General features: G+C 41.5%; 5 protein-coding genes and 1 long non-coding RNA gene across 10 annotated transcripts; 1 reads left to right on the forward strand and 5 right to left on the reverse strand.

Annotated features, from left to right (window-relative positions):
- Nucleotides 1-1,037: 1,037 nt before the first annotated feature.
- On the reverse strand, nt 1,038-7,621 carry sap30l (sap30-like). The gene is made up of 4 exons (XM_029699538.1): nt 6,873-7,621; nt 4,103-4,225; nt 3,711-3,809; nt 1,038-1,537 (listed from the first exon to the last, which is right to left on the reverse strand). The coding sequence occupies exons 1-4, from the start codon at nt 7,056-7,058 to the stop codon at nt 1,409-1,411; spliced, it is 537 nt and encodes a 178-aa protein (XP_029555398.1). The 5' UTR covers nt 7,059-7,621; the 3' UTR covers nt 1,038-1,408.
- Nucleotides 7,622-8,674: 1,053 nt separating this feature from the next.
- On the reverse strand, nt 8,675-25,022 carry ggnbp2 (gametogenetin binding protein 2). 2 transcript variants are annotated; one of them, XM_029699539.1, is made up of 14 exons: nt 24,901-25,022; nt 24,044-24,172; nt 23,322-23,402; nt 22,870-23,123; nt 22,367-22,465; nt 21,530-21,643; nt 21,196-21,405; nt 16,387-16,561; nt 15,961-16,149; nt 15,127-15,349; nt 11,577-11,702; nt 10,579-10,730; nt 10,133-10,345; nt 8,675-9,804 (listed from the first exon to the last, which is right to left on the reverse strand). In XM_029699539.1, exons 2-14 carry the CDS (start codon nt 24,134-24,136, stop codon nt 9,616-9,618), a joined length of 2,118 nt encoding a protein of 705 aa, XP_029555399.1. In that variant the 5' UTR covers nt 24,137-24,172; nt 24,901-25,022; the 3' UTR covers nt 8,675-9,615. The 2 variants fall into 2 exon arrangements, with proteins under 2 accessions (XP_029555399.1, XP_029555400.1); XM_029699540.1 differs by having other exon boundaries at nt 15,181-15,349; nt 24,901-25,020.
- A 1,098-nt stretch (nt 25,023-26,120) lies between these two features.
- On the reverse strand, nt 26,121-33,525 carry pigw (phosphatidylinositol glycan anchor biosynthesis, class W). 3 transcript variants are annotated; one of them, XM_029699541.1, is made up of 2 exons: nt 33,360-33,525; nt 26,121-29,550 (listed from the first exon to the last, which is right to left on the reverse strand). In XM_029699541.1, the coding sequence occupies exon 2, from the start codon at nt 29,545-29,547 to the stop codon at nt 28,051-28,053; it is 1,497 nt and encodes a 498-aa protein (XP_029555401.1). In that variant the 5' UTR covers nt 29,548-29,550; nt 33,360-33,525; the 3' UTR covers nt 26,121-28,050. The 3 variants fall into 3 exon arrangements, with proteins under 3 accessions (XP_029555401.1, XP_029555402.1, XP_029555403.1); XM_029699542.1 differs by having other exon boundaries at nt 33,340-33,525; XM_029699543.1 differs by having other exon boundaries at nt 33,497-33,519.
- Nucleotides 33,526-33,704: 179 nt separating this feature from the next.
- myo19 (myosin XIX) lies at nt 33,705-49,805 on the forward strand. The gene is made up of 24 exons (XM_029699544.1): nt 33,705-34,036; nt 36,397-36,550; nt 36,891-37,039; nt 37,312-37,425; nt 37,570-37,702; nt 37,923-37,992; nt 38,245-38,347; nt 38,517-38,613; nt 38,770-38,846; nt 38,959-39,049; nt 39,246-39,414; nt 39,899-39,972; nt 40,166-40,287; nt 40,983-41,096; nt 41,424-41,600; nt 42,172-42,312; nt 42,445-42,552; nt 42,797-42,867; nt 43,206-43,285; nt 45,311-45,471; nt 46,740-46,869; nt 47,581-47,666; nt 48,064-48,393; nt 48,611-49,805. Exons 1-24 carry the CDS (start codon nt 33,989-33,991, stop codon nt 48,722-48,724), a joined length of 2,913 nt encoding a protein of 970 aa, XP_029555404.1. The 5' UTR covers nt 33,705-33,988; the 3' UTR covers nt 48,725-49,805.
- Nucleotides 49,800-51,607, reverse strand: znhit3 (zinc finger, HIT-type containing 3). Of its 2 annotated transcripts, none has more exons than XM_029699547.1 (5): nt 51,429-51,607; nt 50,800-50,837; nt 50,566-50,631; nt 50,260-50,337; nt 49,800-50,089 (listed from the first exon to the last, which is right to left on the reverse strand). In XM_029699547.1, the coding sequence occupies exons 1-5, from the start codon at nt 51,494-51,496 to the stop codon at nt 49,920-49,922; spliced, it is 420 nt and encodes a 139-aa protein (XP_029555407.1). In that variant the 5' UTR covers nt 51,497-51,607; the 3' UTR covers nt 49,800-49,919. The 2 variants fall into 2 exon arrangements, with proteins under 2 accessions (XP_029555407.1, XP_029555406.1); XM_029699546.1 differs by having other exon boundaries at nt 50,260-50,340; nt 51,429-51,606.
- Nucleotides 51,608-53,276: 1,669 nt separating this feature from the next.
- LOC115153889 (uncharacterized) lies at nt 53,277-54,252 on the reverse strand. The gene is made up of 2 exons (XR_003867786.1): nt 53,900-54,252; nt 53,277-53,602 (listed from the first exon to the last, which is right to left on the reverse strand). It is a non-coding gene; the product is annotated as an uncharacterized LOC115153889 (long non-coding RNA).
- Between the last annotated feature and the right edge of the window lie 16,404 nt (nt 54,253-70,656).

A 70,656-nucleotide genomic window follows, 5' to 3' on the forward strand; every position in this document is an offset into this window, starting at 1 on the left:
AAAATGGCATACCATCATCTGTGGAGAGACCACTGACTCAAACAAACCAGCAGAACATACAGAGGTGTTGAAGTGAAGAAACTTATAATTAGTGACACAGAGGAAGCAAAAAAAAAAAAAAAAAAACCTCCCATCTTCCTCTAGTGACTATAATTGGTACTGTGATCCACTAGACAGTCACATAATTCCAACACTGTGCCAGGAAAGGAAATGGACTTGACAGTCCGAGGTGACATGATTCCTCAGAATTACATTCCAATAGAATAGAACTAACATATTGTAAACACTAAAGCAAAAAGTACAGCCAGTGCTCATTGTGCACTGTGAAAGCAAATTTAGGTGGTTCAAATACAGTTCTCTGCTCTCAAGTTGAGGACTTTCTATATTGTGCCTGTGTTAGTAGAACAACTACATTTGGAAATAACATATTGTGGTAATAAGGCATTTTCCAAGCTAATGAACACAGCTTCAATTAATTGCTTAAAATTAGTCTCAAATGCTGAAAGCATATTAATGACAAGATACTAAACAACTGTTGAAATAGTTAGTCCCTCCAGAAACACAACTTTACATAGAAATATTACAATCAAGGATGAACTAAAGTACTGTTATATTTATCACTAAAAGGTAGTGGGTAAAGAAAACAGACATAAAATAAAAAATAAAAAAATCAAACACCAATATTTGAAAATAACTTGTTTTTAACTGAAACACCACTTCAGTCTGTGTGTGTTTCAGTGTAGAGGAGAGAGGAGAGAGGAGAGAGGAGAGAGGAGAGAGGAGAGAGGAGAGAGGAGAGAGGAGAGAGGGGGAGAGAGGAGAGAGGGGGAGAGAGGAGAGAGGGGGAGAGAGGAGAGAGGGGGAGAGAGGAGAGAGGGAAAAGTCACGGTGAGAGAAAATATAATATGAACGAGTCTGCCAAACTGCTACATCATTCAACTTCCTCAGTCTTCACATGCATGTCACACCACTGGATAACAGAATGAGCACTAAGCTGGACAACAGGACAACGCTTCCTAAAACCCTTTTAAATTATCTTTTCATTCACAAAATGCACCCTGTCCAGTTTATTGATATCTTAAGTTTGTACACTCTGGTTTGGCACAAACCATTTTCCCCCCCTCTTCTTCAAAGTTGTTAACAGTCGACGCAAAAAAACAAAACAAAAAAAAACAAAACAAACATCTTTTAAGGCAGTTATCATACATTGCATTCTACCTTTTGCTGATTTCTTCATAATCTGTGCATTTTGTACATATCAGCATATTCACATTACAGCATTACATTACCCTGCGGAGTCTCAACAACTGTCATAAGATCAGTTTTGGCTGCCTGTCGGAAAACACCTTGTTATCAAACACACGTGTCCATGTCCAAGTCTTGGTATGGGAAGTTAAATCGGTGGCCTTTACTCCAGCTGTTTGCTACCGTCCGACTTCTGGTCCAGTCGGCTTTTGGTGCTCTTCACCATATAAATAAAATAGGTCAGAGTCTCCTTCTCGTTCACCGGGATATTCCGGAAGTGACGACTGACAGTCTGAAAACAAATAACATTGAGGCCAAAATCATTTAGCTATCACAGAGGAGAACAACGTTCTAGATTTAAATCATTAAGTTCTCAGAGGAGAACAACATTCTAGATTTAAATCATTTAGTTATCACAGAGGAGAACAACGTTCTAGATTTAAATCATTAAGTTCTCAGAGGAGAACAACGTTCTAGATTTAAATCATTTAGTTATCACAGAGGAGAACAACGTTCTAGATTTAAGAGAGTACATCAGAGAGAAAGAGGTCAGTGTAATCATTCTATTGATGGGACATCCAGTTGTTTTCTACCCACTTTAATAAAAAAACCATTCTGGTAAAGATGAGTGGTATTGAATATAGAATGTTATATGTAAAAGCAGGAGGCAAGACCAAGTGGGATCACCAGTCTGGTTAACCACAAAGTGACAAACCATTGAGTCCTCATACTGTCGAGGATTAGAACTCCACATATAAATAGACAAGATGTGTTTCTAGGAGACATTCAATCCCCTTCTAAACCCAAACACAGAGATCATTTGAATTTAAAATAACAAGCGTGAGGGGAAATAAACATCCTCTGTGTAGTTTAACCCAGCTCCATTTAGGCTTACAGTTCCACTCAATGTGGGCGGCACATGGAGAGCTGTAATTGGTCGGACCTGTTGGCGTGTGCTTTATTAACGATGTGACAGGCTCATTAATGGAGGTCTGGGCCTCTACACAGCCTGGGGAAACATTCAACTTACAGGGCAGTTTCATTTACCAGCTCCCGCAACGGCCCTCCCCTCCCCCCCCAATCACCGGGCCGGGCTGGAAACACCATAGAGGAGTATTTGTAAGGACAGGAATCGAGCCAGCTGCAAGATTACATGTCGATTTCACAAATTCTCCTAACAATCCGTCTATGTCCAATTACAGTGTAATTGGTCTCCCACACCACATACATCATGGTAAATAATAAACAATAATTCTAATGATAATATGGGCCACGGTTCCATTGGATGGACTGGGCACACCTACTGAGGGTGAGGGTAACCCTTTACAGAAAAATCACTGAGAATAATTATCCTAATGAAACCCCAAGACAGAAGTTAAAGCTAACAGAGTTAAGTCCTTCCGAGACAGCTTGCCGAGTTCTTTGGATGGGACACTGGAGATATATATATACATTTCTATATCTAGCTACATATGCAGCTATCTATATATATAAGAGCTGCATATGTATCTGCATATGTAGATATAGATCTATAGTACTATAGATCTATATCTACATATGCAGCTCATATCTATATCTACATATGCAGCTCATATCTATATATATATATATATATATATATATATATATATATATATATATATATATATATATATATATATATATATATATATATATATATATATATATATATATATATATATATATATATATATATATATATATATATATATATATATATATATATATATGAGCTGCATTGTTGTACAAAAAAAATGTATGCAAATGTTGAAATCTGTGACGTAACATTTTTAAAGTCCATCTACTGTCATTGTGGCAATAAACATTGCACTGTTTGTCCAATGGATATATTAACACTAAGCAGTCCAAGACAAAATTAGGTTGGAATCAGCTTATTAGGACATGGAATGAGACCGACACGAGTAGTTTCACCACCCTTGGGTTTAACTGGTGCTTATCCAATTAGGTGTTCCATTCTACCAGCCAGCAAGTCTTTGGCCAGCACAGAGCAGCTGTTATAAGCCAAACTGAATTGGCAAGTTGCAGTTTGTTTTAGCCGCTGGGACACTTGGTAGGTAGTAGTCCAGTATTACGAAGTACATCTAGATTTCAAAATATCAATACACCATATAGGACAATACATGAATACATTCGTCAAAGTAAAAATATAAATATAAATAAAAAAGTGCCTGATGCTTGTCTTTAGCTTGTTGTTAGATGCCCCACTGGTGTGTACACTGTTACCTGTCTATGACACCTTACTGCTGTAGGCTTACTGGTCTTCCTTGATGTAACACTGGCACTTGTATTTCTTACTAGCACTTAAGTTTACCTTGACTTGACTGTGATACGTGGTTGTCTTAGCTACCTTACTTGAATGCACTGACTAAGTCTCTCTGGATCAGACAGGAAGCTTAACGACGACAGTGTAAATGTAGGCCTACCTCAGCCAGTTGGGCCTTGTTCAAGCCAGGTCTGGTCTGCAGCTTGTAGTGTCTCTTGTAACGTCTCAGCGTGTTCACCTGAAGCTGGAACAGGTCCACCTAACATCACAGAAACAGACCGTGAGGAAAGACTGCTGTGTTACCCATAAAGGATTTCATATCTTTAAGCACATTTTACTGTTCTCTATCAAATTACATTTCACTAATAAAATGCTTAGAGATTTCACACTGTTAGGAATTTCCATCAATAGCCATCTTATGTTGTCTTTCATATCTATTTCAACTTGCTGGTATTTTCTTCAACAAGAATGTTTCCTATTGAGAAGCAATGTCGTGTTTTAGAGTCAGATGATGTAAAGTGAAGACAATGGGTTTGTTTTTCCGGCTGTTACCTCTGGAACTTCTACGTCATGGTCCGGAGACTCCCCTCCGTCGTCACTCGTCTTCCTCTTCCTCTTGTTACGGACACTCTGGATGAAGTTTTTATGGAAGTCGCATATGTAGAGATGTCGAACCTAAAATAAGACAAGATAAACAGTACCAGTCAAAAGTTTGGACACATATTCCAGGGTTTTTATTTATTTATTTTTTACTATTTTCCACATTGTAGAATAATAGTGAAAACATCAAAACTATGAAATAACACATATGGTATCATGTAGTAACCAAAACAGTGTTAAACAAATCAAAATATATTTCATATTTGAGATTCTTCAAAGTAGCTACCCTTTGCCTTCATGAGATCTTTGCACACTCTTGGCATTCTATCAACCAGCTTCAATTAACAGGTGTGCCTTGTAAAAAGTTAATTTGTGGAATTTCTTTCCTTCTTAATGTGTTTGAGCAAATCACTTGTGTTGTCACAAGGTAGGGGTGGTATACAGAAGATAGCCCTATTTGGTAAAAGAACAAGTCCATATTATGGCAAGAACAGCTCAAATAATCAAAGAGAAACGACAGTCCATTACTTTAATTTCAAGAACCTCAAAAATCAGCAATTAGCTGCACCTCACAGAGTTCAAGTAACAGACACATCTCAACATCAACTGTTCAGATGAGTCTGCGTGAATCAGGTCTTCATGGTCAAATTGCTGCAAAGAACCCACTACTAAATGACACCAATCACTTGCTTGGGCCAAGAAACATGAGCAATGGACATTAGACCGGTGGAAATCTGTCCTTTGGTCTGATAAGTCCAAATTTGAGAATTTTGGTTCCAACCACCGTGTCTTTGTGAGATGCAGAATAGGTGAATGGATGATCTCTGCACGTGTGGTTATCACTGTCTGTGATTCATTTAGAATTCAAGGCACACTTAACCAGCATGGCTACCACAGCATTCTGCAGCGATACACCATCCCATCTGGTTTGTGCTTAGTGGGACTAGCATTTGTTTTTCAACATGACAATAACCCAAAACACACCTCCAGGCTGTGTAAGGGCTATTTGACCAAGAAGGAGAGTGATGGAGTGCTGCATCAGATGACCTGGCCTCCACAATCACCCGACCTCAACCCAATTGAGATGGTTTGGGATGAGTCGGACAGCAGAGTGAAGGAAAAGCAGCCAACAAGTGCTCAGCATATGTGGGAACTCCTTTAAGACTGTAGGAAAAGCATTCCAGGTGACTACCTCATGAAGCTGGTTGAGAGAATGCAAAGCTGTCATCAAGACAACACTTTTTTGGTTACTCCATGTGTTATTTCACAGTTTTGATGTAGAAAATGTAGAAAATAGTAAAAAGAAAGAAAAACATTTGAATGAGTACATGTATGTGCCCAAACTTTGACTGTATAATTATGATGATGCACAAGTGGAAAAACAATTGAAATTTCACAAGATAATTCTCCTTTTGGGTGTGACAGATGTGACACTACTGAATTTATTTATTTAACCTTTATTTAAAAAGTAGGCTGTTGTAGGCAGTTAAGAACACATTCTTATTTACAGTGACGGCCTACCGGGGTACAGTGGGTTAACTGCCTTGTTCAGGTGCTGAACGACAGATTTTTACATTGTCAGCTTCAGGGATTTGATCTAGCCCAAAGCTCTAACCACTAGGCTACCTGCAGCCTCAATGTGCTATCCCACCAAAACTAGGCCAGTTTAACTCCTCATAACGTACGTTTCTACATCATTTTGTTTTTAGCTCGTGTTCTTGACAAAGATAATTTGGGAAAGCAAAAGGGAATAATTATTTATATTTGAGTTAGCCTAACCAAGTAGCCTAGTGGTTAGAGTGTTGGGCCAGTAACAGAAAGGTTGCTGGATCGAATCCCCAAGCTGACAAGGTAAAAATCTATTGTTCTACCCCTGAACAAGGCAGTCATTGTAAATAACAAATTGTTCTTATTAACTAACTTAGACCTAGTTAAAAAAAAAAGTTTTTAAAAAATGAGCAGGTTTTCCTGTGCATAAAACCATCCAATAGAAATGGCCATGGATCACCACTTGGGGACCTTTCATCTTCTATTAGTAGTTCGGGAGCACGAAGCCACACCCACGACACGTGGATTCATCACGTGTATTGCTGGAACAGAGCAACGTGTAGGTTACCAGATAGCAAAGCCCCAATTTTACATTTCAACTTCAATTTGGGGGAGTTGCGAAACACCTTATAGAGTTGAGTGCTGAAAGACAAGATCTGTCTGTGGCGGATACATTGTATACATTTCGCAGCTGGATTTTTACAGACAACTAACTATACACTAGGGAGTTTTTTTTTCTTCGTCTTCATCACACTTGCTTGTAGCCAAATATAACTGCCTGTAACTTTTGTGTTTCCCCCCCACCCAGGACAACCTATAGCTTCCTTAGTAACAGCCATTTTAGGGAGTGGAGGCGTGGAAAAGGCTGGCTACGCAGGGTGAAACTGGCAGCCAGGGCTCGGATTGGAGGTGGGGGAACAACCCTTCTTGTTTGCTGTCCCACTGGCTGCTACTCCAAAATGAAACCATAAGCAGTCAGAGAGTAGTCCACCATTTTCCGTCATACATAATTATGGCGCAGAACAAACCTATAATAAAAAAGTGTGAGGTTGAATTTGACAAAGCTTGGTCGATTAGCGAGTGCTTGGCTTGCTTAGCCAGTTGGTAGAGGGGATAACTACATAGTCTCAAATGGTTGAGACAACTGAACGTTAGTTAGCAATAAAACACTTACGCTTTTGTCGATGTCCAGCTTTAGTTTTTTCTGCGATATGCTTTTTTGGATCCGCTTGCTGAAGGAGGCGTTTCCAGCTGATCGTCCGCAGCGCTCACCGTCCTCAATCAAACAACAAGTCTGACCGTAAAACGGCGGCGCTGGGGGGCCGTCGTGGCTGTCTTCTTCAGTGCTGAACCCGTTCATGATTGTTGGGTTTTTTTGGGGGATGTTTTTATTAAAAATAAAAACCACTGAGAACGTTATTTTCTCCTCCCTAAAAAATGTCCCCTTTACAGACAAACGTGAACTAGAACGCTGTTTTTTTTTCTCCCCTCAAAATTAAAAACAAATGCGGAAAAACTAGCAACAATTTTAAAACAATTACACGTTAACGAGATTCCTGATCAAACTAGAAACTCTCTATGGCTAAAAAAAAATAAAAATAATAAATCCATAACACAATACAGGCTAGAATGCCAAGACAGGACCACAAGGTGGCTAGCTATCAAAGCTAGCTATGCTAACGAACAAATTCCTCAACCGACAAAACGGTGATGTCGATTTTTTTGTTTGTTACAACCGTTACTTTTCGATCATTCGTAGAATACGGCTCCAACCGGTTAACACATATCAAACTAAATCGCCACACACACAAAAAAAGTCGTCTTTCACTGATTAAACAACTTTGAAGTAAATCACGTATTTCAGACTTCACCTTTAATAGCCGCGGCGGTATTCTTTCAGAAACAGCCTGTACAATGAACATGCCCTGTTCCTGCAGCGGAAGTTCTTCCTGGATCACTATTGGTCATTTTCTACTAGAGGCGGGATTAAACGTGTTTATATTGCTCTTCGGTTGGTCAAAACAAAATGTCAATCATTCAGTTGTCGCTTCCTGGATCAGGACGCGTATTTGTTTTGTATGAACAGACGAGTCTGACATCTCAACTGTGTACATGTGTAATCTTCATATTGGAAAAAAATATATACATATGGGGATTTTAGTGTGCACATATTGATAATCATCATGTAGTCTGCTAGTCTGATAACACGGTTGATGTAGTCTCCTTTCGAATAGGATTTCATAACGCATTCGCTTGGACACTTCCAATGCAGAAGTCATTTTTTACATCTGATGACTGGAAAAAAAAAAAACTTGCTCAGTCAGTCCTGGACCCGGTTTCCCAAAATAATCTTACGGCATTAGAATCACTGGTTCCTATGATTCTTCGGGATCCTTTTGGGAAGCGGGCCCTGGATAGTTTATTCTTTAGAAGCTAGTATAATTATGTATAAAAGTAGACTCATAAGACAAAATGGGTAAAAGAAAGTGACGAACAAACTCAAAATCCAATACTGCTGCAAATAAAATGGTGGTTCGAGATCACAAATATGGCTGGAACAAGGCGAAAGATTCACAACGTTTAAGCATTGAATGCATCTTTAAGGAGACAAAACGTAATCCTCACTATTTAACTAGTGAGAGGAGTACTTAGCTACAGTATAGCAAAATAGTAAACCCTGTCATCATGTAACTTTCACATTCACATGCGTGTTGCATTCTTTCGCCACCAAGAGCAGCCAGTTTGAACTTAAGTTCTTGCAAAACTGTGTGAAAATGTAATGCAGACTATAAAAAAAAAATTAACTATAGGTATTAAATTATTAGTCCGATTACGGTAAAGTATAGTAGTGTTCTGACATTACAGCTCCCAATCTGTGAGGGTAACCTCGTCACATCACGCCATCTCCTGGTTCTTTATGAACATAGCACGACCTGGTTGCCATGTCAGAAGGGGGCAAAAAAAGTTACAGCACAATTTTGTAATGCATATTAATAAATATTCTTTATTTTGTCAATTTTACACATTGCACCCTTCTTAACATCACATCCAACCCCTGTTATAAATGGATGTTTTACTGTAAAATCTATTCAGATTATATAATTTCTGTACACATTTATTGGTACAACTTTTCCCACTAAAATGAAGCGTCACAGAGGAAGACACAAGAGAAAAAAAAAACGGAAAATGCAAAAAAACACAAAAAAAAAAACACAAGACTAACATCTAAACCCTAATGTCACAGCTTGCAAGCTTAATTAACAGACCCACTGTGCTCTAAACCAACAGCCCTACAAAATGAGACCAGAAGAAACCGGGTTTGGTCAGGGTGGGACGGACGACAACAACAAGGACGGTGTGATAAGGTGAACAGGACCAGAAAAGAAACCGGGTTTGGTCAGGGTGGGACGGACGACAACAACAAGGACGGTGTGATAAGGTGAACAGGACCAGAAAAGAAACCGGGTTTGGTCAGGGTGGGACGGACGACAACAACAAGGACGGTGTGATAAGGTGAACAGGACCAGAAAAGAAACCGGGTTTGGTCAGGGTGGGACGGACGACAACAACAAGGACGGTGTGATAAGGTGAACAGGACCAGAAAAGAAACCGGGTTTGGTCAGGGTGGGACGGACGACAACAACAAGGACGGTGTGATAAGGTGACAGAAGATGAACAGAGGTGGGAAAATAAGAACCACATGTACTTCAACCAAAGAGGGTGTGTGTGTGGGGGGGGGGGGGGTCATTGAACAAAGAGGGGGTGTGTGGGGGGGGGTCATTGAACAAGACTAAAATGTACTACTGAATTCTTTCTCCTTTAAAAGGCGGTGTGAGCAGAGGGGTGGTAATCACCATGTGTGTTGTCCCAGTAACAAGATATCATGACAGTACAGTAGTGCAACGGCAGCTAATTCATTAATTGACGCTGGTGGTGGCGGCAGCAAACCAATCTGCACCTCCGTGGCAGTACTTGGTGAATTTATCTTTCAGGTGCTGTCGGTACTGGTCACGGTTGTTGTAGAAGGACTTGTTGTTGTCCACAAACGACTGGATCTCATCCTGCGTGAGGCAGTTCTCTTCATCTGAAGTCACTTCAGAGTCATCCTGTTTTTAGTACAACAAAAAAAAGCACTGATTACATTTACATTTTAGTCATTTAGCAGACGCTCTTATCCAGAGCGACTTACAGTAGTGAATGCATACATTTTTTTCTTTTTTTCTCTCCATACTGGTCCCCCGTGGGAATCGAACCCACAACCCTGGCGTTGCAAACACCAAGCTCTACCAGCTGAGCCACACGGGACTTTCAAAACACACACGTTGAATAAATGTTTTACGTCCTACCACTCATATGGAACTCAAAACTAGTACAAATAATGACGTCAACACTGAAGTGACCCTCCCAACTTTTTGAAAAAAAAATGTCACTGACCAGTAGTTCAATGAGACTCTTGGCACTGGTATCCTCCAGATAATGGCTGAGGTTCTTTCGATGTTCTGCACACGGTAACTGCAGTGCGATACTAGAAAAGGTGTCGAGGCACAACTGGGCACACGTCTCTTTGGTTCTGCACACGGGTGACGTCGCAGCAGTGTTTTGCCCTTTCCTGTTCTCTTCCACAACACAAACCTCTGCATTTGGACCCTGTTGAGAAAGAAAAAGTTTATTTTTTAATAGTTTTGCCTGAGAAGCAATGAATGACATGACCAGATCACATCTCTGACTAGGCTAACATACCCATCAAAAAAATCTGGCTAAGGGGAAAGGTCAATTTCAATTATAGGCTATATGAATGGGAAAATACTATATACATTTTTTTATTTTTTTTTAAAGCAGGAATTCCTGCTAAATCCCATCCTAGGACATTCTCATCTCACCTGATAGTAAGATAACAAGCCATTGTTCTTTCTTCTCTTATTCTTCTTCTTGCCCTTGGTGTTCTCTTCAGAGCTGGCCCAGCACTCCACACAGCTGTCCATACCATCCTCTTCCTTGTCTTCAGCACATTGATGACCACACAAGTAGTCTCCTTCAGATGACAAGACGACAAGGAGATGACAAGCATTCTATGCACGTATGCCACATTCTGAGCCTTCAACAGAATGACAAACAGCAACACTACTAGGGATGGAACAAAATAAGGTTTACAGGATTTTTTTTGGGGGGGTGGGGGGGGGGGTGGTGTCCATTAAAACCATAAGACAAATTCATTAAATTCCATGTGAATAGCGAGGGAAAGCAGTATCTCGCAATGTTTTGGCATGCAATATCTGATAACTTCAGTTAAGCAAAGGCTATCATCAATGAATAGGCTAGGATATTCTACAGGCAACAGACCGAAGACTGAACACACACACACGCATCATTATCAGAGAGAAAGAGCAGGTGAGCCATTTTTACATTTTAGTCATTTAGCAGACACTCTTATCCAGAGCGACTTACAGTAGTGAATGCATACATTTCATACATTTTTTTCTCCGTACTGGTCCCCTGTGGGAATCGAACCCACAACCCTGGCGTTGCAAACACCAATGTCTACCAACTGAGCCACAGGGGACTGAGCCAGCACATACGACTTCGTAATCTGTATCTCGTAATGTCTTGTCTTACAGGCCTCGCAAATTCACCTCCTACTCTGGTTTTATTTAAAATGACAGGCTGTAAAGGCCTGGGGAAAGTTATCTTCTAGTTAGGCCTTAACACAGAAAATAATATGTTTTGTAATAACTGTAGTGTGATTAAAATTTGTGGGGGGGAAGAAAAAAAAAGTTTTTCGGGATAGGTTTTTTTTCTTAACGTTACAAATCCCAATTTTGTTTTAGCTTTGACACAACTAGCCAGTACTATTTGGACCATTAACTGAAGATGGACCAACCTGCTTCGTGGTGGTTGCAGATACCCTCAGTGCAGGCGACATCACATCCTTCCTGTGAGCCAGGCTCGCTGCCTTCCATGCTAGACGAGTAACCACAGTCACTCCCATTACTGTGAGGCGACAGACCTAAAGAAATGACCAAACAATTAAATAAATATAAACTCAATGAGGCTGGTCTAGCTGGTACATATACGGGTGTGGCCGAAATGGCTGAATCCACTGAAGGGGTTTCTGCGTACTTGTGTGTGTATGTATATATGTATATATATATATATATATATATATATATATATATATATATATATACACACACACAAAAGTACGCAGAAACCCCTTCAGTGGATTCAGCCATTTCGGCCACACCCGTTGCTGACTGGTGTATAAAAATTGAGCACACAGCCATGCAATCTCCATAGACAAACTTCGTCAGTAGAAAGACCCGTACTGAAGAGCTCAGTGACTTTCAAAATGGCACCGTCATAGGATGCCACCTTCCCGACATGTCAGTCCGTCAAATTTCTACCCGGTTAGAGCTGCCACGGTCAACTGTAATTGCTAGGGGCAACAACGGCTCAGCCGCAAAGTGGTACGCCACACAATCTCACAGAATGGGACCGCCTAGCGCTGAAGCACCTAAAAGTGTCTGTTCTTGGTTGCAACACTCACTACCGAGTTACAAACTGCCTCTGGAAGCAACAGAGTGATAAATCACGCTTCACCATCTGGCAGTCCATCTGACGAATCTGGGTTTGGCGGATGCCAGTAGAACATTACCTGTCCGAATGCATAGTGCCAACTGTAAAGTTTGGTGGAGGAGGAACAATGGTCTGGGGCAGTTTTTCATGTTTCGGGCTAGGGCCCTTAGATCCAGTGAAGGGAAATCTTAACGCCCCAGCATACAATGTAATTCTAAACAATTATGTGCTTCCAACTTTGCAATGTTCCAACATCTAGTGGAAAGCCTTCCCAGAAGAGTGGAGGCTGTTATAGCAGCAATGTTCCAACATCTAGTGGAAAGCCTTCCCAGAAGAGAGGAGGCTGTTCTAGCAGCAATGTTCCAACATCTAGTGGAAAGCCTTCCCAGAAGAGTGGAGGCTGTTATAGCGGCAATGTTCCAACATCTAGTGGAAAGCCTTCCCAGAAGAGAGGAGGCTGTTCTAGCAGCAATGTTCCAACATCTAGTGGAAAGCCTTCCCAGAAGAGTGGAGTCTGTTCTAGCAGCAATGTTCCAACATCTAGTGGAAAGCCTTCCCAGAAGAGAGGAGGCTGTTCTAGCAGCAAAGGGGGACGGACGGACGACAACTCCATATTAATGCCAAAGATTTTGGAATGAGATGTTCAACCAACAGGTGTCCACATACTTTTGTTCATGGTGTGCGCGCACACACACACTAGGGTTGGGCAATGTATGGACTGACAAATCATCCTGTCCAGATATAGTTGCACACGTAGGTGTCAAAATGGCAGGAAAAATACAATAGAAACTACACATTGGTTATAACAGAACTGTGATTTGGTGCATAATGTCATTCTAATAAAGATGCAGGAACAGCAGCAAAGACCTGACCGAAATCACTTGCAGAATATGCAAAAAGATTCAGGGAAAAGGATGGACAGACTACAAAAACTGTTAACATTTACAAGTCCATCATCCTGCTGAATTCACTACTCTGGGGCAGAAAAGGTAAACATTGTGGCGTTCCCTGCCAGACATGGTAAATCAACTTCCCCTAAAATGGTTCCTCATTGCACTATTATTATTATTTTTTTTAATTGTGGCCTATATTCAAATCTAGAAGCATCTTATTTGAAAACAGAGAGAGACAGCCCCGAGCACAGAGAGAGACAGCCCCGAGCACAGAGAGAGACAGCCCCGAGCACAGGAAAAAAATATTCTGTCAAACCTTAAGACTTATTTGCAGTTTTTGTTGCACTAATTTAGGTTATTTTAGTACTTATTTTGTAACTTGTATGCCTATATTGTATTTAACTTGTATGCCTATATTGTATTTAACTTGTATGCCTATATTGTATTTAACTTGTATGCCTATATTGTATTTAACTTGTATGCCTATATTTAGGATGTGTACAGTTCAAAATGCACATCCTAATATGCTTAGGCTATTGATTTTTTAGCCTAAGCCAATGTTCATTTGTTATTTTTGGTAATAATTAAAATAGGGTCACAAAGAATGGTTATAAATAATCATTTGTTTTATCTGATTGTACGTTTTGGATTTGCAGTTCGATAGGCAAAAGGCATAGCCTGGATAATAGACCTATTTGTCTTACGGGCGAGCGGTTTGCTGATGTCAACGTTGTGAACAGAGTTCCCCATGGTGGTGGTGGGGTTATGGTATGGGCAGGCATAAGCTACGAACAACGAACACAATTGCATTTTATCGATGGCAATTTGAATGCACAGAGATACTGTGGGGAGATCCCTGAGGCCCGTTGTCGTGCCATTCATCCGCCGCCATCACCTCATGTTTCAGCATGATCTTTTTTGTTTAAAGTATCTGTGATAGATGCATATCTGTATTCCCAGTCATGTGACATCCATAAAATAGGGCCTAATGAATTTATTTCAATTGACTGATTTCCTTATATGAAACAAACTGTAAAAAAAAAAAAAAAATCTTTGAAATTGTTGCATTTCTATATTTTTGTTCAGTGTAAAGGCACAATTTGTAAGCTTTTCAAAATAACGTTATTAGTGAGACAACTTCCAACTCATAATTTATGTATTTTTTGTCCCCGCTTATTGAAGATTTTATGCCCTACTGTTCATAGTGCAATTCAAGCACATTAATAAACACTTCGTAAATAATATAAATAATGAATTTATAAGTAATGTTTAGCCTACTGAAACTTTTATTGACAGTAGCCTATGTGTAGGTCTATAGCCTATTAGTCTGTTTTGGTTCGCCAGGAGCGATTTTAGTCAAGTAAGGCTGTAACGTTTCAGGGTTTGTTTCAACTTCCTATTCCAGTAGTCGCTTGCAATTGTTTGTTCTCTCTCATTATTACTATGTTTTAAATTAAATGCTAAAGTCGCAAAACAACTTTCTGAGATAACTCCGTTAAGCCTATACAGTCAATCAAATGGTTGATCGTAAAAGACTAGGCTATTATTTTGAATAGCTTACAAATTGAGCATTTACACTGAACTAAAATATATATAAAAAAAAGAAAAAAAAGCAACAATTTCCATGATTTTAGATGTAAAAACGATAAGCCGGACAACAGCGTGTTGACAATATACACCTTCACAGTCAGTGTGGGTACACATCCCAAATCCACTGCTACTCTGCCTCCAGTCTGAATAAAGGGAAAAACCATTAAATATATACATGAAACTGGAACACAAAAAGAGCTCAGCATGTCGATTCATCAACCGTGACCGAAGATGACAATTAGCTGTCTAGCTAGCATATAAATACATCACATTTCCTTCTTGAGATACACATTTCAATTGTACATGGTCCCTTAAAAATCAAATAAAATACATTTCAGAAAGGACGGCTGTCATTGGTAAGATTGATCTTACCCAGGGTCAGGTGTCTGGTCTTGAGTGATGGTTGGATGGCGGTGACAGCATTACCTTTCTTGACTTTAGGAGAGCCCAGGATGGGCACGGTGCCATCTGGGCAGCTGCAGGAAGTAGTGCTCTCGTTGCTGGTGACAACAACCTCCACACAGCTGACATGACCCTCCTCCTCTCGGCTTCCACAGGCCTTGCAGCCACCGCTCTCCACAGACTCTAATGAACCCTGCAGGGGGGGGGGGGAGGAATAACAAAACGACAGGACAGTATTAGAGTAACATCCCTAAATGGCCAGACCATAGAAAAGGGAGGACAGTGTTATGGGAAGGGAGAGTTAAGGAATTTAAACAACATTTGATGGCTATATTTGCCATTTAAACCTGACGGCATTTTGAACGTCTGAAACACAATGTGTGAACAAGATCACAAAAAGAATGCATTATTAATCCGTCAATAACATGGTTAGCCTGGAATGAGGTTAACCAGATAATGTGGAACAAGTGTGCTGATGGCATGTGAGGACAGTTTCCTATAACAGACTCCCTGGTATATCACGTGAGGACAGTTTCCTATAGGACTCCCTGGTCCATGTGTAACTCTGTGTCGTTGTATGTTGTCGAACTGCTTTGCTTTATCTTGGCCAGGTCGCAATTGTAAATGAGAACCTGTTCTCAACTTGCCTACCTGGTTAAATAAAGGTGAAATAAAAATAAATAAAAAATATCATGCGAGGACAGTTTCCTATAACAGACACTGGTATTTCCCTGTTGTCATGCTGCCTCAGTGCTCGTGTGTGTGTGTGTGTGTGTGTGTGAGGGGAAAACGATGAAGCGTCACCTCATCCAGGCTCTTGTCCTTGCCCCCGGCCTCCTGCTCAGACATGTCGAAGCCACACTTGTTTTTGCGTCTGTTCTTCTTCTTCTGTCTCTTCTTCTCCTGCTTCAGCTCCTTGGCCCTCTCCTCCTCCGACAGCTCCTCACACAGCTGCTCCAGGCGACTGATGCCCTGCACCTTCTCCACCGCCGTCTGGGGAAATGGGTGTTACCAAGTCGTTATTATAAAAAAAAGAGAGGAGTCCTGGCTAAATAAACATAAAATGTATGTCAAATGAGTCAATACATACACTGACATGCCACCACACTGTAAACAGAGACTTGTGTCAGATGGGAAAGCACTCGCCATACATCACTTCCATCAACAAAACATGTCTATGTCACAGAAGCTTGTTATTGGTAGCACCTGGCAGGCATTGTGCAAACAAACCTCAAAGCTTTTGCGTAAAGCGTCGATGCCGAGGCAGAAGAGCATCTGCCAGGTCTGCTCCTCTGCCCTCAGTTTCTGCCAGATTCTGTGCAGTCGCTCGTACAGGTGGATGCCCAGGCAGGTGAGCACCTCTTCTTGCGCAATGTCAATGGTCTTGGCGTGCCGTTCTCTGCGTCTGAACACGAGAGGGGCAGGAGTTGTGTTAGAATTTGCATGTTAATTCTATATATGACATTCTAGAATGTCATAATTCTAGAACATTTAACTAGCAAAACAAAAAGTTAGTTGTAGTTCTTCACTAAGTACATTAGAAGGTCAACGGGAGAGTTAATCATACTTCACTACTATAGTGCTGGTCAAATATACTGGCACTTTCCTTATTTTACAAGACATGAGGAAATGAACATGAAAATGGAAAAAAAAACTAAAAGTTTGGCCTCCACACCATGTTATTGGATTTTCAACATTGCAGAAGCAATTTTATTTTTGTCAACTTTATTTTCTAAAAAACAATTGTAAACTTAAAAGACATCGTATGGACAAAAATTGGCACCCTTGCCTCAGACTGGGATTCAAACAGTAGCGACAGAAAATTATTATAAAATTCACATAAAACGAATTTTCCCACCAGAGACCAGTTTCCATAAAATTCACTTGTTGCAGATAAAAGGCTGTGCTTGATGACGTAGTGAACACAAAAATAACTCCATCTAATTTTCTACTCTAGTTTTGGTTGTCACAAACTTGAGTTATATAGCGATTGTGCCCTCTCTGGTCTTGGCACGTGTACTCTAGCCAACAGCTGGCAGATACAGTGTGGGTATAGCCTACATGATGAGATTATCATGGACAAAAGAGTAAAATAACTTTTATTTGTTAAACAGCAGCCAAGCATCGATCATCATGTCATCAGAATAAGACTCTCGATATTTATTGGAAAGGAGCATCAAGTCCATCACCGTGCACATTCACCACCCTGTGAAGTTCCTCATAATTTATTTCATCTGTAGCCTAATAAACTGCACGCCTTCCCAAGTCATAATGGGTGGACCACACAACATATCGCGTGACTCCAAGTTTACTTCGATATGGTTATATCAATATTTTGACATAAAAAGGCGTTTCCACAGCCATTTCTCACATAAACGTTACACAAAAAAGATCCCACCTTGTCGAGAAGATTTTGGTTGGTCAACATTTGGAAAGTTCACCGACAAAATGTGCCCTTTGAAGCCGGCCCGTCGTGACATTTCTTTTATCCAAAGTACTTTACTTTCATAAAAAGGTTGGATCGAAACCTGGCTAGTGTAATGAAATGTTGCTTAAAAAAAACAGCTACTTTCAGAACTACCAAGGGACTTCTGTATAAATAAGTATAAAGGATTCAGAGTTGGACACTAGGGACTAGACCTTGAGGTTAAGTGACTGGCCTACATCACTGTCCTAGAGATAGTACTTGGTCGCACAGCCTTTGGCCAAGACAACTGCAGACAAACACTCCTTGTAGCCATGAGCTTGCAGCACCTTTCTACCGGAAGTTTTGCCCACAGCAACAAACTCCTCTACTTCAATGTTTAAGGGATGCCTTCCACCAACTTCTGTTATCTGCACTCGCTGGTTTTGGATCTGATTCAGATCTGGACTCTTCATTGGAAGAGTTGCGCGCTGGGACCACCAGGTTAGAGTGGCAGCGGCCACGCGGTGTGAAGCGTTTGTATGGCCTGTGCAGAGGGGAGAGAACAGGGATAGACAGACACATAGTTGACAAGCTACAGAAGTGTTGTTTCTTGTATTATTGTCTCGTGTCTTTAGAGAACTGTTTCACTTAGATATCCTTTTTCTTCTGTCCTGATTTTCTCTCTTTTTTCTTCTGTTAACTAGATATTCTTTGTTATTCTTCGTTAGCTAGCTAGCTAGCTTCTTCCAAAAGAGTCCCTAGCAACTGCTTAGCAACTGGTAAACAATTCAGCTAGCCAACTACAATTTTATGAAAAAAAGTAACTTTTTTCAAAAGCCTATCTTTGTTTGTTGCTTGTTTTTTCTCCTATTCAGTCTTGCAGTTTTCTTTTGATTTTTTCCGATGTACTTCACTCTAAAAACCATGTAAATTTCAATATTTGTAGGAGCTCATTTTTCAGCTGCTGCTGCTCAAATTGTAATTCCGTCCAAAACAGTTAACCATGACAGCCTTTATAGAATGCTTATGACCACACAAACATCTAAATATTGCACTTGGGATAAAAAAATTAATTAAAAAAGTTTTATATATATATATATATATATATATATATATATATATATATATATATATATATATAAAAAAGTAGAACTATAATGAAACAGGCATTCTGTTTTTGCTCTATTATAGTGGCCACTATAGTAGACATCGATCAAGTGCACAAGGCTACATGTCTGCAAAAACATTCACTGAGTAAAATAAAACAAATTTAAAAAAGTATAATACCCCCCCCTCACTGTCAAGTTCAACACAACAAAACATCTTTGGGCTACACTGCACATTATACACTTTCTGCCTGGGGACATCTGTTCTACAAGGTGCCAGCAGAGCATGAGACCCTTTGTAGGCATCATTGATCTCTTTCAGGCAGAGAGTATACCTGGCATACCCCTTTTTATCCACTGTTTTGAAAACGTGAGAAATAGGGAAAGTGTGTGTTGTTCCTTTCACCTCTATAGAGACATCCAGGTTAAACCAGGCCCAGCTACACTTGATCCCTGAATCCAATTGTTTAACAAGCAACACCTCATTTTCACCTAATTCTCTCATTCTGAAAGTTAACCACATACTGTTGAGGGAAAACACTAGTTAACAGATAGTGGTTAGTTCGTTAGCTAGTTATTAATAACTAATTTCACACAGATTGCCAGGGTCCAGTAAGCAACTAACGTGTTATAACTTGAGGAACTGCCAGAATCCCCGCGCCCCCTTATAATTTCCTTCATTTTGTGGCTAGAGTCAAATACTTTCTGTGGCACACATCAGAGTCAAATGCTTTCTATAGAACAAACTTCACGTCAGGATAGGCAACTGAAATTAATAATTAATGTATGTGTGTTATATTAAACAAAGAGAGTAAAACTTTGGCAAGCAATAAACATTTCAGAACAACTATGGCTGAATTATACTTATATTTTCTAAATTATTCGTCGAATAAGACATGGGAGAGATGACGAATTTTGGAAAAAGAGATCCATTTGGTAGAGCATGGTGTTTGCAACGCCAGGGTTGTGGGTTCGATTCCCACGGGGGACCAGTACGGAGAAGAAAAGAGAAAATGTATGCATTCACTACTGTAAGTCGCTCTGGATAAGAGCGTCTGCTAAATGACTAAAATGTAATAAAAAAAAATCAGGACGGATTTGGGGTTTGGGCGACATGGGCAGCCGTCCAGGGCTTTAGCCAAACCGAAAACCGCAGAGAAAAATGCTTTCTGCTATTAAGATCAGTGAAATGTAGGCTAAAATGACAACGGAGTGAAGAGCAAAAATCTCAACTAGCAAGCAAGTCGCAGCAAAATTCTGGCAAATGGGGGATTTTTCGGCACAACAACGGCAAGGACTCGTATACCAGTTAATACTATTAAACGAATTGGTTAGGTTATTAATGTTACCTCATCTGATGTTGTAACGTTAGCCGTCTCACTAAATTAGCTTGCTAATTGTCACACCATAACGGCTCAAATAATTGATTTTAAATTGGCTAACGTTGCTCAACACCACTCTGACTTGCTAACGGAGAATACGATCCAGCTAAACGTTAGCAAGATACTTAACAATGCTAATACTTGTTCCAACAACACACTTTCTCCCTCACCTCAAAAAAAAAAAAAAACTTTACAAATGTCAGTTGTTTTTCGGTTACAAGCTCATGAAGTAAAGTTATAGCTTCTCACCTAACGTTACCTCATCGTTTAGGCGACGCGCTGCTGTAAAACGGCAAGCTGCCTCCTTCCCACAGCGCTAGCTGACGCTGTAACTAGTAAGCTGGTTGTTTCTTCAGTCGAGGTGCTGCGCTACATTCTGTTATGTGAACGACTGGCTGAGCCTTGGATACCTAGTCCCGTGTGGCTCAGTTGGTAGAGCATGGTGTTTGCAACGCCAGGGTTGTGGGTTCGATTCCCACGGGGGACCAGTACAAAAAATAAATAAATAAATATGAAATGTATGCATTCACTACTGTAAGTCGCTCTGGATAAGAGCGTCTGCTAAAATGATTAAAATGTAAATGTAATGTAAAGGGATACAGCAGACAGTGTTGCGCCAAACCTGCATCACTCATTCGCTTACAGCCAGTAGTGATCCAAACCCCTCCCACACTTTTCTCATCGGATCTACACGAATCGCATAGGTCACCTATTTTAGATTCAAAACGGCGAATTTCGCCGAAAGGTGACTTAGTTTCCATCCCTGTGGAGTGGCTGAATCCCATCCAAACCTATGGCAAGTGCTGACAACAGCAGTATGTGGGGTCACCCCTCAAACACTGAAGAAATAGAGCAGTTAAAGGCTGTGCAATCAAGTACTAGCTGTGGGGGGGTAATCATTTGGTCCAGGAAATTTTCTAAAATAAAACTGTAAACTGAACAATAATAAGATTGGTTCTGTAATGTTGAAAATACAATAATATGTGGAGACCAAACTGTTTTTCTTTCACTTTCAACAAATTTTAGAAGAAATAAGGAATTATTTAAGTTTAAGGATGACAATTTATTTGTCCAGTACTGAAGGTTACTGCATGTGTATAGAACATATATTATAGAACAAAGGAAAAAGCAGCAGTCTACATACTCGTAACCTCCGGAGAACTCAGGCTCGGCTCGGCCCAGGAGATGTGCCATGAAGTCAGTCTCACAGCAGACGTGGACGTGGTGCTCTTGGGGACAGCAGCGGAGTCCCTCGTACAAGGCAGCGCAGTAGCCCTTCTCTTTAGTGCAGTCTAGCTCCCCTACAAGGATGTTGTATGCTCTCAGTACTTTGTTCTTGCAGTCAGTACAGAACCTGAAAGGAAGAGAAGGGAAGATTAAAACACTAGTACAATTTCCAAGCAGTCTAAATGCAAAAAATAAAGCCCATTGGATGTAAACATGACCTATATTACTTAAAAACGATTACCGTGACTTACCTGTGCTTACGCAAGTATGTTTCCAGGGTTTCCAGGAGACAGGTGCTGTCGATCAGGACGACTTCGTCCCTGCACTCCTGAGACATGAGCTCCCACACATCCATCCAGCTTCCCCTGTCAGCAGCAAACCCCCCCATTGTTAACATCATGCACGACTCAAATCAGCATATTATTTCAATAAATAAACCTATCAAGTCAGCTTCACAATAGAGGTTATGAAAAGGACAGGCATGCCAACTTAACATTGGCAAGTATTCACTGGATAAATCCAGATTAAAATGTTCGTTAACTCAAAAGTATTTTACCGTAAAAAAAAAAATGTAGAGCTTCACAGATGTACATGTGCACAACATAATGTATGACATGATCCAGACAATGGAGTAAACTACTTCAGACTGACGCTAACTAACTAGCATCCAGAAATGTCACATAGAAATGCTCTGAACGAACAAGCTGTGTTTGCTTTGCTTCCTACCTGCTGGGGGCCTGAAGGGATCCAAAGTGAAAAACGAAGCTACATCTGCTGTCTGTCTTGGCTCCTCCATCTTTGTCTTTCTCTAAACCTAGCCTTTTGTCTACACTCCCTTCTCCTCTAAAGATTCAGAGATATCTTAAAGACACTACAATACTGCACATCACAAATGACTTACTGCAGTTTCAAATAGCCTAGTTTGGCCCTGGTATGACAAATGTGGACATTCAGCCAACATTTAAATTTACAAGGTCTGAGAGAACAGGTTTTGCAACTTGTTTTTTCAAAAATGGTATCATACATGACATCAAGTTCAATACAAGCAGTTTAAGAGATGATAAATAGCGGTGTTAAATGTGACTCACCCCAAAGGCTTAGGTTTGTGTGTTTCTAAGGAGTGCAACTGGCAGCGTTTATTCTTTTTGCTTTTTGGAATGGCATTGATCATGTCATTCAACTTTGACCTACAAAATAAAAAAAATAAAAAATAAACACGTTTATTTTTTTGTCTAGCACATTACTTATACTAATAGTTTACCATAAAAACATAGTGGTCAGATTTTAGCATATGTAGGTAATGAAACAAACCCCCCCCCACACACACACACACACACACAAATATAGCCGATTCTTACAGGGCCGTAAGAAATTGTATGCAATATCTCTGCTGTCAATCGAGGGCACAGTTTAGAAAGATTGTTTCTTAGGTAAATTGGCCAATAAAGTACAGATAAAAGACAGGCCACAGCAAGAGTCGGTCTTGTGACAGGTCAATAAAAGGTAGGCTTCTAGTGAAGCAGTCTGACAGGCCAAGTAAGTATGAAGGTAACAGGCCTATTAGTCTTGTGACACGTGTCGTCTCACTCACCCGTGGACGTAAAAGAGGGTGTAGAGCGTCTTTGCGTCAGCCATGCAGGTCTTGGTGACAGACAGCACACCGGTGGGTTTCACAGTGAGGGGCTCCAGTGCCGGGTTCCCGGACTCCACCAGCTGGGAGAAGAGGCGCTCCACACTCCGCCTGCAGCCCACACATGGCACCAGCTGGGACAGAGCGCTGAACACCTCCCTGGAAGTTACCATCATGGCGATGTTCAGGTCCTGCTGCTTCAGCATGTTGTGATGCTGAGGGGGGGGGCAGAAGCAGGCAGGCAGGCACACGAGACAACACTTGACTTAGTAATAGTGTAATAGTTAAGTGTTGAAGAAATAACAAGGCATAATCCGTGAGCAAAGTATGACCAACAGTCTTACGGGTAAATATTATCAAGCCATGTTTGAAAGGTAAACCCAAATCTTCTGTCACAGCACTCACTCACTCACCTCAACAAACTGCTTCATCTGAGAGCTGTTGATTTGGTGAGTGTCAAGGTTCATGACACTGTCAGTAAACTCCATCACCATCTGTAATAAAAAGAGGGGCATATATTGATAGTGAAAGTGTCATTAGCACAAGTATCCCACAACGTGACTGGTACACAGGCTAAGTAGAGGAAGTAAAGCTATCCACTAAATTAATGCCATTTCAACATTAACCTGTCCATACAGTTCCTGCATAGCCAACATATGTCCAGGCTCAGTATCCAATACGCTACAGCTGCTCAAATGATAAAAATGTAGGTTAGCCACCCACCCACCCAGCTAACAAGCTACCTAGCAACCGCATACAAGTAACAGTTTGCCGTTTAGCTGGTCAGTTAGGCTGGCCTAACAGCTCAAGAACGTAAATCCAAAATACATTGCATAACGTACATCAGGGAATCATTGCAAATTCATGACAGATCGAGATAGCTCGTTATGCCAAAATAGCTAGCAAACATTGCTGACTGGAAAGCCGGTTGGAGAATCGGGTTAGCTAAGTTAGCTTGCTAACGCTAGTTGTCGGAGAGGCCTAGTTACATTAGTCATCTCGCTCCCAACTAACGTTAAAGCATTTGACCCGAGTTTCCTGGTCGACATAGCTAGCTTCTTTCAGAAGAGTACCTGATTGCAAAAACCTTTCAAAACAACTACAGCACCTTGTGCTAGACGGTACAAATGTTTACCGTGAGAGTGTCATCGATGTACAAGGGAATCTGTCTTGCGAGGAAAGGGAAGTCCTCTTCCCCGTCCCTGCAAACCGCAACCAGGCGCGCCATGTCTTCCAGCTCCTGTCGTGGTGGTAGCAATACTGCCTGTTCACAGTGGGGACAGATTGAGCAAATCCAACAGTCGCAGTTTCACCAATAGCTAGGGCTAACGTTTACACCGCGGGTCATTTCAACTTCTATGCCTTGTCATTGCGTAATATCAAAAGTTAACGAATTATAAAATTGGAAGGTGACATTGCAATGTATCCTTAACTAACTAGTTAAATGATATGCAAATATGGTGACGGCAACAATTTCTCGAGTATTCCTAATAAAACGCTTATGTGGTTGACCAATTGTACCAAGTCTCTGGCATATTTATCATGGCTAACTTGCTGGCTACGCTAGTTAAGTGGATGCTAATAAACGCTGGCTAGCTAGCATGGTTGCTTACAGTAGCAAAGTTAGCTCGCTAGTTTTGAGAGAACTTCAGTTGGTTTTTGAAACTGAGGTGCAAAAATCTTTTAAGAAAATACAAAAACTCCCAGTCATGATGTGTTAGATTACGCCATTTTGGCTTTGTTCATATTTACTAGTAACTAGTTGTGGTAAACATTATGTTAAGTTAGCTATGTAGCAGCTACGTTTCAGGGTCTGAGGAAATTGTAATCAAATTGAATCGTCAGAACGCCACAAGATAACTGGTTAGCTCTCGCCTCAGACAGAGTAAGTTAACAAATCCTGTCCATGTTCTTAAAATAAAACGGACACTCCTTTCCGAACTTATAATGACATAATTTTGTAAACACAAGCAATCATCGTATATTACTTACCCGATTTTAAAAGTTGTATTTTTAATTACAAAAAAACAAACAAACAAGTGCGACAGAGGTGTATATGCCGGCGGTAACCTTCGCCCTCAAGACGTACGAACAAAAAAATAATAACTTCCGGGCAGAGTTTGTGCAATCTGGGATTATCGGGACGTCCCTAACCAAACCTTAACCTCGTGATTTTGGAGGTATGGCAACGAGAGACCAAAGATTTTTTATAACTAAACCTAGATAAGACCACAGCCCGTCGTCTATAAATGAAAACAAAGAGTTATAGTGGGCAGAACTAGCAAGAAAATGGGCAAAGCTAAGTATGATCTTAGCGAGATCCTATTGGTGCGTTCTATTAATCATTTGCATATTTCTGTTAGACAACGCCTACTCTGTAAAGTGCGCATGTGCAGAAACTCAATTCGCCTTTGCACTCTTCTAAACAACTGCATTTTTTAAAGTGCTTTAGCAAAGGGTAAAGTCAAAAAAAAAAAAAACGCTGTCCAATCTGTTCGTAACATATAGTTTTGGGAACAGAGAACTGTATTGAGATCAAATGTTTCATCGATGAGAAAATGAGCAGAATATCGGCCAAAATCCATCTCGTTCAATCTTCTCCCATTGCCGTCCACTGGACTTCCTCTCACTACCATATTAGGTAGTGAGTGGAAACGCCAAGCGGATGCTTCACATTTATACATCTGGTGGAATATCTGTGTCATTGTTATATCTGTGGCAGAGTGCTCTTCAAATGAAATCAAATTGTGTTGGTCAAATACGCATGGTTAGCAGATGTTAATGCGAGTGTTGCGAAATGGCTTACCGCAACCCTTGCCTAACCTTAACCCAGCGTTTCCCAATCTCGGTGCACGTTTTGGTTTCTAGCTACACAGCTGATTCACATTATCAAAGCTTGATGATTAGTTGATTATTTGAATCAGCTGTGTAGTTCTAAGGCAAAAACCAAAACGTGCACCCCATTCGACTCCCGAGGTTGGGAAATCCTTCCTTAACCATTTGAAATGTCGACTTCAATGGGTGTTATGGCCGTCCCAAGGATTCTTAATAGCACTAACCCTGCTGGAAATTATTTTTCAAAATCGAGCGCTAGGGGTCGACAAAGAGGGGAAATGTTATTCCTGGTGGACCTAAACAATTTTTTCTCCTGGCTGGCTCTATGATAATATATTTAATCAAAGTAACATTAAATGTGAATTAAAAAAACGAAACATTTGAAAGCAGTTTATTATCAAGAGATCATATTTGTACAACATATTTGCATAATATTTACAATGGCAATTTTTGCTTTAAAGGTCATGAACAGTCAAAATCATGTTTTTCATGAAATGTGATGATATTTGGATGAAACCAGATCAAAGTATTGATGAGCAAATTATGAAAAATTTCTGTTGCTTCTACATTGATAAAGTTTGATCATAAAGTCACTGGTCCCCTCCTCATATCAAACGCTTGGATCCAGGAGGCGGGATTATTAAGGGGATAGGTTGACATCACCCTAATTCTCATTTTAATACACCAATGGTAACATGATATTCTCTTAAATAAGGACCCGCCTTGTAACCAACATCGGAGAAGGCGTGTTTTCCGAGGGGCGTGGTTAATACTATTTGTCTATGGCGAAGATACTGGTGTTAGCTAGTTACTGGCTAGCTAGGTCTTCATCTGTCTGGATTTTCATGCTAATATTCTAAAATCTGCATAAAAAACAATATGTGCATTTCCCCACTAGAGATGTATTTTCCATCAAATTGACTTGGCTGTGCGTGATGACGTAGTGCACATAAAAATGACTTTTGCTGTTCAATTCCCATGTACCAAATAAAAAATACACACTAAATGGGTTTCCATCACATTTTCAACTTTTCTGAAGGTTTTGTTACAAAACATTTTGTGTTAAATTAGCGATTGTGCCCACTCTGGTCTTGGCACGTGCGCTCTAGCCAACAGCTGGCAGATACAGTGTGGGTATAGCCTACATGATGAGATTATTTTACTCTTACAAAAGAGTAAGATAACTTTTATTTGTTAAATGGCAGCCAAGCATCGATCATCATGTCATCAGAATAAGACTCTCGATATTTATTGGAAAGGAGCATCAAGTCCATCAACGTGCACATTCACCACCCTGTGAAGTTCCTCATAATTTATTTCATCTGTAGCCTAATAAACTGCACGCTTTCTGACCCAGTCGTGTTAGAAACACGAATACTTAAATACATTTGGTCAATCTGACACATTTATTATTTCTCAATTCAATAGTGTTTTAACAACACAAGTAAATTAAGTAAATCTGTAATAATAATTTCAAGTAAAAATAACCTGTTTCCATTAGGTGTAACTACTGTCCAAAATGTAATTAAGTAGATCCAAATATTTATTTTGTGCATAAGCTCATCACCGTGCACATTCACCACCCTGTGAAGTTCATCATAACTTATTTCATCTGTAGCCTAATAAACTGCACGGTTTCCCAGAGTCATAGTGGGCGGACCACACAACATATCATCGAGTGACTCCAAGTTTACTTCGATATTTTTGCTCATAAAGGCATTTCCACCACCATTTTTCACATAATTAATTTTACAGACACAAACAGATCCCACCATGTCGAACGAACTAATTCTGTCGGCATTTACAAAAATTGTGCTCAAACTACCAGGTTTCATCACAGCTGTCATGATTTTCTTTTAATACGCTATGACTTTACCCACATAAAAAACGTGGTTACTGATGTTTGAGTTGTTAAGTGTATCACCAAATTAGCTTGAGATGATTTTATTGCAACACTGCTCACTGCGTCCACGCTGCTTGACATAGGCGTTTCAAAGAGCTGTCTCTCAAGGCGAGCTCATGAATATAAGATCCCTGCCCACTCAGCCTGTCTTTTCTAACTTCCTGGTAGTTAGTCATTCAAAAAATTTGAGCATTTCTAAAAATAAAAAATTACGGGTGATATTTTAGTTACTCAAAAGGTTATTTTACATGGGAATCAGAATGACTGTTCAGGACCTTTAACATCAACTATAATATGAAAAACAATGTAACAAAACGAAACACTACAGTTTATTGGAATAAGTCTTTATGACTTATTTAAAATAAGAAGAACAGGCAGGCATTGTAAAGAGAACGGCGCTGTGCTTACCAGAATTTTACTGTGATTTTCATGAGATGTAAAATGTATATCGCAAAACTATTTATGAACATGTATGACAGCAAAACACACACAGAAATGTAATCACTACTGTTGAATGTATCTACTAACACATTTGTGATTCCAGTTAGTAAATTGGCAAGCATGAAAAACAACAATTGATTACGGTTCACAGCTTGAATGAGACAAAGTCCCTCAACTTTCTTCTCCATTTTCTCCTCAGATACAGAAGCTTCCTTTCTACAAGGATACCAGGAAGACGACACCAATACGCAACCTGATACCGTTTTCATAAAAAACAAAATAACATCAGCAGTTGCTAAACAGGATAAGAAAAACATTGACTGGGCAATAGTCCAGAGGCAGAATGGTAGATTGGCCATCCTCCGAGACACTGGCTCAACAGAGGCCTGACATAGGATCAGGGCAGTATACAGCACAGCACTTCCCAATAAGAGATTCCAAATCACTCTGATCCACTCTTTGACCTGTGTCCTTGGTCGCATTACATACAGTCCAATCTGGACCCCTGCCATATAGATGGCTATGTAGCCCACAACAGATGAAACCCCCTCCATGTTAGCTTGCAGAAAGCCTCCCGTCCTGTCATTGTTGTGGATGATGGAATACTTCAGTCCAGACATCTCCAGGGTCACTTGGTAAAGTCCTCCAATCAGAAGGGCCAGTAGCCATGACCTGTTGACAGGGAACAGGGCCAAGAGCACAGAGGCCACTACTCTGACTATGGCTAGGGTGAAGAAGAAATTCCAGTGCACACCATACTCTGACACGTGCTCGTGGTAACCAGACATTTTGACACTCACCAGCCTGGCCAAGCCTAGAATGACCAGGGGCCAGACAGACACGAGCTGTTTAACCACTTGGCTTAACTTGGATCCTGAGACTTCCTTCCTCCGTGCCTCTGGGCAGACGAGGGCGTTGGCGAGGACATAGGCTCCAACACCAAAGTCCATAACCCCTGTTCCGTAGGTTTCTGTTTTGGCATAGCGTCTTGGGAACACGCTGAAGTCGACAGCTAGAATGCTAATGGCCGTTTTCACATTGACCAGGACTCGAAAGATAGTCACAAAGGGGACCTGGTCGCACTGAACATGGCTCTGGAAGAAGCTCTTGGCAACAGTGTCCTTAGAAGTTTCCCTGGGCCTGGTTGGCCTTTTGGTACGGTAGATATAGCATAGCACAGCCCCAGACACAACCATCAGGCCCAGGATGACTAGGTGAAGGATGTCACTCAGAACGGTGCATGATAAGACCAGGGGTAGTATGATCATGGAGAAGTCCAGGACGAGGTGGGCGATCCAGGGGAGGGGGAGCGCCCCCCTTCCCAGATGGTATAGAATCAGAAACAGTCCTCTGCTGATCAGGCACAGTGGGGCCAGAAAGGAGCCCAGGGCAACTTCCCCAAGGCTGGTCCCATTCAGATTGCTGACGAACGCCTCCTTCAATTCCTTCTGACTTGACATTTCCTACAAAGGAGGAAAAGAAAATCATAATTCCAACACCTCATAAAGTATTGGACAGTAGCCATCAGGATATAAGGACATTCCTACCATTACCCTAACCATTACCCTAACCCCTACCATTACCCTAACCCCTACCATTACCCTAACCCCTACCATTACCCTAACCCCTACCATTACCCTAACCATTACCCTAACCTCTACCATTACCCTAACCCCTACCATTACCCTAACCATTACCCTAACCCCTACCATTTCCCTAACCCCTACCATTACCCTAACCATTACCCTAACCCCTACCATTACCCTAACCATTACCCTAACCCCTACCATTACCCTAACCATTACCCTAACCATTACCCTAACCATTACCCTAACCCCTACCATTACCCTAACCATTACCCTAACCATTACCCTAACCCCTACCATTACCCTAACCATTACCCTAACCATTACCCTAACCCCTACCATTACCCTAACCATTACCCTAACCCCTACCATTACCCTAACCATTACCCTAACCCCTACCATTACCCTAACCCCTACCATTACCCTAACCATTACCCTAACCCCTACCATTACCCTAACCATTACTCTAACCATTACTCTAACCCCTACCATTACCCTAACCATTACCCTAACCCCTACCATTACCCTAACCATTACCCTAACCCCTACCATTACCCTAACCCCTACCATTACCCTAACCCCTACCATTACCCTAACCATTACCCTAACCCCTACCATTACCCTAACCCCTACCATTACCCTAACCATTACCCTAACCCCTACCATTACCCTAACCATTACCATTACCCTAACCCCTTAAAAGTTAAACTCAGCAAAATAACATTGCCTCTAGAAGCACTGCAGATATTGCAGTGAGCGAGATTCAAGACTTCGCTCTCACACAGTATCTGAGCATGCGGATGGGTTTTCTTCAGGGGTAAAATCCATTTGAATTCAATCTCTTTTTGACAGCACCACTTTTTGATTTGAACAAAACCTTCCATACATAATTGCCCATTGTAGAAGTGGTCAGAAAGTGGCTTTTTAGACCTGAATGACAAAACATTCAGGTACTCAAAGTTAACCCGTTTTTGCATACCCCAATATACAATGACACATCCATGTCTTCATGACTTGAAAAGATAAATGGTTTAAATATTATTTAAAAGCTTACAAACAGGGTTTTCAAACAATTGTATAATGTCTGGAGAAAAAAAATGTTTCAGGTATTAATTTTTCTTTAACGTCAATTATCTAAAACGCATAAACGCAGATTTTTTTCATTTTATATTATCTTGTTCCTTGTTTACCCTATTTTACGTCATCCAAGAGGCGTGTTGTGCCCGCCATCGGTTGAGACACATGCTCTTGAATACAGGGTGAGAATACCTTTTTCAAAATGGTACCACAAAGATGGTTGGAGGTCCACACATCAGAGAATGTTGACATGAATATCTGTTGTTTTAAATTAAACTCTCAATCCTCCATAGGAAACCTATTGAAACCATAGAAATATAGATAATAGAATAGATATGACCATTTGATGGTGGGTGGACCGGCAATCATCTTCGTGGTAGTATTTAGAAGTAAAACTGTCAATTCAATAAAAATATCAATTCCAAGAGTGTGCAAAGCTGTCAAAGCTGTCATACTCTTGTGAATTCTATGGTTTTTACTAGATGACTTGTAGTTTTTCATGTTGTTTTTCTGTAATTTTTATAATGACTTGGTGCTGCCTATCTTGGCCAGGACGCTCTTGAAAAAGAGATTTTAAATCTCAATGAGCCTTTCCTGGTTAAATAAAGGTTTAATAAATAAATAATTTAATAATCAAGGCAAAGGGTGACTACTTTGAAGAATCTCAAATATAAAATATATTTTGATTTGTTTAACACGTTTTTGGTTACTACATGATTCCATATGTGCTATTTCATAGTTTTGATGTCGTCACTATTATTCTACAAATAAATAAATAAAAATACCCTAGAATGAGTAGGTGTGTCTTAATTGATGGGGTTCCCATGGGGCTGGAGATTAGAAATGTCCCTGTGAGAGAGGCAGATTGAGGTTTCCAGGGTTAGAGTAGTGCAGAAGTTGTCATATTCTGAGGCAGTGAAGAAAGTAGAGGAAGATGGGTCAATGGTGGAGGGATCCTGAGAGAAGTGGTGTGACTAGTAGATCTGTACCAGAACAGAGGGATAAACCATCAAGTGATATATGTTTCAGTAAGATTGGATTTTTGGCATTTATAGCAATGGTTATCAACTGTACTGCAGGGATGGAATGTAAGTCGCAAAAAATAGAGGTTGTGGTGGCAGCTGCAGAGAGGTATTTGGGTGTGTGAGACTTGACATCAGAGTTACAGGGTGTGTTAAGTGGTGGTGTCCCATCCTTTCAGGTTGTTGGCCTGAAGTAGAACTAAATAGATTTAAATAGTGGAGTAGGGTATTTTTTTTGTGTGTGAATGTAGTATTAGATGGTAGGGTATTGGTTTTATTTTATTTTTTCAAGCAAAGTATAAGGGAGTTATACTTGAGTCTAGCAGATGGCGGTAATGCAACATTTATTGGATGCCAACCGCCATTAAACCTCAAGGAACAAGAAGAAGAGGGCTTCCATTATTTTAATGTAGTCAACTGGGTCAGACTTCCAACTTCAATGGCTGATCCCTCCTGGTGACCCTGTTGGGAGTCGTGTCCAACCAGGTCATCAGGAGGGATCAGACAATTGTAAAAAAAGAAAAATGGACTACTTCAAAATGGAGATAGCCTCAATAGCTCTGCCCATGCTGTCACAGAAGTTATAATGGCACTTACAAAAAATGCATCCTCTATCTTTTAATATGATTCAAATGGATTTACCTTTTACGCTTAAGCTTGGTAGGTATGGGATCAAAACAGCTGTTTCTAACTTCAACAGAAGTTTAGCCTTATGCTTCCACACTCTAGAATAGTAGAATAAAACAAGTTGCAAGTTCGAAATGAAGTTGTTGTGGAAATTGACCCGACAAGCTGTTTACTTTGTGCACCCGCTGAATCGCTGAATCTACCTTTGATGCCGCATTCAAATCAACTGGGACCTCGGAACTCTCAAACTTTAGAGCGTTTAAGACATCTGGGAACTCGGAATCTTTTGAATGGTCTTCCAACTCGGAATTCTAAGGCATCTTTCTAGAACTCAGACTTTCCAACCTGAAGATCCCTGACGTCATGATTTGACCTCGTTTTTTCTGAGTTCCCAATTGTCTTGAAAGCACCATGAATGTTTTAATTTCAACTTCAATGAGGTGAAGTCAGAGCTGAACATAGCAAAGATTTTTGTATATATTTTTTTGAACCTTTATCTAACTAGGCAAGTCAGTTAAGAACAAGTTATTATCTAACAATGACGCCTACACCGGCCAAACCCTCCCCTAACCCGGACGACGCTGGGCTAAGTGTGCGCTGCCCTGTGAGACTCCCGATCACGGCCGGTTGTGATAGCCCGGGATCGAACCAGGGTCTGTAGTGACGCATCTAGCACTGAGATGCAGTGCCGGCAGCCTACTCAGGATTCAGTTGAGACTTTTGCATAACGAGATAGCTAAGCAGTATATATATATATATATATATATATATATTTATTATTATGAAGTACAAGCAAATATAAGTTTACTTGTATGCCAACCAACTCATTATTTCATTACAAAATGTGATTACAAGATTGAAAATCATTTACGCCTCACTGAGACAATGAGTCTGGCTAGCCAGCATTTGGCACTAACATCATACAATACATCATACAGACTTGATTATTTTTCCACCTACCGCACTTTAACTTCGGTAGCTAGCCTGGTTCAAAACAAATATACGTTTTATAATAGATGAATCATCCTAGATTAATCGGAGAGAAAAATGTAGTCCACATCCTCGATGAACGTATTTAAATAAAAATCTACCACAACCTGGTGAATTGTTATTTCCGCGTTCTGCAGATGGGCGTTTCTGTGTTCTATATCACGGAGAGTGTGCGTACTCATGACTCAACAGCCGGTGTGTGCGGAACGAGCTGCGTTAAGAGTTTCTGTGTTCTATGTCACGGAGAGTGTGCGTACTCATGACTCAACAGCCGGTGTGTGCGGAACGAGCTGCGTTAAGAGTTTCTGTGTTCTATGTCACGGAGAGTGTGCGTACTCCGCTCCTGTCGCAACAGGCGGTGTGTGCTGAACGAGCTGGGTTAAGTCTGTCCTTCACTGTGGAATTTTATGATAGAGGGAAAGTTTCACATCCCATGTCAAATGGCGGCGGAATAGTCAGACTATGGATCCTACACGTCTAAACTATATAAAAGTCTGATTCACTTTTGCCTGGTGTCAAGAAGGAGAAAAAAAACTCCTTGACAACAGCATCGCTTTTTCTACTACTTTGCAAGAGGCGGCGGGACAACTTCCAAATCCATGAATTCTGGGGAGAGTCAGCGCATAGGAAATGGACATGGGGGAAAGGTAGGCGACAACACTGGGCCTTTTGAGCACTTTGGTAGTTAGTTGTATTTAAAGTGTTTTTAATGAATTCCAAATCTCTCAATGAATCGACGTCTGAATGTATTATTAACTAATGTCGGCTATATCTTATTATTGTTCTGAGTAAAGGAGCTTGTGTAGCGTTAAGTAGATAAATATTGTCTACACCAGGTCTCCCAAACTTGGTCCTGGGGCACGTTTTGTTTTTTTCTCTCCCAGCAGTTGATTCAAATAACCAACTCATCACCAAGCTTTGATTATTTATTTACTACTACTGTATGTATTTATTGATTTATTTTGCTCCTTTGCACCCCAGTATTTCTACTTTGCACACTCATCTACTGTCAAATCTACCATTCCAATGTTTTAATTGCTATATTGTATTTACTTTGCCACCATGGCCTATTTATTGCCTTTACCTCCCTTATCTCACCTCATTTGCTCACATTGTATATAGACTTATTTTTCTACTGTATTATTGACTGTATGTTTGTTTATTCCATGTGTAACTCTGTGTTGTTGTATGTGTCGAACTGCTTTGCTTTATCTTGGCCAGGTCGCAGTTGTCAATTATAACTTGTTCTCAACTAGCCTACCTGGTTAAATAAAGGTGAAATAAAAAATTAATAAAAAATTTGAATCAGCTGTGTAGTGTTAGGACAAAAACCAAAAACGTGCACCTGGGGGCCGGACATAGTTTGGGAAACTCTGGTCTAGAACAGTAACATTTTGCCTAGCTGTTGCCACACCTGTGTAGCTCATGTATGCTCTCCTCACAGTTTCATATCATTTATAAAATTCGGTAATCTAGAGTTGGCTTCATTCATCCTTTTGAAAGATCTCCAAGACTGTTATTTTCAACCTTTTACTGACAGTTTTCAATTGGTGGCATGCAATCATCACTTGTTACAATCAATTGAATACAAACATTTAAACATTGACAATGGAGCAGAAAAAATGCACCCCATTATAGCCTCGTGCTTTTATCCTATCTAGTGCTCAACGAACATTTCATGAGTAACATAGCTTTTAAAAAAAAAATTTGATTTGAAGTTTCACATGACAAATAAAAACGTAAATAGATCATGATTGTTTTGTTATGATAAGGTAAAATGATTGTATCACGACAATGCTGATGGTATGTACATTTAAAAACAAAATAAGCCTCTGCACACGTTGTAGGCAAAATGCACATATTTCATGAATCTGTTGCCAGACTAAAGAGCTATATTTAACTGAGCGCCATTTCAAGCATTTGGTAGGATTTAACCAATCCAATAAAGATGTCTAGAGAACACACTAACTAGACACTTAGGATAAGCAAGGTAGCTGGAGAATAAATGTTTATTTGTTGAATGTAAATAGACTTAACCTACAACTGTTTTTGTAGTTTCATGACAGAAGCTGTGGTGCAGTTAGTCTTTGTCCCGTAGGCCGGTCTGTTTTGTCCCGTAGGCCAGTCTGTTTTGTCGTTTTGTCCCGTAGGCCGGTCTGTTTTGTCGTTTTGTCCCGTAGGCCGGTCTGTTTTGTCGTTTTGTCCCGTAGGCCAGTCTGTTTTGTCCCGTAGGCCGGTCTGTTTTGTCGTTTTGTCCCGTAGGCCGGTCTGTTTTGTCCCGTAGGCCGGTCTGTTTTGTCGTTTTGTCCCGTAGGCCGGTCTGTTTTGTCGTTTTGTCCCGTAGGCCGGTCTGTTTTGTCCCGTAGGCCAGTCTGTTTTGTCCCGTAGGCCGGTCTGTTTTGTCCCGTAGGCCGGTCTGTTTTGTCCCGTAGGCCGGTCTGTTTTGTCCCGTAGGCCGGTCTGTTTTGTCCCGTAGGCCGGTCTGTTTTGTCCCGTAGGCCAGTCTGTTTTGTCCCGTAGGCCGGTCTGTTTTGTCCCGTAGGCCGGTCTGTTTTGTCCCGTAGGCCAGCCTGTTTTTTTGTGCTCTAAACTTTTAATTGGAACATAAATCTATTTTTGAATTGTGTATGCAGTAACAGAGTCATGCTGAGACTCAGTATTTTCACTCTAAAATGTATGTTGTATGTAAAACAAAAAACAATCATTTAAAAGTTAAATGAATCATACAACTATGCACAAGTACTACTCTTAACAATTACCACTGAACATTTTACAATAACACGTTTGTGCCTTCATTCTGTTTCCAAATTTAGCATCTGCACTGTTCTTCAAGTAAATGTGTTTTTGTAAAATGTTCAGTGGTAATTGTTTAAAAGTCTTATTATATTAATCTCAGCACAAAGCCCTCATTTAATGCTAAAACCTGTTATGATACAGACCTGTGTTCCTGTGGAATAGTACAGGCTGCTGGTGTTTACCCTGGTCTTCTCTCTCATGGTTACCACAGGTGATAGGAGGAGTCAGGAAGAAGTCTGGACATGCTCACAGGAAGTCTCTAAATGACTCACTGGAGGGAGAGGTCAAGGCCTTCCTCATAGACGAGGGCCAACTGCACACTTACGATGACCTCACCAAAGTCAACCCCGTGACCCCAACAACAGGTAGGCCCGAAGCCATGGCTACCTCTGTGTTGGAGAGAGCCAGACATGACTCACCAGCAGTCAAGCTTGTTTTGCTTTGGAACTGGAACTGAAATTCCCTCGGGACTTTAAACGATGGTTCCTTTTTGAACATGTTATTATAGCTACTCGTTTAGACTTTCTGTTTTCTTGTTAATCCCTGTGTGTGTTCCCTGTGTGTGTGTTCCCTGTGTGTGTGTTCCCTGTAGTGTGTGTTCCCTGTAGTGTGTGTTCCCTGTGTGTGTGTGTGTTCCCTGTGTGTGTGTGTGTTCCCTGTGTGTGTGTGTTCCCTGTGTAAATCCCTGTGTTTTTCTGTGGTTAGTGCTGAAATGCCTACAAGCCAGGTACAGGGCGAAGGTTTTCTACACCCATGCTGGCTGTACCCTGGTGGCCCTCAACCCTTTCCAGCCAGTCCCTGACCTCTACTCCTTGGATGTGATGAAGGAGTACCATTGTGCTCCACAGCCACAGGTACTGTACAACCATTAGCCTGTTTATCACTGGTATTATCATGGCCTTTTGGTTTATAGCATGTTCTATCTATCTTATCTATCTTATCTATCTTATCTATCTTATCTATCATTTTAGTGCCAAGTTAGTGTAACACATGAAACAAAGTTTGTTGGGTAAATTTAATGTTTTAATAATTTAAAAACAGAGGGAAGGGTCAATGCTGACGGAAAGGAGTCACATTTCATGAATTCTTACAACTGTCTCTGATATTTATTTCTTTTTCTGTCCAGGAGTCCAAACCCCACATCTTCATAGTGGCGGAGGAGGCCTACAGGAACGTACAAGGCCAGGTGGAACCCGTGAACCAGTCTCTGGTGGTCAGCGGAGAGAGCGGAGCAGGAAAGGTAAACTTAATCAATAATGGTGGATATAAAATATCTACAGTCCTTTTATTACACTATTATGACGTGTCAATAATGGAAGTTTAACATGTGTTTTTTAAAGTACCCTGAATTATTTCAAATTACTGTGTCTTTGTTCTTGACCAGACATGGACCTCTCGTTGCCTTATGAAGTACTATGCTACGGTAGCAGCGTGTTCCTCTCTGCTGAAGAGTCAGGACACCGTGGAGAGGATAGAGAAGAGGGTACTGGACTCCAACCCCATCATGGAGGCTTTTGGTGAGACTGGAAACCATTTTTACTTTCGAATATCAACTTTCTAAAACAATTTCTTTTTAAACGAAATCATCAACAACTTAGCCATTATTGGAATAAAGGTGCCTGGATCTAGCTAATCAATGTGGTCTTTGATGTGTCCAGTTGACATGATGATGATTGTTGTTGCTATATGTGCTCATTCCATGCTTTTTGTTTATTTACTGGACCCTTATTTATACAGGCAACGCCTGCACCTTACGAAACAGCAACAGCAGTCGTTTTGGGAAGTACATCCAGCTCCAGCTCAACCGGTATGTCTGCTTGTCTATCTGGTTCTAGATCAGTTCTCTTTAGCCAAGTGGTCATTGATGACTATGACCGTAATAGTTGACAAGATGGCACCAACAGATCTGGGAGCGGACTAGTGTGCTATCACTGCAGACACCTAATAGATAAGTTAACGAGGTATGAGAACATCACAGTAAATCTAACTGAAAAGGTTGTTTTGTGCTGACGACACAACCAGCGCCTCGTTCAATCAAATGTCTTTGTCATCTGTCCAGGTCTCAGCTGCTGGTGGGGGCATCAGTGCAAACATACCTACTGGAGAAGACCAGGGTAGCTGGACAACCAGCTAATGAGAGAAACTTTCACATATTCTACCAGGCAAGTTAAAGACAAACTCTTGACTATAAAGATGAATTCTAAGTTAATGTTAATGTTTGTAAGTTAAGTAATATCTTGTGTGTGTGCCTGGCCTCTGTACATGTCAATACATTAATTGTGTGATAGATAGATAGATAGATAGATATATATATATTGACATTCTATTCAGATGATGACGGGAGGCAGCGATGAGCAGAGGAGGGAGTGGAAGATGTCACATGACCAACGTTTTGACTGGCTTCCAAATGCTGAAAAGACATTGGAAGGTACGTTTGTTGTGTCCTCATCCTCCGGGATTGAAAACAATAGCTTCTAATCGGTTGCATGTATTGAATGTAAAGGTACCATGTATTTCTATTCAGGTCAATGTTCCCAGTTTCTGATTTTGCTCTTCTTCTTCTCTTTGTCTTGTTGTTTTGCAGAGGATTGTTTTGATGAGACTGTAGAGGCTATGCTACACCTGGGCATCAATGCAGAGAAGCAGGGACATATATTTAGGGTAGAATGATATAAACTAAATCACCTAAATTATTCCAAAAGTAGATTCTGTACTGTCTCCACATAATCACTCATAAATATATTTCTACCACAACTTCCTGTTGTCTTAACAGATACTAGCAGGTCTTCTTCAGTTGGGGAACGTGACTTTCTGTTCTGCCATGGATGAATCACAACCCTGTGACCTCGAGGAGAAATCCAAAGGTATTTCATCTGATGTTACACTAGATTAACTTTCCGTTCTGGCGTTTTTAAGACTTCAGTTCGATTTAAACTTTTGTCTGACTCCGTTCTCATACCTTTTTAGACATCAGTTCAGCTCCAACGTGGTCTCAACAATCAATTAATCAATCCTATTTGAAGACCGTTTTTACATGAGCCCTCCTGTCTTACCCTATAGACTTTATGCAGCATTGTGCATCGTTGCTGTGTGTCCCAGTGGAGGAACTGCAGACATGCCTCAGGGTACGGACCCTGAGGGCAGGGAAGCAGAGTGCTCTCTTCAAGCCCTGCTCCCTGGCAGACTGCAGTGTCAGGAGGGACTGCCTCGCAAAGGTCATCTATGCACAGTGAGTCTGACCAACAGAGAGGACATATTTCCTTCAGAACCTCTTTATAATCACTCCTAAGTAAAAATCTGACATAAATATTCAGATCTGAACCAGGTTGTGAATTTGAATACTTTACATTTTTTTCCCTAAAGTAGATTCTGAGAGTGAATATTTATTAGACGCATGCGTTTGGGCTGAGGTCCAGCTCTTGTCTGTTGTGATGAAAGACTTACCTGTCCTCTCCCTCATCAACTTCATTCTGAAAATATCACACCCATTTTAATGTGTACTGTAACTACAAAGGAATCAGCCATTTTAATGTGTACTGTAACTACAAAGGAATCAGCCATTTTAATGTGTACTGTAACTACAAAGGAATCAGCCATTTTAATGTGTACTGTAACTACAAAGGAATCAGCCATTTTAATGTGTACTGTAACTACAAAGGAATCAGCCATTTTAATGTGTACTGAATGTTATTTTTATTTATTTTTCCAAACAGATTATTTGAATGGTTGGTTACATTCATCAACGACAGCATATGTGCAGACAACTCTACCTGGTGCAATTTCATAGGTAAATAAGTCGATTTCTAATACGTAATCTCTCCCATATTAATAATTAAACATTAATCCTTTGTTTGCTTGTCACTCTCTGGTTAAGTGGGTTTGATAAAACGTCTGCTAAATAGAATTTATTACGTTTCTCTCTTTCTCTGTCTCTCGTCTGTCTGTCTCTCTCTCTCTGTCTCTCTGTCTCCCCCCTCCAGGTCTGCTGGATGTTTATGGTTTTGAGTGCTTTCAGTTCAACAACCTGGAACAGCTATGCATCAACTACGCCAACGAGAAACTGCAGCAGCACTTTGTAGCCCACTATCTCAAAGCCCAACAGGTAGTTGTTACGCTAAATTAACATTTTCCAAAGCCCAACAGGTAGTTGTTACGCTAAATTAACATTTTCCAAGTTGAAATCGTGAACTGTGTTTTTCTAGTTTACCCTCTACATCAGGGGTATTCAACTCTTACCCTACGAAGTCCGGAGCCTACTGCTTTTCTGTTCTACCCTGATTTATTAATTGAACAATGGAAGAAGAGGGGGGAAAAAAAGCAGTGAGACTGGCTTCGAGGTCCAGAGTTGTTTGGGGGCTGTACGGCTCTAGCCTCCGGTCTCAGTGTTAACCTGTGTAGAACTAGACCGTGACAGAACTGGATGCTCCAATTCTGAATGAGCCAGAGGGTGTGTAACACTTTGGAGCATAGGAAAGTGTTGTTTTTAGTTATCTAGTGTTGTCTTATCTAGTGTTGTCTTATCTAGTGTTGTCTTATCTAGTGTTGTCTTATCTATCTAGTGTTGTCTTATCTATCTAGTGTTGTCTTAGTTATCTAGTGTTGTCTTAGTTATCTAGTGTTGTCTTAGTTATCGAGTGTTGTCTTAGTTATCTAGTGTTGTCTTAGTTATCTAGTGTTGTCTTAGTTATCGAGTGTTGTCTTAGTTATCGAGTGTTGTCTTAGTTATCGAGTGTTGTCTTAGTTATCTAGTGTTGTCTTAGTTATCTAGGGCTCAACAGTGTTGTCTCTCACCCTTAGGAGGAGTACGTCTCAGAAGGGTTGGAGTGGTCGTTTGTTAAATACCAGGACAACCAGGGTTGTCTGGATCTGATAGAGGGCATCCCCACTGGAGTGTTCTCTCTCCTCAATGAGGTGTGTACGTTAGTGGATCCCAACTCCGCTCCTCCAGTATCCCCAACAGCCCCGGACAGAAACACCCGATTCCACTTGATTCAACATGGGTTTGATGATTAGTTGACAAGTAGAATCAGTTGTGTTTGTCCGGGGTCACAACAAAAATATGTACTGTTGGTGGTACTGGAGGACCGGAGTTGGGATCCACCGCTCTAGAATACTGCATTAGAGCTACCTTATTTTTATTTTTTATAAAGTGATTTTTGTACAGAAACAATATATCAAGGTCTTTGGTTGTTTCTGTTATTCACACGTCTCTGTCTGTTAACCCATCCATCCATTCAGGAATGCCTTCTCAACCGAGCTTCCGACGCCAAGCAGTTCAGGGTTCGTCTGGAGAAAGAGCTGTCTGACAACGGCAGTATGAGCTGGGACAAGTTCAGCAAGCAGCCCCACTTCACTGTGGCTCACTATGCTGGCAAAGTCTCCTACCAGATAGAAGGCATGATGGAGAAGAACAAGGTACGCTGGAACAATGCTGTGGAAGGTGCTGCTAATCATTTTATAGTTGATAGCAAAAAAACACTTTTTTTTATTTACAAGACCCACCTGTGCTGATTCTATAATGGATAACTGACATGTTTGGTCCATTCAGACACTACTGTATGGAAGTCTGTGGAAGATGCTAGTCCCACATACTTCATAACCAGAAGACATTGCAAGACTTAATTTCATGAGGAGACTTAATTAACACCATACATACAGTGCATTTGGAAAGTATTCAGACCCCTTAACTTTTTCCACATTTTGTTAAGTTACAACCTTATTCTAAAATGGATTACATTTAAAAAAAAATATATGTTTAAGTCTCATCAATCTACAAACAGTACCCCCTAATGACAAAACAAAAAATGTTGAATTTGTTTTTTTTTTGCAAATGTATTAAAAATAAAAAACTGAAATCCAATTTACATGTGGAGTAAGTGAAGGGGTGTGAATACTTTCTGAATGCACTGTACTTCATAGCCAAAAGGACATCGCAAGACTTTAATTTTATGAGAAGACTCTAAAAGCACCTTTCTCCCTTCTATAGGACCCAGTGCCCCCAGAACTTATCTACCTGCTAAAGAAGTCTGAGAACCCTCTGCTTCACCAGCTGTTTGCTGACAGAGACCCAGTGGGTCAAGGCACCAGGGGACTCAAACAAGTGGTCACTGTGGTCTCTAAGTTCAAGGTGAGGTAAACATTCTAGATGTTAGGAATCCTTTTGTTGTATTGTCGATCTCTTTTTGTGGTATTCACTTGTTCTGGAATTCCTCAGAGTTCTCTTGTTCCATATTTTATGAATGGTATTGTCTCCCTATAGAACTCTCTGGAGAGCCTAATGAAGATTCTACACAGCACCACTCCTCACTACACCCGCTGCATCAAACCCAACACAGACTGCAGGCCTCTCACCTTCAAAAAGGAGGAGGTAGGAGAAAGAGACTGCTTTGACGTGGTAACAAACCATGAAAACGCATGAATCATCATCATCACGTCTTTGTTCAGTAGATGTTTTTTATCTTCTTGGAACACAATCATGACATTTGATAACTGGAAAAGGAAATGTGAAATTGATAACTCAGATATTGTTCACTAGGCAAATCATATTTTTTTAATTTAATATGTTCTACAACTCTCTCTTATAAAGCTATATTTTATGACTTCATTGTTAGGTCATTATGCAACTGGAGGCCTGTGGGATTGTAGAGACCATACACATCAGTGCAGCAGGCTTTCCAATAAGGTAAGATCAGAGGGGGATGGTGTATTGAACAGAGTTAAGGGTGTCAAATTTCAAGTATCTTTCCCAGGTTTTCCAGAAATCCTGGTTGGAGGATTCTGGATTTCTTGCTTATTCCCTCCTAATTCCAGGGATCTTCCAACCTGGTTTTCCGGATTTTTTTGCAATACTATAGAGAGCAGATCCCTTTCCTGAACTGGGCTTGAACCTCTGCACAACTACACAAGAGGCACTGTCATCAGTACCACTGACCCAGATAGACACGGGTTATACTGAACAAAATCTCCTCTTGATTTAGACTGCCGCTTTCCATCTCACTTTGTTTTTGTTTCTCTGTGCAGAATTCCTTATACGAGTTTCACACAACGTTATGGACTGATTTCCAACTTGACGTTGTTTTCTCAAGGAGCTGGTGAGAAAGGTAAGTCTGACATCAGGAGACATGTACTGTAATAGTGTTTGGTGGCGTTATGCCAATGGTGACTTTAAACTTTTATTTATTTTTTTAATCGATGTGATAGGAGAACTGAGGATGGATAAACAACATTGTGGTTACTTCTCAATACTAATCTAAATGACAATACTAATCTAATTGACAGAGTGAAAAGAAGGAAGCCTGTACAGAATGGAAACATATTATAAAACATGCATCCTGTTTGCAACAAGGAACTAAAGTAATACTGAAAAAAATGTGACAAAGCAATTCACTTTTTGTCCTGAATACAAAGTGTTATGTTTGTCAAATCCAACACAACACATTACGGACTACCACTCTCCATATTTCAAGTATAGTGGTGGCTGCATCATGTTATGGGTATGCTTGTAATCGTTAATGATTGTGGCGGTTTTCAGGATGAAAAAGAAACAGAATGGAGCTAAGCACAGGAAAAATCTTAAAAGAGAACCTGGTTGAGTCTGCTTTCAACCAGACACTGGGAGATTAATTCACCTTTCAGCAGGACAATAACCTAAAACACAAGGCCAAATCTACACTGGAGTTGCTTACCAAGAAGACTGTCCTGAGTGGCCGAAATTATTATAGTTTTGACTTAAATCTGCTTGAAAATCTATGGCAAGACCAGAAAATGGTTGTCTAGCAATTATCAACAACCAATTGGACATACCCTGAAGAATTTTGAATAGAATAATGGGCAAATGTTGCACAACCCAGGTGTGAAAAGCTACAGTATATTTCATCATTTTTGAATTCGGGCTGTAATGCAACAAAATATGGAATAAGTCAAGGGGTATGAATACTTTCTGAAGACACTAACTCCAAAGAAAACAAACCGTTGAATAGTGAACTCTTTGGTCATATGCATGGGTTTAGAGACAGGTAGCCTAGTGGTTAGAGCATTGGGCCAGTAACTGAAAGGTTGCTAGATCAAATCCCCGAGCTGACAAGGGAAAAATCTATCGTTCTGTCCCTGAACAAGGCAGTTAACCTACTGTTCCTAGGCCGTCAATGTAAATAAGAATTGGTTGTTAACTGACTTGCGTAGTTAATTAACTTCCCTGTAGCTCAGTTGGTAGAGCATGGTGTTTGCAACGCCAGGGTTGTGGGTTCGATTCCCACGGGGGGCCAGCACAGAAACAAAAATGTATGAAATGTATGCATTCACTACTGTAAGTCGCTCTGGATAAGAGCGTCTGCTAAATGACTAAAATGTAAAAGTAATGCATGGTCAATAGTTTTATCAGAATGAATACAGCAGGGGGTTCTGCTATCTTTGTTCTCTCTTGCTGATGGCTCTTTTCTCTCTGCTAGCTCTCCTGTCCTTAGAGTTGATCCTGTACTCTCCCCTCCTACTCTGGAGCTCCTTAGAGTTGACTTTTCTAAAATATGTTTCCAACTATTTTATAATCTCTCAGGTAAAACGCATGCTTAAGCAATTTCTTCATTGCATGCTGTGCTATTTCTTTCTCTGACGTTCTCCACCGGCTCTGACTTGCTGTCAAAATGAATGGTCTGTCTCGCTGTCAAGTTGACCCTATTTGGTTGTATTCCAGAACGGAAATATGTGTTATGCTAATTGTCCATTGTTATGGGGTGACACTTTATAGCTCTAGAACCTAAATACCGTGGTATGCTCTCAACATCTACATAGTTTTACCTCATATCATGGTTTACAGGCATGCCATCAAGTGTTTAAACACAAAGGGCATTCATTGTGTGGTTTGGCAGTTGAAACCAAATGGGTCAACAACATTCACTTTAACCTTGAAGCAACCATTTTTTAAGTGCTACCTTGAATTAAATTTATCAGCTGTGGTTAGAAATCTGGTTAGTGTTTTGGGACATGCAGACTATGGTGTTTTGGATTGACATGTAAAATGTGTTGGGACTCTGCTGTGTGTGTCTGTATGCAGTCCTTCATATAGATGTCAGTCTGTTTATGTCTCTAACCACTCACTCACTCACTCACTCACTCACTCACTCTCACAGGATTGGAGGTGGACAACAAGGGCGCTCTTGGTTTGGCTGTGGCTGATATTCTCAGGGTGGTGTTAAGTCACTCTCTCGACCCCTCACGCCATATCGACAACGAGGCCCGCAGCTCGTTGGTGCACTGCGGCAGGACCAAAGTGTTCCTGACTAATTCCATGGTCAGTGTTGTATTGGTCTTCAGCATCATAGTTGGTTGAATTTACTTCTGTGATTTATCAAATCAATGAGATTTAATACTCTTGAAGTCCAATTATGTATACTGAACAAAAATATAAAATGAACGATTTAACTGAGTTACAGTTCATATGATGAAATCCATAAATTCATTAGGCCCTAATCTATGGATTTCACATGACTGGGTAGGGATGCAGCTGTGGGTGGGCCTGCGAGGGCATAGGCCTTCCCCTTGGGAGCCAGGTCCACCCACTTGGGAGCCAGGCCCAGCTAGACAGAAATACTCCTCCGTTTCATCAGCTGTCCAGGTGGCTGGTCTCAGACGATCCCACAGGTGAAGAAGCCAGATGTGGAGGTCCTAGGCTGGCGTGGTTACACGTGGTCTGCGGCTGTGAGGCCAGTTGGACGTACTGCCAAATTCTCTAAAACTAAGTTGGAGACGGCTTATGGTGGAGAAATTAACATTCAATTCTCTGGCAACCACTCTGGTGGACATTCCTGCAGTCAGCATGCCAATTACACGCTCCCTCAACTTGAGACACCTGTAGCATTGTCTTGTGTGGCAAATCTGCACATTTTAGCGGCCTTTTATTGTCCCCAGCACAAGGTGCACCTGTGTAATGATCATGCTGTTTTATCATCTTCTTGATATGCCACACCAGTCAGGTGGATGGATTATCTTGGCAAATGAGAAACACTCACTAACAGGGATGTGAACAAAGTTATTCACAAAAATATGAGAGAAATAAGCTTTTTTGTGCATATAGAACATTTCTGGGATCTTTTATTTCAGCTCATGAAACATGGGACCAGCACTTTACATGTTGCGTTTTATATTTTTGTTCAGTGTAGTAAGTGTGAGTCGTATATTAAGGCCCCTAATCCATCAACATAAAGGAATTTCGGACACGTCTTTTTAGTCTAAATCCAATGAGATGGTTCAAATGTTTTCTTGAATTCACGTTAGTTGACAGCTAAAATCAATTGTAAATCAAAACTAAACGTTGAACTGACGTCTGCCCAGTGAGATGGGTCAAAGCGGACCCGATAGTCTGCGGACTCTTTGTCACCATGGGCTGACGATAGAATTAGGAATTTAATAGGATGTTCATGGGGCTAACCCCTATGGCTCGGCCCCTTGTGGACTATGAATCAACGTAGGTGACCTCCAGACAGTTGTCCTGTCTATAAGCAGTGTACTGTGGGCTGTGTCTGGGATAGGCCTAATCCTCAGTACTGATCTAATCTATAGCTGGAGCTGCTGGAGGAACATAGGAATCGGGTGTGCTCCCAGAGGGCCTTCTCTATCCAGTGCTGCTGGCACAGGTACAAACAACGCAGACGTCACGCCATGAGACGGGCCGTCACCCTCATCCAAGCAGGTAAGGTCAAGACCTAAATCCCTAGCAGTCTGTGAGAGAGGGAGAGGTCACAGTATAGTGCTCCGTAACAATGGCCTCGCTCCAACTGGGTCTGCCATCACGTCTGTTATGCAAATGGAGATCATTGCATGGCACACAGCTTCACTGCTGTATGTACAGTAACTTGTCTTGGTCTGGCTCTACCTGGCTGTGGCCCTGTCTAGGGGGCCCCATCTTGGCCTGGCTGTTTCTGTCTAGGGGGCCCGTCTTGAACTGGCTGTGTCCCTGTCTAGGGGGCCCATCTTGGCCTGGCTGTTTCTGTCTAGGGGGCCCGTCTTGAACTGGTTGTGTCCCTGTCTAGGGGGACAAGAGGCACCAGATGGTAGAGCCTGCGACTCTGTTCAGATGACTACGGGTTACTGTACTTAAATCCTTATGAAGAAATAGAACAACTTAAGCTCACCTGAACAACACCTTGACCATATGTTTCCTCTGAGTCACATTGATGTTAATATCTAGATATACCTTTGGTGATCAGATCTCGATGATTTAATCCAGATAAAGTGTACCTTTTTATACAGATGACAGCACTTGACACAGCTGTTAAGACAAAATAGTGCATGTATAGAATGTACGGTTGTCTGTGACGGATCTATAGAGATACGATGTAATAGTGCTCTTTTTAATTCTGTGGCTGTATCATTATCTGATCGCTTCTCCTTCCTCCTGCAGTGGTGCGGTCATGGCTTGTCAGGAGAGCGGTCCGGAGGTGGCACAGGGCAGCCATAGTCCTCCAGAGGTCATGGAGGAAATGGAGGGTGAGTAGAAGTCCTGCTGGCTTCTCGCTAGGTCACCCTTGTTTTTAACCTCAAGGATCGTTCCTGGTTAAACAAATGGTAAATTAAAATAGGAGGCACGCATGGATTTTCTTGAATTCAGTGGCTCCCATCCTCGCTGTCTGAATTCTAGGACAGTGTTTAACTCAAAGTGGTCGGTTTCTTCTATGTAGGAATTTCTCCTTTCCTACAGGAATGAATTCATTTGAAATGTTAAAATACTAACGGTTGCTTCATTCAAAGGAAATACACCGTACACCCATTAAAAACAAAGAAAAGTCTCTTTTTTTTTTTCGTGGTGATGGTCCTTGTCAGACATGCAAGAAGGAAAAGCAAGTACAGGAGTTGTGACTGTACAGACTTTGTCCTCGTGTTGCAGGCGCTGATGGACGCCCTGGCTGAGGCAGAGCTGGATGACGCAGAGGATCTTCAGGAGGAGGCTATGCCACCAGAGTTGGACCCCATCCTCCGGGCCAGGGGCTCGGTGCAGCTCTCCAGCATCCAGGAGCCAGTCATGGTGCGAGGCTGGCCCATGGGCTTGGCTCTGGCCTCAGCCCCCACCATCACTGTGTCCATGACTGCTACTGGCTTCCAGAAGATGATGTCTGTCATGGCCTGCCTCAACGGACACTGCTTCAGGAGCGGGGAGTATAAGGTGGAGACCAACCAATTCAAGCAGGGGGTTGCCTCCATCAGGGCTCAGCCCAGGGTAAGACCTCTCCCCTTCAGACAAATATTTGCAATACTTGAGGCAAGTGAAGTCGAGCACACCTCAAATATACATATTATTTTTCAATACGTATTTGACCCAGGTCTACCCCCTCAACCAGACAATTCCCACCTGCATTCACATGTGATACTGTATTGTTGAATTTCTGTACAAATCCATTGTGAATGTTGTTTGTGGTCCTTTCCCACTTCATTAGGGGTCTACTAAGCTCCACTACCAGCGATCTCCACTGCTCTACGCTGATCTGCATCCAGACCACAAGCGTGATGGAGTGACAGGTTTAAACCAGATACTGCTAGAGAGCACCTGAGTGGGATCCATTCTATGTTCATAATTTATATCCAGCACTTTTAAGTGAGCTGCCTCAATCATATAACCGCACCTTTTGATAAGTACTGTAGATGGAGATAAATGGACCAGGAGAAATTGTTTTGTAGTGCTTTAGCTGCCATATTGGAAATATTTGATCATTGTTGAAAGTCTCAGGATTTATGACCACTTGGGTGCCTTTCTCAAAATCTGTGGCATTCAACTCAAGAATGTACTGCGGGTGAACTTGGCATTTTTATTTATGGGAAGCAGTTCCTTTGGGATATTTGTACTCCTTTGTAATGTTTAATTTTAGATATTGCTGCATTTAAGTTATTGACAGGCCTGTATTCAGAGGGAAATTGTTATTTTCATCAGGGATACATGTTGTTTAAACCACATTCTGTTTTTTTTTTTTTAAATCTGTATTCCATACACTTGAGCTCACAGACCAAATCTAAGTGTAATTTTAGCAAAGTCAACTACAGATCAAGGGAAAGCTGGGCATTTACACCAAATCCAGTCTATTTTTATGGCACAAGCTTCATTATGAGATCATTATTAGAAGATGTACACTACAGTGTTTTGCACACAAGGGAATAGTATGTCTTTGAACAAGCTTTATAATCAATGTCAACCAGTTTGCTGCTGATCGCTTCAGTGTTAAACCAAACAGCATGACAGAAACACTAACGTTTTGCTGTATTTATTTGAAAGGAACCATTGATGTGCCACATTGCTTAATGCCATATGTTTATTTGCCTGAAAAGGATTGTATACTTTGACCTGTATTTTGCTACTTTGCCACTACAGTAGTTACCTTTTGCCTTGTCCCAATCTGCTACTATAGTAACTGATATTTTGTAACCCATCTTGAATTATGTTTATTTTGAACTGACTAAACAATGTTGTTTGTTTTAAGGGCATTCAAAGCCATACCCAGATCAAATGTGTTATGAAACATAGCTAGCTACTTGGTGTTTAAAAGGGGTTCTTGGTACAGTTATATAAAGATCTGACTTAGCTAGTTGGAGCTACAGTATTGCAAAGACAAGCTAAAATAAATATTCAACAAATTGGTATACAGTTTTGTTTATTTACACAGAAAGAAACTGAGGATTTCATTGTTTTTGTCAAAGTGAACATGAATTATGGACTCAGTGTGTATTCTGCTCAGCTCTGTCTGCAAATACATTTTAATAGTTTTTCTCAACAATCTGCAAGCATTGATCTGATAGCTCAACAAACAGAGGCTCTTGCATTGCGGTCTTAATGGCGTCTGCTTTGCTGTCTGCCGCGTCCAAAGAGCTCATCAGCTGACGGAGATGGGGGTTTCGGAGCAGCTCTCTCAGCTCCTCCGACTTGCCTGTAGAGAAGCATAAACAAATATTACAGCAAAGATGTCAGAACAACATTTCATCCATGAATAATGTATTAGTGGAAACTATGGCAGCCAAGTGACAGTTATATACCCAGTAAGTTAAAAGGGGTTTAAAAGTTCAGAGTGCAAACTGAAATATCAAAGGCGTTTAGTACCTAATCGTCGTAGCCTCTGAAGTGGTACTTTATCTGTATGGTCATCGTCAAGGAGATCTTCAACGGTCCAGGGATCCTCTGCTGAAACAGACAAAATCAGAGTGTATAATCAAACTGCTGTATTTTATACAGACCTTCAAACTCAAATGTGATACATAAATGTGCTGCCTGATAGGAAATGGGTCCCAATGAATAAAGCATATTTCTGTCTGCAATGTTCAACTTATGAACATCTCACCAAACGCAAGTACATTCCTGGGAATTGATGAGAAGGTTCTAGGTATAACATTGACCATCATGTCCTACCATTGCTGTATGATCCATTAGGGTCTTGAACAGGAGGCACTGACTGTTTTAGGGGCTGGCAGGTATCTGGGAAAAGGAAACATGATGGTAGACTCATGTCACAAACAAGTGCGATAACGTATGTTATCAGCTATTGCTATTTACTGTATAGGCATGTGTAAAGTTATGTATGAATGATAGTCACTTCCAAGACTTTAGATACTACTATAATGGAAAAACAACCAACGTTCTTACCATTGGCCTTGTGGGTCTTGTAACAACTGAGAGAGCAGCTGAAAAACAAAGGACAAAAAAAAAAATGTAACAGAACATGACAGACAAATCATAATGCATGTTTTGTAGCTAGCTAAATGCTGTAGCTTTAGTAACGTTAGCTAGCTAAATTCTGTAGCTTTAGTAACGTTAGCTAGCTAAATCTTGTAGTTTTAGTAACGGTAGCTAGCTAAATTATGTCGCTTTAGTAGCGATAGCTAGCTAAATTATGTAGCTTTAGTTACGCTGGCTAGTTAGCTAGCTAAATCCTGTAGTTTTAGTAACGGTAGCTAGCTAGCTAAATTGTGTAGCTTTAGCAACGTTAGCTAGCTAGCTAAATTCTGTAGCTTTAGTTACGTTAGCTAACTAAATTATGTAGCTTTAGTTACGGTAGCTAGCTAAATCTTGTAGTTTTAGTAACGGTAGCTAGCTAAATTATGTCGCTTTAGTAGCGATAGCTAGCTAAATTATGTCGCTTTAGTAGCGATAGCTAGCTAAATTATGTCGCTTTAGTAGCGATAGTTAGCTAAATTATGTCGCTTTAGTAGCTAGCTGTTTTAAAAAAAGAAAAATATGCAGCAAAAGTACAAACAAGAATAAATTATACTCACTATCTGATTCTACAGGCCGGACATCGGTATTTGGGTGTCTCTCCACTGCACACATTGCAGATCTGCATTTTGATTATAATATTTTAAATAAAATGAACAGGGAACAAAATTCTAACGCGTCGACTGCTAACTAGCTAGCTAGCAAAACAGACACATGTTGGTAAAAAGGAAAACCCACCGTAACGTAATCAGGGGTGAAAGTACGGCCCACTCGCCCTAGGAACAATACTTTAGGGAACAATACTTTAGGGAACAATACTTTAGGGAACACCTACAGGCCAGCGTGAGTAAAGGGGATACCTACTGTAGTCTCAGGTGAATGCTTTCAATTGAATCAAATCAAATCACATTTTATTTCTCACAAGCCCTTAACCAACAATTCCTTTTAAGAAAAATAAGTGTTACGTAAAAAATAGATAAGTAATAAAAATAAATGTATGATTAAAGAGCAGCAGTTCAACAACAGTAGCGAGGCTATATACAAGGGGTACGGGGTACCGGTACAGAGTCAATGTGCAGGGGCACAGGTTAGTCGAGTAATTGAGGTAATATGTGCATGTAGATATGAATATGCATAGATAATAAACAGAGTAGCAGCAGTGTAAAAGAGAGCGGGGGAACAATGCAAATAGTCTGGGTAGACATTTGATTAGCTGTTCAGGAGTATTATGGCTAGAAGCTGTTGAGAAGCCTTTAGGACCTTGACTTGGTATATGTCTTCCACATTTAACTGCCTTACTCATAGGCAGAACCGGCAGATTTTTCCACCTTGCTGGCTCAGGGATTTCAACCAGCTAATTTTGCAGTTAATGGCACAAAGTTCTTAACCGCTAGGCTAACTGCCACAAGGATAGTTGCGCTGCCAGTGCCTCCAAATGTAGAAGGGGAAGAAAGCACAATTTAAGAGAGGAAAAAAAGTCTTACTGATGAAGATGATAAATGGTAAAAATGAATGAGAAAGTAGTGGAAAGACGGATAGAGAAAGTGAAGAGGCTAAGAAAGGAGATGGAGAGCGAGGTGACTGTCTTACATTTGGGATTCATACCAAATTTGTCAGTGATGGGGAGTAGGGAACTACAGTACATGTACACTGAGCAAAAAAATATAAACGCAACATGTAAAGTGTCAGTCCCATGTTTCATGAGCTGAAATAAAAGATCCAAGAAATGTTCCATATGCACAAAAAGCTTATTTTTCTCAAATTTTGTGCACAAATTTCTTTACATCCCTGCCAAGATAATCCATCCACCTGACAGGTGTGGCATATCAAGAGGCTGATTAAACAGCATGATAATTACACAGGTGTACCTTGTGCTGGAGACAAAGGCCACTCTAAAATGTGCAGTTTTGTCGCACAACACAATGCCACAGATGTCTCAAGTTTTGATGGAGCGTGGAATTGGCATGCTGACTGCAGGAATGTCCACCAGAGCTGTTGCCAGAGAATTTAATGTTAATTTCTCTACAGTAAGAAGAACATTTGGCTGTACATCCAACCGGCCTCACAACCGCAGACCACCGTGTATCCACACCAGCCACATAGGGCCTAATTTATTTAAATTGACTGATTTCCTTATATGAACTGTAACTCAGTGAAATCGTTGAAATAGTTTCCTTTATATTTTTATTCAGTATAGTTCAACTAGTAATTTAATTATATTTTGCAGTAGCTTTGTGGTATGCCTAGTTGAACTAAATTCAAATTGTGGTAGCATTTTCAGTAGTTAATTACTTCTACTGGAACCACACACTACTTTTTTTGCTAAAAGAACAGAAAATATGGGTAAAATAGGCAATACGTATTTCATAGAGGTATTTAGATCAGATAAATGAGGGTCAACTTCAAACCTCTTTTAAATCGTCATCTCTTTATTCACAACACAGTACTTTTTACACTTTAAACCAAACAGTATGATATCAGCATAATAGTCCTAGAGAGGTCTTCAACCATTTAAAACCATGTATTCTTGCACACTGCTGTAACTGGAGACCTTTTAGGTCCAGTTACAGGGGTGCAACATGTGGAAAAGGAGTGCACTCGAAACTAACTGCCAAGGTATGTTTCCTGGCAGGCCAGTCACAGTCAACTCTGTTCACTGGGTCAGAAGGGTCAGGAAAGGCAAAAATACATATTTGGACCATGTTCCAGTTCAATCTTCAACTAGGTTTGAGATCTGTATAGAAGGGAGATAAAATACATAAATCAACTATAATATACATTTTAAGGTCATCATGAACAACAGTTAGATTTGCTATTGGGTAGAAATGCTGTTGATCCATAATGTGAAAAACTCCAATGCAATGCACACGGTTCTTTGTTCCGTCTTAAAATGGCAGTTGGACAAGAACAACAACAGCGCAGAGGCACAAAAAAAGACACGAACAGACATGTTTATGCGCAACATTGTTCGCACTAAAATTGCTTAATTTTCACCACATTTTCTAGATCTTTCGTAGTTCTACAACATTACCTGACACAGAGTCCATCAAGATGATGAACTTTTGGTTCTCCTGCGTTTGAGTTCACTGTTTTGATATTTTTCAGCAATTTTTCTCTCGTGTCCAGCAGGGACATGGCGATTGGTGTTCAGTCCGATTTCTCTCTTGGTTCTACCTTTTCCACCAGCGTGACATGAATATTCGGCTAAATTGTAGTAATCGTATTGATCGTAGTGTGCTTCTTCGAAAAAAGCAAATATTTCAATGTCTGTTGCCATAATTTTTTAGGAGAGGCAAATATTGCTAGTACAGTTCTCTAAATGAAGTCTATCAACGGCGCAAAAGCTGAAGTAAACAGATGATGTCACTCACTGTTTATATTCTTAACGTCACATGATCAAGAGACGACTCTGATTGGCCCATGTCAAGATCCCTTCTGATTGGCCCATGTCAAGATCCCTTCTGATTGGCCCATGTCAAAATCCCTTCTGATTGGCCCATGTCAAGATCCCTTCGTTTTACAAGGCGGTGTTCTCCTTGGTTTTTTACCCCTTATGCATGCCAGCAAAGCCACTACACTACCAGGGTTGGGGAGGTTACTTTCTAAATGTAATCCGTTACAGTTACTAGTTACTTGTCCACATTGTAATCAGTAATGTAACTTTTGGATTACCCAAACTCATTAACGTAATCTGTTTACATTCAGTTACTTTTAGATTACTTTCCCCTTTTAGATTACTTTAACCCAGAATTACCTTATGAGGCATTAGAAGAAGACAAAAGTGTATGTTTCCAATAGAACGACATCTATTTGCAGGATAAATCAATGTTAAAGTTTACATAGCTGGCCATATATGGATGTTACATTTTACTTTATGGGTTGGTTATGTAGGCTTCTTCTAACCCATCGCTTTCTACTACATATAATATTACGATTAAATTATATCCTTACATTAAAAAACAAAGTCTATCAGTATTCCAGTCGTTCCAATCTTCAAGAATATTGTTTTACCTGAGCATAACCCTTAAACGAAGGACTTATTAGCCAGCCCTACTCTGTTGTTTATTATTGTGTTGTCATGGAGAACTGATTGGGCTCATTGATTCGAGTTGAAAAATAAATGCTCCGCTCATGGAATGGCATGCTTTGAGCACTACTGAAAAGTGTTATTTACATGTGAAAATGAATGCCATATGCTACATTTGCTATAGACCTATTGTTTACCTTTTTGTTGGTGACACTTTGATATCTTGATAATATGCAGCTGTTTAAAGGACAAATCTAGACATTAAACAATAACAAAAATGGATGCCCCGCCTCTGTTTTGGTAAAAAGCTGAGGGATGGGCCTGGAGAAATGTAACCACTCTCAGATTAATAGATAGAGCTATGGATGCAAAGACTGACCATGCATGATATCAAAATTATTGTATTAACCATGTTATGAGGCTATACAGTGTTTGTTTACATTTACAATGTTTACAAACATTGGAGGAAAACAAGCTTATATTTTGGGTTCTCATGGAGTGTAAGAGTTGAACTAAGCTCATGAGGCATTTAAAAGTTATATTCTTCAAGAATGAAAACAAAAATGTAAGAATGCTGATAATATACATTACCAGTCAAAAGTTTGGACACACCTACACAACCCCTGGAATTTCTTTATTTTTACTATTTTATTTAATCTTTATTTAACTAGAATAATAGCGAAGACATAAAAGCTATGAAATAACACATACGGAATCATGTAGTAACCAAAAAAGTGTTAAACAAATCAAAATATATTTTCTATTTGAGATTCTTCAAAGTAGCCACCTTTTGCCTTGATCACAGCTTTGTACTCTCTTGGCATTCTCTCAACCAGCTTCATGAGGTAGTCACCTGGAATGCATTTCAATTAACAGGTGTGCCTTGTTAAAAGTTAATTAGTGGAATTTATTTCCTTCTTAATAATTTTGAGCCAATCAGTTGTGTTGTGACAAGGTAGGGGTGGTATACAGAAGATAGCCCTATTTGGTAAAAGACGAAGTCCATATTATGGCAAGAACAGCTCAAATAAGCAAAGAGAAATGACAGTCCATCGTTACTTTAAAACATGAAGGTTAGTCAATGTGGAAAATTTCAAGAACTTTGAAAGTTTCTTCAAGTGCAGTCGCAAAAACCATTGAGCGCTATGATGAAACTGGCTCTCATGAGGACCGCCACAGGAAATACAAAGAGTTACCTTTGCTGCAGAGGATAAGTTCATTAGAGTTACCAGCCTCAGAAATTGCAGCCCAAATAAATGCTTCACAGAGTTCAAGTAACAGACACATCTTAACATCAACTGTTCAGAGGAGACTGCGTGAATCAGGCAAATTCATGGTCGAATTGCTGCAAAGAAACCACTACTAAAGGACACCAATAAGAAAAAGAGACTTGCTTCGGCCAAGAAACACGAGCAATGGACATTAGACCTGTGGAAATCTGTCCTTTGGTCTGATGAGTCCAAATTTGAGATTTTTGGTTCCAACTGACGTGTCTTTGTGAAACGCAGTGTAGGTGAACAGATAATCTCCGCATGTGTGGTTCCCACCATGAAGCATGGAGGAGGTGTTATGGTGTGGGGGTGCTTTGCTGGTGACACGGTCAGTGATTTATTTAGAATTCAAGGAACACTTAACCATCATGGCTACCACAGCATTCTGCAGCGATACGTCATCCCATCTGGTTTGGGCTTAGTAAGACTATCATTTGTTTTTCAACAGGACACTGACTCAAAACACACCTCCAGGCTGTGTAAGGGCTATTTGACCAAGAAGGAGAGTGATGGAGTGCTGCATCAGATGACCTGGCCTCTACAATCACCCGACCTCAACCCAATTGAGATGATTTGGGATGAGTTGGACCACAGAGTGAAGGAAAAGCAGCCAACAAGTACTCAGCATATGTGGGAACTCCTTCAAGACTGTTGGAAAAGCATTCCAGGTGAAGCTGGTTGAGAGAATGCCAAGAGTGTGTGCAAGGAGTTTTGAATATTTGTTTTGTACCAATAAAAAGTTTGGTTACACCTACTCATTCAAGGGGTTTTCTTTACTTTTTGTATTTTATACATTGTAGGATAATAGTGAAGACATAAAACTATGACAGACCACATTTGAAATCATATAGTAACCAAAAAAGTGTTAAACAAATCAAAATATATTTTAGATTCTTCAAATTAGCCACCCTTTGCCTTGATGACAACTTTGCATACTCTTGGCATTCTCTCGACCAGCTTCATGAGGTAGTCACCTGGAATGCATTTCAATTAACAGGTGTGTCTTGTTAAAAGTTAATTTGTGGAATTTCTTTCCTTAATGCGTTTGAGCCAATCAGTTGTGTTGTGACAAGGCAGGGGTGGTATACAGAAGATAGCCCTATTTGGTAAAAGAACAAGTCCATATTATGGCAAGAACAGCTCTAATAAGCAAAGAGAAATGGCAGACCATCACTACTTTAAGACATGAAGGTCAGTCAAGTTGGAAAATGTCAAGAACTTTTAAAGTTCCCTCAAGTGCAGTTGCAAAAACCATCAAGTGCTATGATGAAACTGGCTCTCATGAGGTCCGCCACAGGAAAGGAAGACCCAGAGTTACCTCTGCTGCCCTGAATGACGGGTCGCCACTGCAATCCCTATACCCAGATACATGCAGTTGAATTGTAAATCTATCATGACGACACAGTACTAAATATGTCTGTTGGCTGTAGACTGCAAACTGGGCAATGCGAGTACAATCTAGACATGTCCAGTAAACATATATGATACTGTCCACTTTCACATTCGATGTGTATTGTATTTGCAAGCCATTTTGGGATGGCAGATAGCCTAGTGGTAAGAGCATTGGGCCAGTTGACCAAAAGGTTGCTAGATCAAATCACTGAGCTGACAAAGTTAAAAAAAGTAAAAAATGTGTCATTCTGCCCCTGAACAAGGCAGTTAATCCACTGTTCCTAGGCTGTCATTGTAAATAAGAATTTGTTCTTAACTGACTTGCCTAGTTAAATCAAATTCTACTTCACTGTTGGAGCTAGTAACAAGCTTTTCGCTGCACCTGCCATAACGCCTGCAAATCTGTGGACGTGAGCAATAAACTTTGATTTGATTTGTAGAGAGACAAACTCCTATGTTTAACTCTAATATCTAACAGATTGTATATAGACTTATTTTTCTACTGTATTATTGACTGTATGTTTGTTTTACTCCATGTGTAACTCTGTGTTGTTGTATGTGTCAAACTGCTTTGCTTTATCTTGGCCAGGTCTCAATTGTAAATGAGAACTTGTTCTCAACTTGCCTACCTGGTTAAATAAAGGTGAAATAAATAAATAAATAAATAAAAACAGTACACGACTGAGACACTAAGAGGCAGTATGACCCCACTGGCAAAAAAACAAAACATTTTAAAGATGCTACTCTTGCGCAGAGGCATGAGAGGATTGCCATACATGTTCATTGAATTTATTTATTTATTTTTGTAATAGATTAGATTGGTCTCAGAGTGCAGGGACAAAGGCAGCTTCAACTCTTAGATAGAGGTATTGTTTAAAAAAAATCATAGACCAGGACAAAGTCTAGCTGACCAGCAATGTGATAAACACAGTCAGACTGTTACAGGTATGGTATGGAAACATTTTGCTACAAATGTTTCTATCTACACAAACATATTTTCTGTATTGGCATTTGACAGGCCATTGTACTGTAGACGAGGGGTGGCGAGACGGTGACACGCCCCTTCCCTGTTGGTGTGGCACGTTCTGACGCTTTTCCACGTCGCAGTTCTCGTTGTCCCCAATGGTAAGCGGTTGCGTGTACGACTCGAGCAAGGCCGGAGAAAGATGGCGGCGCCCGTCCTGAGAGTGTCCACCCCTCGATGGGAAAGAATAGCCAGGCTCCTTGTTTGCGTCTTGGGTATATTGTTGTCCATATACGCTTTTCACGTGGAAACGGAAAAGTCTAGAGACTCGAATTATCGGGCCATGTGCGACGTGAGCAATTCTATCAGCTGTTCAAAAGTATTCACCTCCAGGTAATTTGAATTCACCAGCGGCGCTCTGAATGAGACTGGGTGGCATTGTGGGAACGGCTGCGCGGGCTGAACTGTCAAATATATATATATATATATATTTTTTTCTTTCGTATGCACCTCTTCTTTAGTACACTTTACAATTTCTGTAAAAAAAAATTAAAAAAAATGCAATGGTTTTCGCTCCCAAAAAACCGTCCAAAAGTTACAATCAGAAAGCTTGCATACTGTTGATAACAAACTTAGGCTGGCATGTTTTACTGTAGAAGCTAGTGTAACGTTAGTTGTTTAGCCAAATTGCTAACGCTACGCTACTTATTCACCAGCCAGCAACTAACGCTAGCTAGCTACTAACTGGCTGTTTGTTTGCTAGATGCCAGGAAGTGGTGTTTTTTTTTTCTTCATTTGCATGGATGCACATGTTACACATTTTTATAATTCAAACTTCTAAACACATATTGCTTTCATTAGATTGCTAAATTAGCCAACTAGCTAGCGAATACGGCGCCACCGCCGGCAGCAAACTAACATTGGCTAGTTACTAAGCTAGCCGAGCTAGCTAGACGAGATCGGCGTAACCATTCAGCCAGTTTTGTGTAGTTTGTCTAAACGTGTGAATCAGCTGTCTAATCTAACGTGTAACACATGAAATAAGTTGGAGAGAAAACCTCAAACACGTTTTCCAATATCTAAAACTGATTTTAACTAGAAACTGTAGGCTGCATTTGTATAGGACCATTAACTATATATCAAATATACTTTCCCGATTTCTGCCCTCATTGAGAATAGTTGAATTGTCAGCTGTAATATGTCAATGACAATATGAACAACCTGTTCCTTAGATTGGGAAATGCAAATGTTATATTGACGACAACTGAAGTCACATGACCTGTTTGGATTTCATCTGTCAGTTCACTTGCCATGTGATCTTGGGGTAGCTACCATGATTATATGACATGCACGCTCCTGTTTGGTGTTTAATGTGGACAGGCAAAGTCAGGTCTCTGGTGGGGGGGGTGGACATGGTGGGGGGGGGACATGGTGCTGGAGTCATGAGAACAACACGTGATGAGACCTTCAGTTTCTCAACCACACTCTGCCTGCCGAAGGCCATCATGATGCTTTGAATAACACCCAACTTAAACCTGTTAACTTATAGTGGCATAATATACAGTATTTTGTCTCGAGGGAGAGCTTTTTTATTTTCTATAGCAGAGAGAGAAAAGAGACTGGATGCTTTTGGTCTCTGTGGCATGTCTGTGAACTAAACAGATTACCCCTATAGGAAAGGAGGCCTATATCATTTACAATGTAGCATAAAACTGCTAGACCAGAACTGTTATCATTTACATTTTAGTCATTTAGCAGACGCTCTTAAATACTGGCCCCCGTGGGAAATGAACCCACAACCCTGGCGTTGCAAGCGCCATGCTCTACCAACTGAGCTACAGTGGAATCCAATTATAAATACTAAAAGACATTCGCCCAATAACCTCGGTTAGCATTCTTGGAAAAGTCATTGTAATGCCTTCTTTAGGTATCAGTGGCTTGCTCATAGAAGTCTTTTTGAGAGTCAGTGTAACTGTCATGACATTTTCTCATAGGATTTGACTTGGTATCCATATTCCAAGTTGTTCACACCAGACCTCAGCTGGACCTTTCCATGGTTGTATAGGCTTGGCCTTCTCCATGATTTTGTATAGGCTTAGCCTTTTCAGCTGGGCTTCTCCATTGGTTGTATACAGTGCATTTGGAAAGTATTCAGACCCCTGGACTTTTTCCACATTTTGTTACGTTACAGCCTTATTCTAAAATGGATTAAAGTAATGTTTTCCTTCATCAATATACACACACTACCCCATAATGACAAAGAGAGAACTGATTTTTAGACATTTTTGGAAATGTATATAAAAAAAACATACCTTATTTACATAAGTATTCAGACCCTTTGCAATGAGACTCAAAATTGAGCTCAGGTACATCCTGTTTCCATTGATAATCCTTGAAATGTTTCTACAAGTTGATTGGAGTCCACCTGTTGTAAATTCAATTGTTTATATAATGTCCCACAATTGACAGTGCACGTCAGAGCAAAAACCAAGCCATGAGGTCGAAGGAATTGTCCGCAGCATTCCGAGACAGAATTGTGTCGGCACAGATCTGGGGAAAGGTACCAAAACATTTCTGCAGCATTGAAGGTCCCAAAGAACACAGTGGCCTCCATTCTGAATTGGAAGAAGTTTGGAACCACCAAGACTCTTCTAAGAGCTGCCCGCTCGGCCAAACTGAGCAATCGTGGGAGAAGGGCCTTAGTCAGGGAGGTGACCAAGAACCAGATGGTCACTGACCGAGCTCTAGAGTTCCACTGTGGGGATGGGAGAACCTTCCAGAAGGACAACCATCTCTGCAGCACTCCACCAATCAGGCCTTTACGGTAGAGTGGCCAGACGTAAGCCACTCCTCAGTAAAAGGCACATGGCAGTTTGGAGTTTGCCAAAAGGCACCTAAAGGACCCTCAGACCATGAGAAACTAGATTCTCTGGTCTGACGAACTCCAACAGGACATCGACCCTAAGCACACAACCAAGACAATGCACGAGTGGCTTCGGGACAAGTTTCTGAATGTCCTTGAGTGGCCCAGCCAGAGCCCGGACATGAACCCAATCGAAGATCTCTGGAGAGACCTGAAAATAGCTACGCAGCAACGCTCCACATCCAACCTGACAGAGCTTGAGAGGATCTGCAGAGAATAATGGGAGAAACTCCCCAAATGCAGGTGTGCCAAGCTTGTAGTGTCATACCCAAGAAGACTCTGTAATCGCTGCCAGGTGTGCTTCAACAAGTACATAGTAAAGGGTCCGAATACTAATCTAAATGTGATATTTAAGTTTTATTTTTAATAAATGTGCACAAAAAAGCAACCTGTTTTTGCTTTGCCATTATGGGGTATTGTGTGTAGGTTGTTTTTTCCCCTCATCAATGGAATCCATTTTAGAATAAGGCTGTAACGTAACAAAATGTGGGAAAAGTCAAGGGGTCTGAGTAGTGTCCGAATGCCCTGTCAACCTAACCACACTGCCTGACAGTCAGCTCTAGTCTTGTCAGCTGGCCTTCTCCATGGCTGTGCAGGCCTTGTCAGCTGGCCTTCTCCATGGCTGTGCAGGCCTTGTCAGCTGGCCTTCTCCATGGCTGTGCAGGCCTTGTCAGCTGGCCTTCTCCATGGCTGTGCAGGCCTTGTCAGCTGGCCTTCTCCATGGCTGTGCAGGCCTTGTCAGCTGGCCTTCTCCATGGCTGTGCAGGCCTTGTCAGCTGGCCTTCTCCATGGCTGTGCAGGCCTTCTCCATGGCTGTGCAGGCCTTCTCCATGGCTGTGCAGGCCTTCTCCATGGCTGTGCAGGCCTTCTCCATGGAGGCAACACCAATAAAGCATGATGACAAACTGAAAAACAAAAAACAAAACTTAAGTGCTGTGAGCTGGTGACGCCCTAAAAGCTGTCCAAATAAACATTCAGTAATATATCTATATTATTCTTTGCTGTTGACATTCAGAAATACTCTGGTTGAATTGGAGCTGGTTGGAAAGACACTGTTCTAAATTTTTTAAAACCTTTATTTAACTAGGTAAGCCAGTTAAGAACATTCTTATTTACAGTTACGGCCTACCCCGGCCAAACCCTGACGACTCTGGGCCAATTGGGAATCCCATAGGGAGGAGCACAATCACGGACGGTTGTGATACAGCCTGGAATCGAACCAGGGTCTGTAGTGATGTTCCTAGCACTGAGATGCAGTGCCTTAGACTGCTGTGCCACTCGGGAGCCCCTGGAGCTGGTAGGAAAGACATGGGTCACATCTCTCTTGTTTACTGTTACAGGGATGTTGACATTGGCTGTTACAAACCTCTTGATGAGCTATTGGGTAAAAGTGCAGTCTATGCAGTAGTGATGGCTGTTTTATCTTGTAAAATCTGTGTGCATTTCGGTCTCCCGAGTGGCGCAGTAGTCTAAGGCACTGCGTCGCAGTGCTAGATGCGTTACTACAGACCTGGGTTCATTCCCTGGCTGTGCCACAACCGGCCGTGGCCGAGAGTCCCATAGGACGGCGCGCAATTGGTCCAGCATCGCCCGGTTTAGGGGAGGGTTTGGCCGGTGGGGCTTTAGCAACTACTTGTGGTGGGCTGGGTGCCTGCAGCCTGACCCAGGTCGCCAGTTAAATGATGTTTCCTCTGACATGTTGGTGTGGCTGGCTTCCTGGTTAAGCTGGCAGTTAGGCGGGTCATGCTTTGGCCCACGCATGACTCCACCTTCGCCTCTCCCGAACCCGTTGGGGAGTTGCAGCGATGAGACTAGATCGAAAAAAAGAGGGTAAAATACAATATTAGTGTCCATTTCATTGGCCTCCTGTCAAACAGTAAACAGTGAAACATTTTGGAGTCAGTTAACCTTGAAGTCTGAAGGTTGGTTTGCCAGTTCAGGGCTTCCCTCTTAACCCCTCTTTGTATCCAGATTGGATCAACAAACATACATTGATAACTCATCATTCGATTAATACCCAGGGCGAGAGCTTAGGTCAGTTCACTGATTAGGTGGGAACAGTTCACAATAATGGAATATGTATGTCCTAAATGTAGTGCATAAAAGTCAGCTGTGAACAATGCTGTAGTGCGATCCCGTGGAGGCAGTGCGATCCCGTGGAGGCAGTGCAGGGAGGGGAGGCAGTGCAGGGAGGGGAGGCAGTGCGGGGAGGGGAGGCAGTGCGGGGAGGGGAGGCAGTGCGGGGAGGGGAGGCAGTGCGGGGAGGGGAGGCAGTGCAGTGCAGTGCGGGGAGGGGAGGCAGTGCAGTGCGGGGAGGGGAGGCAGTGCAGTGCAGTGCGGGGAGGGGAGGCAGTGCAGTGCGGGGAGGGGAGGCAGTGCAGTGCGGGGAGGGGAGGCAGTGCAGTGCGGGGAGGGGAGGCAGTGCAGTGCGGGGAGGGGAGGCAGTGCGGGGAGGGGAGGCAGTGCGGGGAGGGGAGGCAGTGCGGGGAGGGGAGGCAGTGCAGGGAGGCGAGGCAGTGCAGGGAGGGCAGGCGAGGCAGGGAGGCGAGGCAGGGAGGGGAGGCGAGGCAGTGCAGGGAGGGGAGGGGAGGCAGTGCAGGGAGGCGAGGCAGTGCAGGGAGGCGAGGCAGGGAGGGGAGGCAGTGCAGGGAGGGGAGGCAGTGTAGGGAGGGGAGGAGAGGCAGTGTAGGGAGGGGAGGAGAGGCAGTGTAGGGAGGGGAGGGGAGGCAGTGCAGGGAGGGGAGGCAGGGAGGGGAGGGGAGGCAGTGCAGTGCGGGGAGGGGAGGCAGTGCAGTGCGGGGAGGGGAGGCAGTGCGGGGAGGGGAGGCAGGGCGGGGAGGGGAGGCAGTGCGGGGAGGGGAGGCAGTGCAGGGAGGCGAGGCAGTGCAGGGAGGGCAGGCGAGGCAGGGAGGCGAGGCAGGGAGGGGAGGCGAGGCAGTGCAGGGAGGGGAGGGGAGGCAGTGCAGGGAGGCGAGGCAGTGCAGGGAGGCGAGGCAGGGAGGGGAGGCAGTGCAGGGAGGGGAGGCAGTGTAGGGAGGGGAGGAGAGGCAGTGTAGGGAGGGGAGGAGAGGCAGTGTAGGGAGGGGAGGGGAGGCAGTGCAGGGAGGGGAGGCAGGGAGGGGAGGGGAGGCAGTGCAGGGAGGGGAGGGGTGTAATCAGGACCAGTAGTTGTTGCGTTGCTCAGGACTTCCAAAGTACTTGGTTGTCTTGCTTCTGAGGCCTCTGGAAGCTCCACTAACTAAGGAAACAGTGGTTCAGTGAATGCCTGCTTTTACTTTTATAGTTGTAACTTGTAAATGACACTGTTTTGGCTACCTATTTAGCTGCTCTATCAGAATATAACTTAGTATTGTAGAGCCGTTAACTATATGGTTGTAACTTGTAAATGACACTGTTTTGGCTACCTATTTAGCTGCCCTATCAGAATATAACTTAGTATTGTAGACCCGTTATCTTTATGGTTGTAACTTGTAAATGACACTGTTTTGGCTACCTATTTAGCTGCCCTATCAGAATATAACTTAGTATTGTAGAGCCGTTAACTATATGGTTGTAACTTGTAAATGACACTGTTTAGGCTACCTAGTTATCACCTTATCAGAATTGAGCCCAATAATAGTTTGATCTTCTCGGACGTTGCCATTGGTGGACGTTGCCATTGGTGGACGTTGCCATTTGTATTTCAGGTTAATTAAATGCATTTGTCAATTTATCCTTGCAATTCATCATCACGATTACCAACAAATTTCCATTTGTTTCTTCCAATTCCTCTCAATGTGTAGGTGGGGTCGAGGATTTGGACTGTTGGGCTCGATCTTCGGAAACGACAGTGCAATGAACCAGCCAAACAGTGTCTACGGAATTGTATTTTATGTCTTTCAACTGTTACTAGGTAAGACTTTGGTTTTCCCACTGCCACAGGCACATGCTTTTCAAAGTATGGATAGATGTTAGGTAGCAACCCAGGTTCTGTTCTGGATCAAAGGGGGGCTTAGGTGGTGGTGGGGGGGGGGGGGTGCGGTCATCAGCGCGGCTTTAGAGGCCCTCCATCTTGACGGTGTAGAGACATTTTAGCATTTCTAAGTCCATTTCCGGATATTCTACAAAGCTGAGAGAACATTTTGCAGTTTTGAAGCAAATATCATATGACTATGCATTTTGCCATGGCTAATACTGTGTTCTTTTGCTCAAACATAATAACAATTTATATACGGCTAAATTCATTATTTTTTGGAATTTTAATTTCTCCTAGTTTTTATTTAGGTGACTGTTAGTTTTCAGATTATATATATTTTTAAATATATAGGTTCATTATCTATGCTATATACTCTGTTTTTATCTGTGTTAAGTTTACACTGAAAACACTTTTCTATCCAGAAAATGAATTAGTTTGGATTTAGGCAAACCGAGAGAAAAAAACGCTTAGGCGGCCCGCCAAAGTATAACAATGGCAGAAAACACCCTGCAATCCTTCTCGATAGTCACTTGGTGCTATTTGTGCTGACACGCATCTGTCAGGCCCCCTCTCAGTCTTTACTATATCTGACTGGCCCCCTCTCAGTCTTTACTATATCTGACTGGCCCCTGGCTCAGATGATGAGGCTACAGGCAGTCAGGCCCCCCCCCCCCGGCTCAGATGAGGCCTGACTGCCACCCCCCTGCTCAGATGAGGCCTGACTGCCCCCCCCCTGCTCAGATGAGGCCTGACTGCCCCCCCCCCCCTGCTCAGATGAGGCCTGACTGCCCCCCCCCCCTGCTCAGATGAGGCCTGACTGCCCCCCCCCCTGCTCAGATGAGGCCTGACTGCCCCCCCCCCCTGCTCAGATGAGGCCTGACTGCCCCCCCCCCCTGCTCAGATGAGGCCTGACTGCCCCCCCCCCCCGGCTCAGAATGAGGCCTGACTGCCCCCCCCCGGCTCAGAATGAGGCCTGACTGCCCCCCCCCCCGGCTCAGATGATGAGGCCTGACTGCCCCCCCCGGCTCAGATGATGAGGCCTGACTGCCCCCCCCCCCCCCGGCTCAGATGATGATGCCTGACGACTGACTGGCACCTGGCTCAAATGAGGCTTAAGTATACTAGAGGAGTGAAACTTAATGCGTCTAGTCATTGTGTCCTCTATTGTGGGCTCACTGTGTTTTTAATTAGAAGTCAAAGGCATTTGGATGCATGCATAATATATGCTTGTCATCAAGTCGTTGACAATGTATATATTTTAATCTAACCAACCTTTATTTAACCAGGTTGGCCAGTTGAGAACAAGTTCTCATTTACAACTGCGACCTGGCCAAGATAAAGCAAAGCAGTGCGACACAAACAACACAGAGTTACACATGGAGTAAAACAAACGTACAATCAATAACACAATAGAAAAATCTATATACAGTGTGTGCAAATGAGGAAAGATTAGGGAGGTAAGGCAATAATAGGCCATAGCGGCGAAATAATTACAATTTAGCAATTAAACACTGGAGTGATAGATGTGCAGAAGATGAATGTGCAAGTAGAGATACTGGGGTGCAAAGGAGCAAAAATAAATAACAGTATGGGGATGAGGTAGTTGGATGGGCTATTGACTAGAGGTCGACCGATTTTATGATTTTTCAACGCCGATACCGATTTATTAGAGGACCCAAAAAAGCCGATACCGATTAATCGGTCGATTTTTATTTATTTATTTGTAATAATGACAATTACAACAATACTGAATGAACACTTATTTTAACTTAATATAATACATCAATAAAATCTATTTAGCCTCAAATAAATAATGAAACATGTTCAATTTGATTTAAATAATGCAAAAACACAGTGTTGGAGAAGAAAGTAAAAGTGTAGTATGTGCCATGTAAAAAAAGCTAACGTTTAAGTTCCTTGCTCAGAACATGAGAACATATGAAAGCTGGTGGTTCCTTTTAACATGAATCTTCAATATTCCCAGGTAAGAAGTTTTAGGTTGTAGTTATTATAGGACTATTTCTCTCTATACAATTTGTATTTCATATACCTTTGACTATTGGATGTTATAGGCACTTTATTATTGCCAGTGTAACAGTATAGCTTCCATCCCTCTCCTCGCTCCTACCTGGGCTCGAACCGGGAACACATCGACAACAGCCACCCTCGAAGCAGCGTTGCCCATGCAGAGCAAGGGGAAAAACTACTCCAAGTCTCAGAGCAAGTGGCGTTTGAAACGCGGCTAACTAGCTAGCCATTTCACATGGGTTACACCAGCCTAATCTCAGGAGTAGATAGGCTTGAAGTCATAAACAGCGCAATGCATTGCGAAGGGCTTCTGGCAAAACGCACGAAAGTGCTATTTGAATGAATGCTTATGAGCCTGCTGCTGCCTACCACCGCTCAGTCAGACTGCTCTATCAAATCATAGACTTAATTATAACATAATAACACACAGAAACACGAGCCTTAGGTCATTAATATGGTCGAATCCGGAAACTATAATCTCAAACAAAACGTTATTCCTGTTACATTGCACAACCTTCAGTGTTATGTCATAATTACGTAAAATTCTGACAAATTACTTGAAGTGTTGCATATACCCTGACTGCGTGCAATGAACGCAAAATGACACATTTTCACCTGGTTAATATTGCCTGCTAACCTGGATTTCATTTAGCTAAATATGCAGGTTTAAAAATATATACTTCTGTGTATTGATTTTAAGAAAGGCATTGATGTTTATGGTTAGGTACAGTCGTGCAACGATTGTGCTTTTTTCACAAATGCGCTTTTGTTAAATCATCCCCGTTTGGCGAAGTCGGCTGTCTTTGTTAGGAAGAGTCTTCACAGTTCGCAACGAGCCAGGCAGCCCAAACTGCTGCATATACCCTGACTCTGTTTGCAAGAGAAGTGACACATTTTCCCTAGTTAAAAGAAATTCATGTTAGCAGGCAATATTAACTAAATATGCAGGTTTAAAAATATATACTTGTGTATTGATTTTAAGAAGGGCATTGATGTTTATGGTTGGAGCAACGTGTACCTAAGCGATTATATGCAACGCAGGACAGGCTAGATAAACTAGTAATATCATCAACCATGTGTAAACTAGTGATTATGATTGATTGGTTGTTTTTCGTAAGATAAGTTTAATGCTAGCTAGCAACTTACCTTGGCTTCTTACAGCATTCGTGTAACCTCGTGGAGTGCAATGTAAAGCAGGTGGTTAGAGCGTTGGACTAGTTAACTGTAAGGTTGCAAGATTGAATCCCTGAGCTGACAAGGTAAAAATCTGTTGTTCTGCCCCTGAACAAGGCAGTTAACCCACTGTTCCTAGGCCGTCATTGAAAATAAGAATGTGTTCTTAACTGACTTGCCTAGTTAAATAAAGGTTAAATATTTATTTTTTTATAAAAAAAAAAATTGGCCAAATCGGCGTCCAAAAATACCGATTTCCGATTGTTAGGAAAACTTGAAATCGGCTCTAATTAATCGGCCATTCCGATTAATCGGTCGACCTCTACTATTTACAGATGGGTTATGCACAGGTGCAGTGATCTGCGAGCTGCTCTGACAGCTGATGCTTAAAGTTAGTGAGGGAGTTAAGTGTTTCCAGCTTCAGTGATTTTTGTAGTTCGTTCCAGTCATTGGCAGCAGAGAACTGGAAGGAAAGGCGGCCAAATGAGGAATTGGCTTTGGGGGTGACCAGAAATATACCTGCTGGAGCGAGTGCTACGGGTGGGTGCTGCTATGGTGACTAGTGAGCTGAGAGAAGGCGGGCTTTACCTAGCAAAGACTTATAGATGACCTGGAGCCAGTGGGTTTGGCGACGAATATGAAGCGAGGGCCAGCCAACGAGAGCATACAGGTCGCAGTAATGGATAGTACAGTCATTAACTTGTTTTTCAACCACTCCACAAATTTCTTGTTAACAAACTATAGTTTTGGCAAGTTGGTTAGGACATCTACTTTGTGCATGACACAAGTCATTCTTCCAACAATTGTTTACAGACAGATTATTTCACTTATAATTCACTATATCACAATTCCAGTGGGTCAGAAGTTTACATACACTAAGTTGACTGTGCCTTTTAAACAGCTTGGAAAATTCCAGAAAATGATGTAATGGCTTTAGAAGCTTCTGATAGGCTAATTGACATAATTTGAGTCAATTGGAGGTCTACCTGTGGATGTATTTCAAGGCCTACCATCAAACTCATTGCCTCCTTGCTTGACATCATGGGGAAATCAAAAGAAATCAGTCAAGACCTCAGGAAAAAAATTGTAGACCTCCACAAGTCTGGTTCATCCTTGGGAGCAATTTCCAAATGCCTGAAGGTACCACGTTCATCTGTACAAACAATAGTACGCAAGTATAAACACCATGGGACCACGCAGCTGTCATAGGAGGAAGGAGACGCGTTCTGTCTCCTAGAGATGAACGTACTTTGGTGCGAAAAGCGCAAATCAATCCCAGAACAACAGCAAAGGACCTTGTGAAGATGCTGGAGGAAACCGGTACAAAAGTATCTATATCCACAGTAAAACGAGTCTTATATCAACATAACCTGAAAGGCCGCCCAGCAAGGAAGAAGCCACTGCTCCAAATCCGCCATAAAAAAAGCCAGACTATGGTTTGCAACTGCACATGGAGACACAGATTGTACTTTTTGGAGAAATGTCCTCTGGTCTGATGAAACAAAAATAGAACTGTTTGGCCATAATGACCATCGTTATGTTTGGAGGAAAAAGGGGGAGGCTTGCAAGCCGAAGAACACCATCCCAACCGTGAAGCACGGGGGTGGCAGCATCATGTTGTGGTGCAGGAGGGACTAGTGCACTAAACAAAATAGATGGATTCATGAGGGAGGAAAATTATGTGGATATATTAAAGCAACATCTCAAGACAGGAAGACAGGAAATTAAAGCTTGGTTGCAAATGGGTCTTCCAAATGGACAATGACCCCAAGCATACTTCCAAAGTTGTGGCAAAATGGCTTAAGGACAACAGTCAAGGTATTGGAGTGGTCATCACAAAGCCCTGACCTCAATCCTATAGAAAATTTGTTGGCAGAACTGAAAAATCATGTGCGAGCAAGGAGGCCTACAAACCTGACTCAGTTACACCAGCTCTGTCAGGAGGAATGGGCCAAGATTCACCCAACTTATTGTGGGAAGCTTGTAGAAGGCTACCCAAAATGATTGACATAAGTTAAACAATTTAAAGGCAACGCTACCAAATACTAATTGAGT

This window comes from Salmo trutta, chromosome 19 (genome assembly GCF_901001165.1).
Source record: "Salmo trutta chromosome 19, fSalTru1.1, whole genome shotgun sequence".
In the NCBI taxonomy this organism is placed as follows: domain Eukaryota; kingdom Metazoa; phylum Chordata; class Actinopteri; order Salmoniformes; family Salmonidae; genus Salmo; species Salmo trutta.

Coding starts and splice junctions, on each gene's coding strand:
- sap30l (XM_029699538.1), bottom strand. CDS start 7,058: ATGAACGGGTTCAGCACTGAAGAAGACAGCCACGACGGCCCCCCAGCG. Junction 4,226..6,872: donor AGCTGGACATCGACAAAAGC/GTAAGTGTTTTA, acceptor GTCTTATTTTAG/GTTCGACATCTCTACATATG. Junction 3,810..4,102: donor ATGACGTAGAAGTTCCAGAG/GTAACAGCCGGA, acceptor CTGTGATGTTAG/GTGGACCTGTTCCAGCTTCA.
- ggnbp2 (XM_029699539.1), bottom strand. CDS start 24,136: ATGGCGCGCCTGGTTGCGGTTTGCAGGGACGGGGAAGAGGACTTCCCT. Junction 23,124..23,321: donor AGATGAAGCAGTTTGTTGAG/GTGAGTGAGTGA, acceptor CCCCCCCCTCAG/CATCACAACATGCTGAAGCA. Junction 21,406..21,529: donor ACATACTTGCGTAAGCACAG/GTAAGTCACGGT, acceptor TCTTCCTTTCAG/GTTCTGTACTGACTGCAAGA.
- pigw (XM_029699541.1), bottom strand. CDS start 29,547: ATGTCAAGTCAGAAGGAATTGAAGGAGGCGTTCGTCAGCAATCTGAAT.
- myo19 (XM_029699544.1), top strand. CDS start 33,989: ATGAATTCTGGGGAGAGTCAGCGCATAGGAAATGGACATGGGGGAAAG. Junction 37,703..37,922: donor CCCCATCATGGAGGCTTTTG/GTGAGACTGGAA, acceptor TTATTTATACAG/GCAACGCCTGCACCTTACGA. Junction 43,286..45,310: donor TCAAGGAGCTGGTGAGAAAG/GTAAGTCTGACA, acceptor TCACTCTCACAG/GATTGGAGGTGGACAACAAG.
- znhit3 (XM_029699546.1), bottom strand. CDS start 51,496: ATGCAGATCTGCAATGTGTGCAGTGGAGAGACACCCAAATACCGATGT. Junction 50,632..50,799: donor CAAGACCCACAAGGCCAATG/GTAAGAACGTTG, acceptor TCCTTTTCCCAG/ATACCTGCCAGCCCCTAAAA. Junction 50,090..50,259: donor TCAGAGGCTACGACGATTAG/GTACTAAACGCC, acceptor GCTTCTCTACAG/GCAAGTCGGAGGAGCTGAGA.